The sequence below is a fragment of the Channa argus genome, chromosome 7 (assembly GCF_033026475.1).
Source record: "Channa argus isolate prfri chromosome 7, Channa argus male v1.0, whole genome shotgun sequence".
Classification (NCBI taxonomy): Eukaryota; Metazoa; Chordata; class Actinopteri; order Anabantiformes; family Channidae; genus Channa; species Channa argus.
This window is the reverse complement of record NC_090203.1, coordinates 25391533-25463621: the sequence shown is the minus strand read 5'-3', so window position 1 is coordinate 25463621 and position 72089 is coordinate 25391533. Positions and strand designations below refer to the sequence as shown.

General features: G+C 40.5%; 1 protein-coding gene and 1 long non-coding RNA gene across 2 annotated transcripts; one reads left to right on the top strand and one right to left on the bottom strand.

The window, feature by feature from the left end:
• Nucleotides 1-38862: 38862 nt before the first annotated feature.
• LOC137130791 (uncharacterized) lies at nucleotides 38863-63742 on the top strand. The gene is made up of 3 exons (XR_010914893.1): nucleotides 38863-39237; nucleotides 49812-49880; nucleotides 61567-63742. It is a non-coding gene; the product is annotated as an uncharacterized lncRNA (long non-coding RNA).
• A 140-nt stretch (nucleotides 63743-63882) lies between these two features.
• On the bottom strand, nucleotides 63883-71724 carry cndp1 (carnosine dipeptidase 1). Its single transcript, XM_067511351.1, has 12 exons — nucleotides 71574-71724; nucleotides 70887-70997; nucleotides 69700-69843; nucleotides 69024-69186; nucleotides 68266-68354; nucleotides 67485-67682; nucleotides 67243-67327; nucleotides 66155-66315; nucleotides 65906-66070; nucleotides 65667-65808; nucleotides 64649-64796; nucleotides 63883-64354 (listed from the first exon to the last, which is right to left on the bottom strand). The coding sequence occupies exons 2-12, from the start codon at nucleotides 70995-70997 to the stop codon at nucleotides 64276-64278; spliced, it is 1485 nt and encodes a 494-aa protein (XP_067367452.1). The 5' UTR covers nucleotides 71574-71724; the 3' UTR covers nucleotides 63883-64275.
• Between the last annotated feature and the right edge of the window lie 365 nt (nucleotides 71725-72089).

Genomic DNA, 72089 nt, shown 5'->3' with positions numbered 1-72089 from the left:
CCCATAGAAGAACAGAGTTTCAAGCCAGTGTGAAATAACATGATGCACAAGTGCTCATTTTTAAGACAGACTGTGAATTTATTTACTGAGTCTAACATCTTTATTTCGGACAAAACTCCAGTCTAACCTCGCCCAGATGTTTTTGTTCCTAACCCTAAACTTAATTACTGTGTTTGCACAGTCAAAATCCCACATTAAATTGTTTAGAGCTATAAATGAATGTGAAATGTGCCACTATTTGGCTCCATTGAAGGCAACATTATCTGCGATTGTCATGATCCGACACTCCTGTTGCACTGTTTCCCTTTGGATGCCACAGAGGCATTCATGTCCTTCCTGGGGTACAGATCCCAGGCTCAAAACCAGAGTCGGGGCTTAACCGGTTATGAGGCGACCCGTCAAGAAAGCTGTCCTCCGGGCGTTGGCCCCGAAAGAAGGAGGTCCAAACCTCAGACCAAATCGCTAGTCTCAGATACCTCTCAGTCTACTCTTGTTCCTGAGTGTTTTCTGGGCCGGCTGACGCTCCTTCTGCCCCTGACACTACCCCTGAGCCTGCCACAGCACCGCCTGTCTACAAGCCAGCCAGCTGCCCACCTGTTTCTGTTTTGTCTCCTGTAGAACCCTCTCCGACGATACCTGAGATGTCAGCTTCTGATTCTGGGCTAGCTTTCTGTCCGGTCAACTCTCTCCCTCATTTGGTCCCGACTATAACCAACTAGTCTGCCGCTGAGCTACTGGTAGCTGAACCCTCTGTGCGTAGGCAACGCTCAGCCAGACATGTAAGGCCCCGTCCCACCAGCTCCTTCAGACCCCCCAGCCAGGAACCTCTCTCCAGTACCACCCCAAACTCTGACACTCCAGTTATACCAGCGCGGTCACTAATCAGCAAGATCAATACCCAGTTGTCCATTAGCTGTTTGTGCGTTTATGTGAGACCATGGCCACCTCCGTGGATCCTGAGGCTTGCTGTTTAGCAGCAAGGCAATTGGAGGAGATCATCAAGTCCAGATCGTGGTTATTGAGCCTGCAAGGGGTACCCCAGATACTGGCCGATTTAGGAGCGTTCAGGGCGAAGTTTTGACGAGCAGATCCTTCCCCTGTCCAAAACTGCACACTTGCGCATCAGCTGTCGCTCCACCTGCTCCTGTTCTTTCTCCTGCTCGCCCAGTTCCTGCTCCTGCTTGTCCAGTTTCTGCACCTGCTCCTGCTCGTCCAGTTCCGGCTCCTCCTTCTGCTTGTCCAGTGGCTGGCTTCCAGTCGGCCAACGCTGCTTCTGCTTCCACTTCTTATCTTGTTCCTGTGTGGGTTGACACCGCCACCTCCCCTCCTGTTCCAGTGCGTGTCGACGCCGCCACCTCACCTCCTGTTCCGGTGCGTGTCGAAGCCGCCACCTCAACTCCTGTTCCGGTGCGGCTCGATGCCGCCAGCGGTCCCGAGGGGTTAGCCCAGGGTTTGCTGCAACCTCGGTCCAGCCTCCTTGGAGAGTGGATGGAGCCTCTGGTGATCCTGCTCTGGCTTGCCCAGTACCTGTCCTGGCGCCGAGGTCGGCCGCGGTTTGTCCTGCTCAACCGCCGTCGCCGGCCTCCTGTCCAGCCTCCAGAGGGCTTCAGCCACTGTTAGGACCAATTTCCGTTTGTCCTTTTTAACAATAAACAAGTTTTTGTTTAGTTAATCCCTCTCACAGTCTCCTAACTTGGGTCCACTCTTAACTCTTAACTCTCACGCCATAATCTTGATAGCCATTTTGTTGTGTGACTCCAAAAGGTTTTAAACAGAACTTGGCAGCACCTTTTCAACAAACTATAAATTGGGTTGTAGGAAAAAAATGGACCTAACAATCTCTGTGGGCATTAAAGTCGGAGGACTTGGTCAGAGAACTTGGTATCAAAGTTATCTGTTATCTGTGATTGTGATGGGATGCATTAAAGGGCAACTTCACAGATTTTAAACTTGCTTGCTATGGCTTTAATTTGATGGTAATGTACATTATTGCTTTTAAACTTCCCTCAGACTTCCCTATATTAAATTATTTCTCTGCTTCTGGCTGAAATCTCCTCCAGATTGCATCACCCAGAGGTTGCCTCAGTAAACTCCCTAAGAGCCTGCAATTAATCCAAAATGCTAGAGTGCTGACTGGAACTAGCAGGAGAGATCATATTTCACCTTCACTAGCTTCTCTCCATTGGCTTCCCATTAAATCTAGAATAGAATTTAAAACCCTGCTTCTTACATATAAACCTCTGAATGTTCAGGCTCCATCATATCTAGAAGACCTCATAGTACCATATCCCAGTAGACCACTTCGATCTCAGAATACAGGCCTACTAGTGGTTCCCAGAATTTCCAAAGGTAGAATGGGAGGCAGAGCCTTCAGCTATCAAGCTCCTCTCCTGTGGAACCAGCTCCCAGTTCAGATTCGGGAAGCAGACACCCTCTCTACTGTTAAGTCTAGGCTTAAAATGTTCCTCTTTAATAAAGCATATAGTTAGTTATAGTTATGCTGTATGCCACCCCCCAATGCACTGAGCTCCATTCTCCTCCCTCTCTCCCTCTCTCTCCCTGTCCCTCTCTCCTCTCCTCTCATCCCACAATTGTCACCACTTTATGTCATTAACTCTGTGTGTTTTCTCCTGTAGTTGTCTTTCTCCTTCTCTGCCCCCCTCTTTCTGTCCCTTTCTGCAGGTGTCCCTGGCTTTGAAGCTGTGTGTCTTCCAGCGTGCAGCTACTGGTCCTACCAATCTGCCCGATGTTTTGTTGTTGCTTTTTGTTGCTCTTTTCTTTTCTCTCTTCACTTTCCACTCACCCCAACCGGTCAAGGCAGATGGCCGTCCACCCTGAGCCTGGTTCTGCTGGAGGTTTCTTCCGTTAAAGGGAGTTTTTTCTCTCCACTGTTGCCTAGGGCTTGCTCCAGGGGGAATTGTTGGGTTCTCTCTGTACATCTTTATAGTCTTGACTTTATTCTGTAAAGTGCCCTGAGATGACTTTGTTGTGAATTTGCGCCATATAAATAAAGTTGAAATTGAAATTGAATTGACCAGCCTGTCTTTTCATCATTAGGACTAAAGATGATATCATCTGGAGGAGCTCTGGAAAAGCAGGATAGCAAACTCTATTTGAGCAACAAGATAACATAATCTGAACTGAAGGTTGATGATGTCACCCAGAGGCATTTTTCAGGTAAAAGTAGAGAGGTAATTCAGAGGGAAGTTTAATGGCATTCATTTACATGTACTACCCAAACTAGAACCAAAAAAGCAAGTTCAGTATTAGTGAAGATGTCTTTCAATGAAGACAGAATAGGTAACTTCCACATCTGTTAAAACTATTAGTAACGGTAAATAAGGAGAAAATGTGACGAAATCTTTTTCAGAGTAGAGCTTGTTTAATTCAGCAACAAATTGTCTGCACATATTACAACAGCATGGCTCAGTTGTAAAAGAGTCTGGGTGTTAAAGTTGCTGGTCTGCAGTTCAGACCTGTACCCAATGAAAACATTTGGAGCATTATGAAATAAAAATGACGACAAACTTGGTTTCACTGTTAAACAGTGGAAATCCTATATCAAGAAAGGATGAGGAAAATGTTTACTTTTCAAAATTAAAGCAATTGGTCCCCTGAGTTCACAAACACAGTGTTAAAAAAGAGCTGACAAACATTATTTTAACATTTGATATGTTGTTTTTGTACTATTAACAATCAAAAATAGGCTTCAAATGATTTGTAAATTCCATTCTTTGTTTACATTTTCTACAATGTCCCAACTTTTATTGAAATGGGGTTTGTAACCCCCCCAAAACATTTATTTCAGCATTATACTTGTTTTTTTTAATATTGTACAGCTCTACACAGAACAGAGGAATAATGATCAGTTATAGCAAGACTGGTTTAGGCCTGTCATTATGTGGATCCTCAGGTTGAATCAGGCCTGGTAAAGTTGAGCATGTGCTTGTGCTCTACAGTAAGCCATTTCCCTGTCCAGATGATTTAGACATTAAGGTTAATGGGCTAATTACTGCGGCTGCTCCAGCTCCAGCTCGCTGCATGTTATGCAATATCTGGGAGGGTACAGACAATTGGGTTTCAGTATCTGACACTGATTGAAAATGTGTCTGTCTGAATGCTTCCCTGCTGCCCTTGCAGTCCCCCAGCACATCACAGAAAACCCCACATAGGGTGATTGGGTTAGAACACTTTCTAAAAAATAAGAAGCAATAAACCCCACTATTTGCTTCGATGTGAGGGTCTTGGTCAGAGTGCGTCTCTGCGACTTAGCATTCTATGAGGCGCAACGCTAAACTGCGTTTCTTGACAAAAGAATGAAAGATAAATAGAAAAGAAGCTAGACTCAATAAGATCACATTTGTGGAATGATGCACAAATAATAACTTTATAGTTTCAATGAGAGATAAAAGGGACAGAAAGGAAAAGGGGTGGGAGAGGTGAGAGCAATAGAGAGAGAAATGAAACAGGCACAGCTGATGTCCCCAGGCTCTAATGAATCATAATGGCTTTTCACAGCAAATAAGACAGAAAAAGGAAATGTTTTAGCAAATGAAGGCAGGAATAATGCTGCTGTGAAACTTCAGGAGAGGTGGCAGAGAAGGTGAAGAAAGGAAAAAATAGGAAGAATAGGACAGAAGAGTGTGCTACAGACATAAAAGGGGGAGGATGTGGTGTAGCAAACACACTATAAGCTAATAAAGTGGGAGTAGTCTGCACTCCCAGCCTGCCTCTGGTCCTGCTCTGCTGCTCTCAGTAAAACTGCTCTCTTTCTGCAATCAATAGCCCCATAATTTCACCCAAATAGCTGCCCCAGCCGCGGTGAAATGGCGACAAATCATGGGCACAGCAGTGGCAGTGGCAGCAGCACTGCTGCAGCTTGCTCAGCTCCACGGCTTTGACGAGGAGCCACATATTCTATTTATCTTCCTTCAGATCACTGAATACAAACTGTGAATAAAATTTGTGAGAAAGAGAAGGGACCCGTGAGAGAGAGAGAGAGGAAAAAAGAGAGTGAGTGTGGCGGCACATATTTAGACAGGACTTACAGGCATGGAGGCAATGAGGCATTTTATACCAGCTGGCTTTGAAGGCAGCAATGGTGTTTTGATTGCATTGTTAGGGCTTTGTTTGAGGTGCGGGCACATCTCTTCAGCAAGGAGTGGCGACGTTGTAGCCTGTTTTGTGCTTTTGAAAAAAAAAAAAAAAAAAAGCCTCTCAGTGGAATATTTCTTCCATTCTGAGTCACATGTGTTTCATTTGAGTTTCACAGCTCTTCAGTCAAGCTGTGCACATCATGCATCACAATGATAATGAACAAAGAAAAAGAAAAGAATAGAATTTCTATTCTTCTACACTGAAATTCTGGTCATGGACATCTGTCTTTGAGCCTTAATGGTGCCAAGGAAGAATCAATTCGTGAAGACCTGTAATATCAAGTTTTTGTCTCTACCCAATGGGAATGCTTGTCCCATCGAAATAGCCTTTAGATCACATATTGAACTGTTGCAAAGACACAATGTTCAGCAGGAAACAGGCCAATATGTCAGCAATAGTGCTGCTAAAGAAGAGAGCAAGTGTGGTTTGGAAGGGACAGAGCATAAATCTGTAGGTGCTGGAACATCAACCTCAGCTCACAAAAAAAAAAGCTTACAAGCTTCCATATTAAACTAGTTGAGCAAGAAAATTATTGGTTGTGTTGGGAAACATCATATCATCTTGGTATGTATTCAAAACAGGATTATGTATTAAAGTGCAGTAATGTGGCAATACAAATACAAGCGTTTTTTTTATGCTTTGTGCATACTAATAATTCACTAGGAAAAAAACGTGTCAGTGGTTTTGAGTGGAGTTGGCTGAAATTTGTCCCAATTAAAGTTTTTAAAATGAAGCCAGTTCATCTATAATAAGCAGTTGGTGACTCCAGATATTGGCAGAGCCAAATAGTTGCACTTACATAGTAAGAAACTGGGTCAAGCTTTAAGCGATTACTTAGGTACCCTACACAATACAAGGGGGCGACTGTGGTCCAGGAGGTCGACCAGTTCGTGGTTGGATCCCTGGCTCCTCCGATCACTTAAAGTGTCCTTGAGCAAGACACTGAACCTGGTAATGTTGACACCCATCAGTGTGTGAGTGTGAGTGCGAATGGGTGAATAAAAAGCAGTGTAAAGTGCTTTGAGTGCCAATAGGTAGAAAAGTGCTAAATAAGTGATGTGATTTCAGTTTTGAGTAATAACTAGTGTAAAAGCTTACAGTTTGATGTTCAGTTATTATATTGTAGCTACTTTTTGTAACTTTAGTTGCTGATCCACTATCTTCGACAGAGACAGGGGACTGATTTTATAGTCTTTTAGACTTGGTTTTAAAATCTTTTGAATGCTTCGATCAAACTTCAACAGCCAAGACACACCACAACTTTACATCTGTCCATGTACAGTCAGGTGCAAAAGTTTGCAACCCCTGCAATTGAAATCCCAAATAGAGTAAAACAATTATATATATAGTTATTTTTGTTTTTTGTTGCTATAAACACCACAGAGATAATTAACTTTGCTTCAAAATCCCAGATATCTCCAAAACAAATAAAATCCCCCAAAACTTACAGTAAAATAATTGGTAAATGGACTTATAAAGCACTTATAAAGCACTTTTCTACCTATTGGCACTCAAAGCACTTTACACTGCTTCTTATTCACCCATTCGCACTCACACTCACACACACACTCATACACCGATTGGGGAGATGCTATGCAGACGGCCAACAATCACCAGGAGCAACTAAGTTGAGGTTCCAGGTCTTGCTTAAGGACATTTAGACATATGACCAGAGGAGCTGGGGATGGAACCAACAACCGCTCTAGCAGTGGATAGTGCTGGCACCTCGCAGCAAAAAGGTCTAAGGTTCAAATCTACCTGTTGGCTGTGGCCTCTCTGTGTGGAGTTTGCACACATGTTGGGTTAATTGCTGACTCTCAATTGCCTGTTGGTGTGAATGGTTGTCTGTCTGTGTATGTCTCTCTGTGTTGGCCCTGAGATAGACTGAAGACCTGTCAGGGGTGTACCCCACCTCTTATCCAATGACAGCTGGGATAAGCTGCAGCCCCCCAGGTCCCTGTTTAGGATAAACAGTTAAAGAAAATGGGTGAATGGAACATAATGTTCTTTTTTTTAATTAATATGTAAGCATTAAATAAAAATGGGTGACTCTCACAATACAGCACATATTTAAAAGAGTAAAGATCACAAATCTCAATCTCAGTACATTAGAAATGTGTTAAAGGACAAACAGATTTTACCCACTGGGTAGTGGGTAGTTACTTACCCAGAACTGTTTTCTGTTAGCATTCACAACCACCATTAGAACCTTGAAAGTGAGACAGGCTGGTCAACACTTGCTATGAATCTTTGTATTTTTATTTATTCCTATATTCATTGTAATATATAAATAGTGATTTTTTTTTCCCCACTTTGCTCCAGGCAAAGGCAGTAACACATGTCATATACCAATACTGACACCAGCTTCCAAAATCAACATCAACATTTACAAACACTACAAACATGAGCCAGCAGCAAAATAAAGCTGTTGGCGTGAGATGACCACTATGTCACCTAGCAGAGCAGATCTCATGTCAGATCAAATTTACTGAGCACATCTTCTAAATATAGAAGGGTACTTTTTTTTGCACACACACACACACACACACACACACACACACACAAAAAGAAAATGCAATTTAATAAAGTGACATTGGATAAAAATATACAAGCTTTGAGTCTGACTCAAATTCTCTGCCATAGTCACTGCATTGGTGTCTGTTGAAAATGCACCTCTTATGGCTCTGGCCACTAAAATGGCAGCCATTTTTACACGATTTTTAATGCTAAACTTTCAAAAACAGGATTAAAACTGTGCCTTGTGGTTGGGCTTAGGCTCGGGTTAGGTACTAAATAAACGTCCTTAGCTGTTGTAAAATATTGTGTTTCTGCTTCAGTTCACTAATTCATCACAAAACGTATGTCCCCTGACTCACACCTAACTCCAATCACCTGTTGGAAAATTCTTTAGTTGGTTCCAACCATGTCAACTTTTCCGATGATGAATATTAAGTGACTGTGTATTCTGAGAAAATGGGCCTTTTACATGTCTGTCCATGCCTCCTGATCTTACTTTTTGCATTCCAAAATATAAAACCTTTTCCTCAAGTTAAATATTCATGTATGTAAGTGGGCCTGTGCTGCAACATTTTCCACCTCCACGCAACTGTGACAGTCAGACAGGCTGTTACACAATAAAAGATTTCTCCCTGGAGAAGTCTACTAAAGACTGCGAGTTAAATCTGAAACCGCTCACTGTTAAGCAGGTAGGCTTGTTTTTGTATCGACTGGAGATGAGGAGAAAGTGAGGAGAGAGGAAGGGGGAGAGGGTGGGAGGAATGTGAGGTTCGAGGATGATGAAAACAACAAAGGAGCTGTGGTTTAGGTTAGGAGTGCACAATGCCACAAGGATTATTTACTCCTTTTCCAGCAGCATCAGCAAATGAATTTTAAGTTTTGGAAATAGCTCATTCAAAACAGTGATGGAGATGGTTTGGAAACTGGTAACTTCCAATTTGTTTGTTAAAACTTGACTTGTGTATTTAAGTGTAAGTGTACATTTGAAAAACATTTAAACATACATTTAAAAATGTTTTTTTTTCTCATGTGTTTCACTGTATTTAAGATAAAATCCACTGATTTAGGATAAATAATAATAGGATAAATAAGCATAAGGGTGATGCCATTTGGTGTAGTAAGTTATTAGTAAGTAAGGAATTGGTGAAACTACAGTATTTGAAGTGTCATAAAACCAGATGGATAATAATTTGAAGCCTTAAAGTGAGGCATTATAAAGTAATTGAAGACATTTTTTCATTATTAGGCATTATGAAAGCATATCATTTGTCTATGGTTTGCTGTCTAGAAAACTGCTTCAAATGACTATGGGTTAACAATCCCAGCAGATGTAGAGCATTAAACGTTATGCACTCTAATAATATACCTGCTGGCTGTAATGTTGGAATAATTAAAGGCTGGTATGAGTTGAACTGGAGCCGGACATGTCCTCATAACAGCTCCTGGGTTTTCTCTGGCACACAGTCCAGAGACTAATGTTCAAAGGAATGAATATGAAGGTTAATGGTTTGTTTGGGCAGCGACAGAATGGATGAGCGTTCAGTGTTTACCCTGTGTAGGCTCCAGCCAACACCATAGGATGAGCTACATACTGGACTGGACAAGTTACAGTAGGTCTAGAGAGGACACACAGATCATGATAAAACATCAAGCTAAATTCTAAAACTCGGGATCCTTCTTTAACTTTTGTTCTAATTTCATTGGACTTCATCTGCACCAAGGAAAAGGACACACTTAATGTCACAAGGCACAGCATTAGTATAAGTGCACTGCACACTGACTTCATCATGTTCATTATCAACAGTGACAAACAGTATGAGGCAAAGGTATCTTGTACCACAGTATTATGTTGAAAATATTGTGTAATTGAAATGTCATGCACCCTTTAATGAACTGACACACAGGAGGATGCACAACACATCAGTGAGCATGTGCAGCTTCTGTTACCATGATTACCAAATGATGTGTGCAACTATACTGATTAGCCACAATTTTCATTCAATATTGGAAAAATGTGACAGGTGTCAGAACACACAGAGCATCACAGTTTGCTATGACACCAGACAGACCAGTGTCTGTGCTGACACATGTTTAACACACCGGTGGTATTAATGATGTGGCTGAATGGTGTGCAGTATATCTATTATTTAGTTATTTAAAGATGATATGATGCACACAATGCCCAGAAAATAAGAGCTATCTGGATACAAGGCGTTTTTCCGAGAACCCCAACCCCCAAACACCTTTTTAAAGGGATTCCTGACCTCCTACTTTCTTTTTGCCTGATTTGCATGGTTCCTATAAAAAAAAAGCAAGATCTATAATAATAAGAAAGACAATGCAGCAAATCTTACATAACAAGTGATGTAACCAGTAGTGGAAAAGTGCTCAGATCATTACCTTACATACAACCCATACAATTCTAAAAAAAAGTTGGGAGGATGTGTAAACATAAATAAAAACAGAAAACAATGATTTGCAAATCTCATCAACCCATATTTTATTCTCAACAGAACATAAACAACATATCAGATGTTGAAACTGAGACATTTTACCATTTCATGGAAAATATTAGCGGATTTTGAATTTGATGGCAGTGACACATTTGAAAAAAGTTGGAAGAGGATGATGTTTGTCGTTGTTTAGCATCCCATCTTCTTTTGAACATCTGTCTGTAAACGTCTGGGAAGTGAGGAGACCGGTTGCTGGAGTTTAAGGAGAAGAATATTGTCCCATTTTTGTCTGATGCAGGATTCTAGTTGCTCAACAGTCCTGGGCCTTTGTAACTGGACTTTTTCTTTTATGATGTGCCAAATGTTTTCTATTGGTGAAAGGTCTGCACGGTGTCCATGTTTTCCAATAAGAATTTTTAATTTTGACTCATCTGTCCACAGAAGAGTTTTCCATTTTGCCTCAGACTATTTAAAATTAGCTTTGGCCCAGAGAACATGTGGCTCGTCTTCACATATGGCTTCTTCTTTGCATGAAACTGTCTTATCTAACTAATTTGTGGATTGCACAGTGAACCATTCTAACAGACTGTGATTTCAGAAAGTTTTCCTGAGGCCACATAGTGATGTTCAGTAGAGAATCATGCTTGTTATTAATGCAGATCTGTCTACTGCTGCTGCAGTATGATGCCGTCACCTTGCCAATCACTTCTTCGATCAGCGTCCGACTACGAGAAGTGGGCAAACAAGCGAGGTTCCCCTGCCCCACAATATGCTCCTGGTGAGAAGGTCTGGCTTTCCACCTCATAGCTTCCCCTCTGGGTGGAGCCTCTGTGTTAATGATCCAGACCATTACATCTTCCAATCCTTTGCAAAGAGATCACCCACATCCAGTTTGACGTTTTGGCCTTGTCCCATGCACACAGAGATTCCTCCTGATTCTTTGAATCTTTTAATGATTTTATATATTATAGATGGTGGCATCTCTAAAGTCTTCGCAATTTTTCTGAAATCGGTCCAATCTGTTTTTCTCAGATTGGTGAACCTCTGCCTATCTTTACATTTGAGAGACTCTGCCTCTCTGACCTGTTGCCAATTAACCTAATTAGTAGTCAAATCCTCCTCCATTTGTTTTTGCTGCCATCAAATTCAAAATGAGCTAATATTTCGCATGAAATGGTAAAATAGCCATTTCAACATCTAATATTTTGTTTTAATAATCTGATTCTGAAACGCAAATGCAAATATGAAATAAATGTAGTAAAAGTAAAATTCTTGTCTCTGAAACACAGTGAGGTGAAAAAAATGAATTAGCGAAAAATGAAAATACTCGTGTACAGTGTGCATACAATAACTCAAAACTACTTCCTTTTGTACAGTGGCCAACCACTAGAACCAAAAAATTATTATTCTGCATAGTTTATGTGTGCCAATGTTGTATTTACAAACTTTTTATTAGCCTGCACATATACAACCTCGTGATGAATGCATTGCTGACGGGCTACCTAGTATAAACAGTATAACCTTGTACCACCTCAAATTATCATGTTGCCGTGCCATTTGTCTGGAAATCTGATTCCGTTGTTGAGTACAGTTTTGGTCCCATGCAGGGAGATCTGTGTCATGCAGAGAGCTGAGACATGGAGAGTAAAAAAGAAACCAAAATTCAACAAGCAATTCAAATGGCTGCAACAGTAGCCAGACAGATGAGGAGAGAGGAGTGCAGCACTGATGGATAGCGATCTCCACCACAGAGCTCTATGCGCATTGTACTGCCTTGATTAAAGCTTTCAATATCCTCTGGCTCAGTTAACATGCAGGGGAGTGAAAGTGAGGAAGCAAGGGGAGGGAGGGTGGACGGTAAGGGAGGCAATCTAAAGGGGAGACAAGAGATGGAGAGAAAAGGAAGCTGAAAGCATGTGTATAAATGTGCATCCATCCATGAGCGTGTGCAGCACATTTGGAAAGAGAGGAGGGCACCTAGAGGAGACCTGAGGTGGATGCAGACAAGAGTGGCAGCAACCACCTTTGTTGCATAACGGCTGCTCTCAGGCAAGCAGCAGCCTCCTTGCAGAACAGCTCAAAGTTGTCAGGGCTTCTCAAACCCCCCGTGTGGTTAATCTCTGGTCTATACACCCACAGGTTTACCAAATGCATGTGCAGGTGTTTGCAGAGAGCCAAAAGCCTGCCGGCGTTTTTAATTTCCCATAAATGTGTAATTAAGTCTGTATTTGAGTATGGCACTGCTTCAGTGTACGGAACGTGTGCATTCATTGTTGCTTTAGTGGATGCTTGTAAGTAGGCTGCGTGTTTGCATGTGTGTGTGTTTCAGGGGACTGGCATTGAGGAGGAGGAAGAGGAGGAGGAGAGGCTAACAGCATATTAAAAACGCTAAGAGTAGGTGGGAAGAGAAGCTTACTGCCTATTTTATAGCAATTAAACACCACAGTCAGTTTTAGCCTATAGTCTGCTGCACCCCCTCCCCCCTCTCTCTTTGTGTCTCCTTTCTATATCTTTGTGTCTTTCACTGCTGCCTTGTCTTCCTCTTCCCATTTTACACTCTGTAAATTTACTTCCTGTTTTCTCTCCCTGACATCTCACTCATCCGCCGCTCTGGTGATTAGACTTTTGATTTTCTTGATTTATAATGAGGTTTGTTAAACATCTGTCGAGTTTTGAGACAGTAGCACATCCAGGTTTCTCTCCGTAATTTATGCACGAAATAAAAGGACAGAGGTTTAACTTTTGTTTGCTGTTACATTAGTTTATTGATTTATGACATATGATATAAAATGATACGAATGATTAATGATATTGCAGCTCCTCACCAGCAGTATATAATTAAAAAATAACTGTCTTTTATTGACATTTAAAGTATTAAGTCATCTACTCATCTCCTACTCAAAATATCTTGATATTTAAAAAACAAGAAAAAGCAAAATAATTGTACGTAGTTAAAGTGTTATTACCGTGTATATGATTCATATTATTTTTTTTTATGGTGAAGCAAACCCACGGATGTCACTGATACCTCTATACACACTATACATCGTTACATTTTGTCCTCACAACATCAAAGAGCTATTTGAGGATTGAGACTTGATTTTAGTGTTAAGGGTAAAATCACCAGTCTGTACTGGAAGTGTACTGCATAGTGTTTGCAGCACGCTCAGCTTTATGTCAGCCCCGCACTATGTCATGTTGGAAGCACTGAAGGAGACACATTCATTCAATGTGAATGCTTTTTTTTGGCAAAGGCTTTGTTTACAAGATGTGCATCCCTTTGCACTGTCAGTCAGAACCTGACCCAAGCCCAACACAGATGAGTTTGTGTTTTTAATGCTTAATAGCACTCTAAATTATAATAAAGAGGCATTACAATTGTGCCTATTTATCCTAACCCAGCCGACCAAACCAAAGAAATAATGAGTAGATTCACATCTAATCTTTCTTTCTTAGTTTCTGTCCGGGCCCGACCGGAGCCTTAAGATAGCAACATGCCCAACTGGGCTTGATTTGAAACTGGCAGCTCTCTCTCATCCTACTTCTCCACGGTTCACTCGATGTCTCTGTGAGGTGTTCGGGGACTGTACAGAGCATAGGTCAATTGTGTTTCACATGTGCTATGAGCTGAATGATCAGTATTAATTACAGTAGCTGCAATGGGCAAAGCTTCTTTTATCTTTCTGCATCACTGTGGAGGCTGATTGTAGGCTATGATCAGTTGCAGCTCTGATGGAGTTGATGGAGTCTGGTTGAGTTATATGTTTTTTCAGTTGTCTGTAGAATTATTTAGGATTGGTGAATGTCCATGGAGTGATGTGAATATATAGACCTGCTGAAATAGACAGGTTAGGTAATGGCACAACGCAATGCATTATATTAAAGCGTGCTCACAACTGTGGGATGTGTGCATCCACCTTGAATTACTCAGTTTGTGGGAACATCATGATATGCTTTAAGTTTAAAGTAAGGGTTAGTTTTAGTAAGGATCCAGGAATAAATGTAAAATTCCATGAGGTGATAAGACATCTCATTGTGTATGTGTGTGTGTGTGTGTGTGCGCGTGTGCTAGTGTGTGTGCGTGTGTGTGTTCAGCACATATTTGGCCCACAGACAAGCTCCAGTGATTCAGCTATTTCTCAGTGCCAGGCAGTCAGACCTGCAATGATCCAACGTTCCAGTCTCTCAGAATCACAGACACTCTGAAGATGAAACACAACACCAAGGGAAATACCTTCATAAAATGCAATTCTTTTAATATTACAGAAAAAAAAACTAAAGATATTATGATCTCTGCAATGACTCTGCAGATGAACATTTTTTTCTCCTTTCAGTTAGCTTCAGTGAGGCGGTTTCAGAAAATTAGTCACTGAATGGATTTCGGCAAAGTCTTGCTTCTCTAAACCTCCAAAGAAACATGTGTGAATACTGTAAAACTGTTGTTGAATTCAAATACTGTATATGGAATCTGCCCTGATAGCTGGCAGACTTACATGTGAAGCCTATGACTTCAGAGTTCACTACAAACAAAAGATCCAGAGAAATAAGCTCAACCATGGAAGTGGAGATGCTGTCTCTCTAAAAATGAACTGACAGTTTAGATCATGAAAAATACAGTGACAGTCAAACACAGTGTGTGCCACAGTGGGGTAATTTGCAGCCCTGTGTGTTGCCAGACTTGATTGATTGTTTCCATGGTGTTTCTTGATGCACATTCAGGCATTAAACAGCAAAATGCTGAATATCTGAAGTCACTGAATGACACTGATCGCTGCAACTGCTTATTGCAGCAAATAAGGTAATGTTTCATAAAGGGATGTGGTTCCTACTTGATTTCTCTTCCTGACTACCTGTGAACAGCAACTTGCATTACTTGTCAGGAATCAGGTTGAGCAAGTGGATTCAAAGCCAAAGGCCAACAACACAGAACTCAATTAATATTTATTGATTTTATTGATAAAGATGGTGGGGATGTTTCTGCAGGTGAGGGCTTGAGGGAACATGGATAGGCACTATAAGTGGTCTGGAAATGACGTTGCACTATGCCCAGGTTAGTCTGGATTAAGGATTCACAGGAAAGTGATCAGTTTATTTGATGTTGTTACTAACTCGCTGCCAGGAAAGTGATATGTTGGTACGTGTACAGGTGGGGAGCCAAATGCAAAACTGAGCTGAGCTGAACAGGGTAATTTCCAGGTCCGAGATCCAAAGCCGATGTCCAAACAATTAGTTCCAGGGTCCAGGGTGCTGTGAGTTGTCAGGTGAGGTCCAGAGGTGAGGGGTGGGCCAGGATACAAGAATACGAGGAACCGCTAAGGAGACAGGAGACAAACTTGGGCAGAGCAGAGACAGGATGTGCAGATTAGGTTCGAATCCAAAAGTCCAATCCACAGAGCCAGGTCCACGGTCAGAACCAATAGTCCTATGAATAACTGAGTCCACATTCCAAAAGTCTAAGCTAATAGTTAAATCAGAGTCCTGAGCTTGGTCAGAGAGAAACACAATCCAGAATCGAGGTCAGTTAAGCAGAGTTCACACAGACTTACAGAGCAAGGGGTCAAAACAGGGCAGGTGGTGGGGGTTTGGAGGAGGGCACAGGAGCACTATTGACTTCTAGCTTAACCCAGGATATGTTGAAGGTCGGGTGGACTCAGTAGTCTGGGTAAACGCAGCCGATCCGCCACAGGATTGACCACCTTAACTTCTTGGTCTCAACCTGGAGGTGGATGTCACAGGTGGAGAGCCATACCCTCTGGCCCACTCTATAGGCAGGAGCAGCTGAGCGTCATCTGTTAGCTAAATTAAAGTGGACCGCTCAATTTAGATGAGCATGGGCTCTCCTTAATGCGAGATTGCACCTACGGATGGATGCTTGGGCGAACGGAACAAAGGATTCAAGATCTTGACTGTCAAAGATGGGGTATCAACCCCCCATCTTGACATTCAAAAGTCACTATCCACTATCTGGAACAGGGTGAAACCTGTGCAGGCAGAACGCAGAAAGTTATGTGGGTACTCAACCCATACCACATTCTTACACCAGGATGCTAGTTCATGTGCACACAGAACACGAAGGTCTCCAGCTCCTGGTTCAAGGGCTAGTACTCTGGCCATGAACTAGGTACTTTCTGTCAGAAACAATGTCTCAAAGGATTCCATGGAGCTGGAAAACATGAAAACATGAAAATCTATCAACAACTGTGAGGAAGGTGGTATGTCCTTTGGAGGAGGGGTTACGCGGTAGCAAAGTCTGGGGGATGGCGAGGAGGGGCGCATGTGGAGCTAAGGCCAGAGACCATGGCATTACTTGATATCTGAAATTCAAATAATTACATAGCCCTTGCAAGAAAAGGCTTTAAGTGGCTTTAAGTGACTTTAAGTGATTAAAGCCTTTTCATTCGTTTATTTTTGTGTTTCTCCTCAAAAATAGAGTCATAAAGGGTAGTGGTTATGAAATGGGACATTCTTCAAGCCCTCTATACGTCAGAGCCAGATGGGCGGTCTTCTTTTCTGAGAAGCCCCCCTTAAAACCGCTTCTGTAACACTGTTCAAATTTCCAGCGCACACATGCTGACCCTACTGCTTGCTCACAATACAGTCACATCAGCAGTTGGAGATACTGTAAAAATCCATTCTCCCAGGCTGCTCACCTGCACTGCTTTTGGTGGTGAGACACAATGCTAAACGCTTTAATATGGTTAGATATGTAAATATTAATGTGAAAATGCAGGACTGTCGTTTCGTTAGTCAACATTAGCATTAGTTTGTGAGTTTGTTCATTGACACTGGGTAAAGTGATACTAGTAATAGTCCTTGCCACCTGTTTGTTGCAGGGGTGCATGTATCGATTTAGGGACCCTGGGCAAATGGAGACATGAAGCCTCCCCTGTCGTTTTCGGCACAATTTGCCACCTTAGGACTGTTAATATCTGACGCTGTGGGATGAGAATGTGTTGAAATGAATTAGTTTATTATTTGGACTTGTCTTTCTCTCTTCATTTTTGAGTTATTGGACTTTCATTCTCTGAAACCACTGTTACAGTAATTCAATTCAATTCAACTTTATTTATATAGCGCCAATTCACAACAAAGTCATCTCAGGGCACTTTACAGAATAAAGTCAAGATTATAAAGATATATAAAGAGAACCCAACAATTCCCCCTGGAGCAAGCCATAGGCAACAGTGGGGAGGAAAAACTCCCTTTAACGGAAGAAACCTCCAGCAGAACCAGGCTCAGGGTGGACGACCATCTGCCTCGACCGGTTGGGGTGAGTGGAAAGGGGAGAGAGAAAAGAACGGGAGAAGAGCAACAAAAAGCAACAACAAAACATCGGGCAGATTGGTAGGACCAGTAGCTGCACGCTGGAAGACACACAGCTTCAAAGCCGGGGGACACCGACAGAAAGGGACAGAGAGATGGGGACAGAGGAGGACAAAGACAACTACGGGAGAGAACACACAGAGTTAATGACATACAGTGGTGACAATTGCGGGATGAGAGGAGAGGAGAGAGGGTCAAGAGGAGGAAAGGAGCTCAGTGCATCGGGGGGTGGGTCCCCCAGCAGTCTAAGCCTATGGCAGCATAACTATAACTAACTATATGCTTTATTAAAAAGGAAGGTTTTAAGCCTAGACTTAAAAGTAGAGAGGGTGTCTGCTTCCCAAATCTGAACTGGGAGCAGTAGAGACCACCATAAAGTTTGACTGCTGGGAATGGACCTTTTACGGGTGGTTGTTGCCATTAATTTCACAATTCTTTTTTAAGCTGCACTTTATGTCTTCTGTTCCCAAACAGTATGATCACAAGTTCTGATGACCTCCGTCATCAACTGTCTTTTGGTGTCTGACACTCACTGTGAGGCTTTGTCTCATGCTCTCATTCCCTCAAAAATCTCACGCTAGATGTGATCGATGAAACACAATAATTACTTAGGAAAAACAGGATTTCCAAACACCAGACTTTTGTTCACATTTCAACATCAGTTGCGGTCCGTAAACTATTTGAGAGGATTTTCAAAAGGACACGGTTGGCGTGGGGTTAGTGAACATAATTCCACACACAGCAGCTATGGTAAATACAGCTTTACTTTCAGAGACCACAGAAAAGGCACAGAAAAATAAGTGTGTTAAGTACCAGGACAGCCTGGATCAGCGACCGAGAGGGTACCTCATACACCTCATACAGTATAGGTCTTTTTCTCTGCAGAATTAATATTAATAATATATTAGAGTAGATTATTGTTGTTTTTTTTATCAGACCTTCCAAACAATTTACGCATTTATGTATTATCAGTAGTTGCAGTAATCCTGATATCTGCCCATTATGGATTCCAACACAGGCATCCTCCTCAAAAATAGACATAGCAGACGTTTATTCCCCAGGAGTCTTTTATAGTATTTCACACTATTGTATTATGCTGATGTGTTTTGAACAGTAGTTATTTTGCGTGTGTATTTCTGTAGGCTCCACGCTCGTCAATGTCTATTGATGACGTCTATGAAAACAAAATGCTTCCAATATGCTGGAATGGTTAAAAGCATGTGCTGCAACACCATGCTTTCTCTGTAACCATAGCGCATCCAAAAAATAATATATTTTATATATTTTGTTTCGCACTTCCTATCTCCTACTTCCTATTTCCTCTTGAATTCTGCAGGAAGCATATTGTGCTACCTCCTGGTCTCCTGTTCTTGTGTTGTGTCCATAGAATATTTGTAGTAACCTGCAGCTTCAAATCAGGCATCACAAAAATCTCAGAGCTGTTGTGGCTGAACACCACTAACTAGCTTTACCCGCTTGCCCATTTACAATAGCACCAAGCTTCTAGGACTACATTTTGTGGGGCCACTCCCCAGTGGGAACAAGCTTTAAGCCATGACAGTGTAACAGTGAGTCAGCATGCTCAGTTCCAGGAACCTGAAACTGACTTGGCAAAATAAAGTCAGCATTCATTTATTTTATTCTTCACTAACAGCTCAGCCTTCTTTTTTATTTGTAATTTTGCTGATGAAAAGTGTCGAAACATCTGCCTTAATATCGTTTCATGAATGTACAACAAAGTATTATAATTTGCATTTTTATTTATTTTTTTATTTTGTATTTGGACATAAAGTCAAGAATAAACAAGATAATAACATTAAAGTAGACCTTTAGAGAATAAATTAAAGTTTATGGCTTTAGTGCATGCAGTACCTTGTGCAGATAAACTGGTGAAATTGTAGAACCTACGGTAGATTTCATTTAGTACCAACAAAATAATTTCTCTTTTAGTCCATAAATATAGATATTGGAAGTAAAATAGCTGGTAATGGAGGGATTCATAAATCTACAGCCAGAGAACAGTTGCTATGCTCCACCTTGTTCGCTTAAATGATAAGTCATGACACCAGTCTGCTCAACAATAACCACCCACACCTCTACACACATCAGAGTGGTCACTTAGAACTTGATGTTGTTGTATAGAAGGCAAAAGATTAGTGAACACAGATTCTGTGCATTCTGACCATTCTTTTCATTTTTCTTTGCATTTTTCTGTTCTTGAAATTCTTTACAATAGAAATACTCTAATATGATGCAAATATGATAATGCATATACAGCTGTCTATGCTATATTATGTTATCATGATTATTCAGGATGTATGTAGGCTACTTTTGTTAATTATGGCATGAGCTGGGTTCATGTGTAAGCAATTATCATTTGCTTTTATAAATGTGTCATTAGTAGGCTTTTTAGTATCAGGGAGCATCCTGCGTCATATTTGCTTTATCAGACACTAATCTATGGAGGGAGACAGATGTTGACGTGAAACACAAGTAGACATGACTTTGCAAGAGTTGTAAATTGGTCTGTTGTTGACCCATCTGCACACTTCACAAATGTAATTTCAGGACATGTCATACATTTAGGCTAAATTGAATATTATATATTCTTCAGCCCAATGACACAGTAACCTGAGTCATGGGTGATGTTATTCCTGTTGTTCGTGATGATGTTGATGATGGATCACAGGCTTTAAGCTGAATCACACTGGATGACCCATAATGATCAAACATGCACAACCAGAGGCTGATGTGCTTAAGGAGATGTGAAAACATCCAGGCTGACTCACTGCTAGGTAAGGAGGTAAAGGAGATGGCCAGTGTACAGCTGGTGTCTGATGTCATACTAAAGATAAAGTGGGAAACATTCTAGTTTGTAGTATAAACTTTCTGATAGCTCTGATTTTGGAAGTAATAGTTTTACAGATCAACTACATTTATTACAATCTGAATATTTTGTATGAACCAGGCATTAGGAATCATGGCTGCCTTAAGTCCAAGTGCATAGTTACTCTTATGCTGAAACAGTATAATTCTTTTTGTGATAAGTCGAATCCAATTTGGTGTCAATTCAGTAAGATACAAGTAAGAGAGGGGCAATAGGTTAGACTGCATTTAGGAGAAAAGAATAATTAATATTAAATTTTATTTTCTGCTTGGCTGAAACTGGAGTGTGACAAAAATATACTACATCAATATTATAATAAAGTGAGTTTGTTTAAATAGCTAATTGAGACATTTTGCATATATGTAACTAGGCCTTCACAAAAATAAAATAAACTACTAAATTTACATTCATACCACTCCACTGGCAGTTGTTTTAAACGTTAGTACAACATTATACAAACTTCCTAGCTGTTGTTAAACCTGCAACCTGTCACCAGAAATTGACTTTGCTTCAGATAATAGGTTGGAAGATAAGTGGCAGTGGCCCACAGGTTAAACTTGCAATGATAATAGTGGAAAGTTTTAGGAAAACAACTACCCACATCTCTCCACATCATTGTTGCCATGGCTTCTGTTTATGTTGTGGAAAGCGTTGTTGGTCGGGGATGATTAGACAAGGAAGTATATAAATAATCATTACAACAATGCTATTGTCTACGCATATGCATCGGTAAACAGCAAGTATATCTGAACCCTAAGGTGAGAGAGAGCCAGGGTTCCGGACTGGTTCGGACTTTATTCTGACTTGTTTAAATGTTTCTGTAATTGATCGTCAGCTCTACAGCGCTGTGAATGATTTCACATCACTGCATAATAACCCGTTATTTTAATCAGTAGAGACTTGACACTGACCGTGTTTGTGGAGTGTTTGAAAGTTGACTGTAGATTTTCCCATATGCAAAAATTGTCTTGTTGAATTTTTGCAAAACTAGTTATAATATACAAAAATTGGAAAAACAAGAATGTAAAAAGAGCAGTAAAACAAGAATAGTGTTAAAGGCAAGAGCTTACATTAGTGTGAATGTAAAACACATGACACCATTATTATAATATATTACATAGTATGTGTTGGGCAGCATGGGGAAGGATTGGTTAGTGCTGCTGCCTCAAAGTAAAAGGTCCTTGGTTTGAATCCCGGCCAACCGTGGCCTCTCTGTTTGGAGTTTGCATGTTCTCCACGTGCTTGCGTGGGCTTCCTCCAGCAGTCCAAAGACATGCATGTTAGGTTAATTGGTGACTCTAAAGTAAATTGCCCGTAGGTGTGAGTGTGAAATGCTGTCCCACTGTATTGGTCCTGAGATAGACTGGAGTTCTCTTCCAGATGTACCCCACCTCTCATCCGGCAGAACAGAACATATTCATGAACAGAATAAGTGGTTACGATATTGAATGGATAGATTATACACATTAAATTTTACATTACCAAAGTAATTAATGGGCTAATGAGTGGGGAAGTGTTTCATGGCCATCTTTGCCATCACAGCTGGTTAGCATTTACAGTTGTTCTTATTTTTTGCTGGATAGATGCTTTGCAATGTCAGTCAATCTGTCACTTGATGAATTAACAACATTTTTTTTTACAGTCATTAAGATATCATAACAATTGCATGACAATTGTTACAGACAGAATATTGACAGAATGTTTATTCAGGTAAAAACACCTAGTCTGACCGTTTTCCATTCAAATCCATCTCCATACATGAGATAACTTCATAGGCTGCAGGCTGCCTCAAAATACTTCTAGGTATGATGCGTCAGCTGTTTGAATATATATTTCAGAATGAATTATCTGATGTACTCAAACATAGCACCGAATAATATGAATATGTTTGCAATATTCCCACATGGTTGGGCTCCTTGTGACACTATGACAAAAATTGTGCCTGGAAACACACAAACACCTAATCTACTGTAACTCACTGAGACAGTAATTGAGTTTCTTTATTTGCTTACTGCCTGTAGCCGTGTAGGATATGAGACAATCAGAATGCATGTACATCTAGACCCCACTTGAAGTAGCTGCAGTTTATCTCCCTTCATTTCTAATTGGCATGCCGGTGGCCTCGACTCCCCCCTTACCACACACACACACACACACACACACACTCACAAACACACAGTAGCTTTTCGAAGTCTTCCTCCTGTGTGTCCTGTATGACTCAGCCACTCTGTGGAGACTTTGTGAAGAACTTCCTATGGGTTCATACTTGATGAATAGCAGGGATGAGGATTTATTCCTGCCAATTTTCTCTTCTCAGCCTCTCTGTGTCAGGATGGAGAAGACCAGGTTTGTTATTAAATAAATATTAACACATTTTCCAGCATTCTTCTGATGCGTTGCATTGTGATAATTTGCTAAACCATTATGGAGGAATTTGCACTATGTAAGGACAAAATCAGCTGAAAAATAAAAAAAAACCAATAAGATTGTCTTTTGGGCCCTAAGTGTTTCAGAAGCATAAATGACCTACACTCTGTAATGTCCCTCTTCGTGCTACAGCCAGGTAGCCAATTAAATAACCCTCAGAAAATGCAGCATGAAAGAGAAAAGGAAGTAGTCTCCTAGTTTCTAAAAGGTAGACATTTTGTGTCTGCTCCAAGGCCACAGTAAAACTGTTGACTGCCTTCAATGCATGAAATGAGTCATTTCAATAAAAGAAAGCCTTTTAGACTGCACCCCAGTGAACACACTCAGGCCAGGGTAACTAGTTTAACAACACACTTCTGTTTTTACTTAAAAGCCACAATGGGAAAGTCCATCAGTTTGTCCATCATTACAGTCTTTCTGTGTCTCGCTACTGTTTTCTCTGTCCCATTAGCTTTGGTGGGTAAGTTAATCTAACCGCTAGGTTATGTGATCATAACGCAGGCAGAGAGTTGGGTTTCAGCCTTCTAATGGTTTCATCGATGTAAATGTCTTCGATAATAGCACGATGGCACAATGCAAACTAAAAATTAAATGTTTGACACAGATAACTTAACGCTGTAGATTTTCACTTACGTGGCTACATGCTGGTGCTATCTTTAAAAGACACAAAAATTATTTACTTTTACATCTTGACATTGCTTGGTATTGTTAGTGGTAAACTGATTATACTAATTGTTGCATTTATTGGAATAGTTACCCATACTTGCTTGATACAGGTCTTTAGCGTTTCTATGGTAGCCGTTGTCTGATTCTCCTCTTCATGGTGCTCCATACATTTTCAATAGGAGACAGATGTGGACTGCAGGCAGACCAGTCAAGCACACACTTCGTGTATACAAAGCCACACATGCCAAAGGAGACACTGGCATTTTCTTGCTGAAACCTCAACTGGTTTCTTGGGAAAACACTTTGACTCCATGGCAGCATATGTCTTCCCAAAATCCCAATATACACCTCTGTGCCAATGGTACCTTAACACATATACAAGATGTACTGATGTAATCCCATTCCATCACGGATGCAGGCTTTTGCACAGTTCACTGTCTGAATGGTCTTTTTCATTTTTGTCTATTTTTTCCAAACACAAGCTAAAATGTGAACTTGTCTGACCACAGAACATGTTTCAACTTACTTTAATTCCATCTGACTGGTTCCATAATTTTGCCCCTGACCTTTTTGTGTAAATGGTTTGCACTTATATAGCAATTTTTCACCTATTAGTACTCAAAGCACTTCACACTTCTTCTCATCCACCCATTCGCATTCACCATCATATACTCACACACCGATGGGGGAGCTGCTATGCAGCTTCAGTGTCTTTCTCAAGAAAAAGAGTGTCTTTGATCGCAGGGTCGGGAATCGAACCAGCAACTGGTGGGGGGGGATTGATAGACGACCGCTCCATCTCCTGCGCCACAGTCGCCAACAGTATGTTTGCATCAATGTGTCATATTTTGCCTTTTTTTAACAGTATGTCTAGATTTCCTATACTGGTCCTTTGAGCCAGATTCGGTCAGGGGCATCATTGAAGAACAGACAGCAGTAATTTCCAAAAGCATGTTAACAGCAAAGAGAAAGAGAAGGCATCTTCCAGGATGCCTGGGGGGATTACCATGCATCCTTACCTCTAGTATTGTTTTCCTCCTGTGCTACTTAAAACACTAAGGGATAGAGGAGTAAACTTCAGAGTGCCAGCACAATAACCCTGCATTCAGCAAGTATGCGTGGCAAATCTACTACAAATAGTTATCAACCGTGTCCAGTATTTGTATTTCACCACTGAAGTACCACAGCAATTCTTTAAACTTTCATCTGCTATTAAAGCCATCTCACGTGTTAAAAACACTAAGAGGCATATAGCCCACCCAGCAACAGGTCACCTTGCTTACAACATGCCGTCCTCACAGCCCACTGCACAGCATGGGGTGATACAATAACACAAGCCTTTGTTCAAACCATTTCCTTTTCATCATTGGTACATAGCTGCTACCACTATCCAAGTGTGTTTGTAACTACAACTAATTTGGTGCCATTAGCATCTCTTACAGTACAAGGACCATTTAGACAACCAAAATCAACACAACCAACCATTTCCTTGTCTCCTCAGTCTGCCTATAGGCCACTAGGTTCTGCTTCTGTGAACCCAGTGAATTAGTTGTCAGTAACAATACCCCAATCGAGATGACTGACATACCAACTACATCTGCTCCACCAATGTAATCAAGCCTTCTCTGGCCCAACCGCATAATCTCAAGTAAATAATAAATTAAATAACTAAGATCTCAATTCATACCACTTGCTGCAGTTCATGCATAATTTCAACTACAGTGACTGGGCGGCTGTGGCGCAGGAAGGTGGAGCAGTTGTCTACCAATCTCAGTTGTTGGTTGGATCCCCTGTTCCTCCAGTCACATGTATAAGGGTCCTTGAGCAAGACACTGAACCCCAACTTAGTTCCTCCCGGTGAGTGTTGGCCGGCTGCATAGCAGCTCCCCCATTGGTGTGTGTGTGATTGAGAGTGTGAATGGGTGAATAAGAAGCAGTGTAAAGCTCTTTGAGTGCCAATAGGTAGAAAAGTGCTTTATAAGTGTGGACCATTTACCATTTACAGCTAGAAGCTCCTGTAGTCAGTCAACCTTAATATACCCCACCAACATACAGTATCATCATCCACCAGCTCTGACTGGCTATAAACAAGCTTCATCTGCACAATGAACATATCAGGTCCCTTCCACTGGCCTTCCTTTTGTCAGAAGTTAGGTTTTTTGTTTCTTTGATTAGATCTAATTGTTGTTGCTGTCTTTTGTTTTTTCATCTTGTCTGTATGTCTCCCCGCAGTTCTCCTCCCCGCAAGCTGAGGCTTTCCACCACTCAGTTCCAGCCCAGTCTATCTCCAGTCCCTCTTGGCTTTCCGTTCCTCAGCTGGCACCGGTCAACACACCTTTTCTGTTTGGTTTATTGCCTTTACCTGCCTGCGGTAAGTTTGACTTTATATTTTTGTCAACATATCTTCTTCTGCACTTCCTGTCTCGTGTTGGCTCTTGCACTTAAATCCCTGTGTGTGTTTGAATCTTACACCTTTGGACATGGCAACAGTTGTCACACCAGGGCTACCATCTCCTCCCCCACCGCCTAGCAGAACCTAAGCTTATAAACTAGCACAACCGCAAGAGAGAGTTCACCGACCTAAAGGTGGCCCTGAATCATGTGCTGCCCTGAATCACTTGCTGCAGCAGCAACCTCATATTACCATTGAGCTCATCTGGGCTCTTGAACTACCATGTCTGGAATCAGACCTTCCAAATACACAAACAGGAAAGCATTAGTGTTCACCAGCCATGAGGCCATTCCATCAGACTGGTAAGCCTTCACCACCAACCCATCAGTGGTTCTGCATTTCGTACTGGTATGTCAGGCAGCTTTACTGCTAGTGTGTGGAGTACCTGCAAACAATGCAAAGGTTGCGGTCACTTCCATTACACCACCCAACCCATGATCTGCACCATTGTAAAGGACACTAAGTGCCAAGCTGAAAGAAGTTGCTTTCCTTGCTAACTACACTGGCAGGGGGGCCTGACTGTGCCTCCTGGAATCACACTCCAACACCAGAAGTTGAGTTGGAGAAGGCACTCTAGCAGCTGCCACTGCCCAATTGAACAAAGCATCAACAGAAAAAATGACTGGCTATAGGACAGACTTTGCACATCGGGGAATCTGTGCCAATGTCATCATCCTCATCATGTGCAACTGCCTACCCAAAGAGCTTCAGCCAGACTTGGCAGTTTTATCCAAATTGCCGGAGGCAGTGAGAGAGACATGGCAGCAGTATGCAAACCACTATTATTTGTGACTTTTCCACTTCTAACATTTAAGCCATAATATAATGCACTCCCATACGATTTCACCAATCACTATGACCTCAATAATAAACACGTAGTAATATTATCACCTTTCTTACAGTTTTAACAGTAAAAGTGAGAAATTATAAACTTATAAAAGTAGAATTTATTGCAGAGCTGCTGTATTGTACACGTGTACCTAATGAAGTACACAAATAAGGCAAGTGGGGATGTAAGTCTGTGTCTGTGGCATCCTCAAGGAGATCCAGGAAATCTTAGACAAGTTCTGAGCCACTGTAGCATCTTCAGCTTCATCAGTATGCCTTAAGGTTGAACTAGACAGAGCAGCTTTATTAGCTAAGGCTGAGGTTTTAAAGCAAAAAAAAAAAAAACGCTCTAGAGAAACAAGAAGCAAAGCTTAAGGCATAAAAAAGGAAAAAATTAGGGCAGAGGAGGAGAAAATTAGAGCAAAGAAAGAACAATTGGAAATTAGTTCTTGCTGCTGTTAATGCTTAACTTGAGATCTTGCAGAAATTTGATGGCTCTGTGGTTTCGACTGGCTCAAAGAGCAGCAGGTACCATTTCATATCAAAACAGATATAGAAAACAAATCCAAGGGATAATGTACCTGTTACTGCTGTTACCAATGCTGCTGAACAGTTTGGGGAAGCTAGAAATGAGCCTCCTCACAATATTCCCAACTTTAGTGTAGATCCTCTGGACTTCATCAGAGCATTTGAACACGGGGTGGAGAGTAAGACTGGGAATGACAGTTACAGCTCTATTTTTTTAGAGCAGTATCCAAGTGGACAACCTAGAGAGGTGGTGCAAAGTTCTTGTCACATGGAACCGAGCAAAGGATATAAAGTAAATAAAGTTTTCTTCAAGTTTTTACCCAGGGAGGGCAGGTAGTGGGAAAAAGAGCTTCACCACCACTGCAAAGCAAGGATGTGGGGGTAGAGCTCATTTCTAACAAGTAAGGCCCTTCCAGTATCATCAAAGTCTCGCCCAAGTCTTATCTTTTTTGCCACGAGGTACCTAACTTTGAACACTGTAAAAACAAAAAAACCTCCATAATTCTTCTCACAAGGCTAATATAGATTTTCTTAAGAGCAAAGGCATATGCTTCAGGTGTCTGAAACCAGGACATATGAGTAAACACTGTCAGGAGAAAGTAAACTGCCAGATTCGCTTAAGAACGCACCATACGTTGCTGCACATAAATGTCAAGGAAAACACACCTGTTAAGGACAGGCAGTCTGTGGATGCTGATGGACAGGCAGTGATCAGCAGATCTGTGAACACCAGACCTAATCAGAATTTGGATAATGGGTCCGGTACACTGTGTCAAGGGTGTGACGCCGTGTTGCCCTGGTAATCAGCACTGTCTCTCCTCCCCACTTTAATTTCCTCCTGTCTCCTTTCTCTTACTTCTCTGTGTCACCTAATCAGACCCAACTCATTTCACCTGTTGCTTCCCCTATATATGTCCCGTTTACCTGCTCCCCTCAGCCAGGCTGTCTTCCTGTTGTCCTGAGCATCAAGCTGCTATTTCTTCTGTGTATTCTGATTCGTTTGGCCTCAAGTTTTTTTTTTTTTTTTTCTGGTTCCAGAAGACTTGTACTATATTTTTTTGGACTTTGAGATTAATGGACTAAGTTTAAGAAAAGCATTATGCACAAGTCTTTGCCTTGCAGTCGTGTTTTCTCCTAGCTTTTACTAAGTCATCAGTAGCTCTCCTTCTTTCTGGTTTCCTGCCGGTATTTACTTAAAGGAGAACCAGTGAAAAGGAGGAGCCATGAACATAAACTCTGTGTAAGTGGTAGGCTCAGGCAAACTGCCGTGCCTGAGGAATCCAAACACCTTAACATTTTGATCCAAAATGTGAAGGTGTGGTAATGTTAAGGATCATTGATTATCAGAGCTCATATTGTAGGACATCCACTAAAGGCCATGGAGGTCGCAACCATGTTTTGTCTACTTTACATCAAAGGTACTGGATTCCAAATGCAATATCAGCAATCAGAAAAAATGATATCTAGGTGTGGAATCGGTTAAGGATTGGAGTAACTGGAGTGATTGGAGTGACATGGAGTAACTGGGTGGCAACAAATGGCAGTTCTCCCACTTCATAGAATCTTCACCTGATGAACCACCATTTACCAGAACAGTTGTTGACTGCTTTGGTCCTTTTAATATTAAACAAGGATAACAACTGCAGAAAGATATGGTGTCATATTATATGTCTGGCTACCAGAGCCGTCCCCATGTAGGTGGCAGCCTGTTTGTTCACGGATTCGTTTATTAATGCTCTTTGACTCTTCGTTGCATGAAGAGGTCAGGTTTTGGAAATGCGTTCAGATAATGGAACGAACTTCATTGGGGCTGAGCACAAGCTCAAAAGGACTGTAAAAGAATTGATGTCCAAAATAGAAAATACGCTGATCCAGCATGGCATCAAGTGGATGTTTTAATCCTCTATCTGGTTCTCACCATGAAGGGGTGTGGGAGTGTTTAATTAGTCCATTAGGAAAGTACTCCATGCTACATTGAAAGATCAACATTTGGATGAAGAGGGTCTGCTGACATTACTCTGTGAAGCCGAAGCCACTATAAACCGTCGGCCAATAACTACTGTTTTTGGGTATATGTAATATAGTAATTGATTCCAACATTAGGTTGATGATTAATTTAATATTGGAGCACAATTAGGGCCCAGGTATGTATGAGTCAACCAAGGTTTCCACTGTTTTGTTTATGTTGTGTATTGTAAAGTTAGTTAGATATGAAGTATAAGTGTTCTGATGATGTCATTAATGACATAATATGGCTTTGATGTCTGCATTTGTAGTTTGCCTTCTAATTTATCTTTTTAAGTTTGTTTAACCAGTTGACAAGGAAATGATGCATAACAATGGTTTGTTACGCGACAGGGAGTTTATGTTCACCTATTGAAAGGACCAGACGTGGACTACACGAGAAACAATAACTGGAACAAAGGAACTTCACTACAAGATAGCGGTGACCACAACAAGGTAGAATTCAGTATGTAACTGTGGAGGCACACGGTTTCTTACCTTGTTCGGTAAAATTGATCTACGAAACGGGTTCTGCAGAATTACGTTGGGAAACGTGTTTGTGGAATTATTAGTGAACGTGTACTGTGGAATGGCAATTGTGAAACGTGCAATTCGATACATATTCCACGTTCGTCCTGCAACGACATCTAGAGTGGAAAATTGTTGGACCACCGGATACGAGTAAGCACCTTAATGTTGGCATACCAAACCTTGGTTGCCATAGTAACAATCATAGTTACAAAAACATCACAATTTGTATAAAAGATTGTGCTTTGGGTTCAAAACCTTTAACATTAGAGGGTCTTTGTTGTCATGGTTACAATAGGTTCCTTGTGGAACATACAGAAGACATTTCAGACCGGAATTAGACATGAGTCTCCTGAGGGTCTTGTTTTGTGAAGTCTTGTTTGCTGGTCATTCATCTTAGACACTGTTAAACCACTGCCAGAGGTCACCTTATTATAACGTGTAGCTGTTGGTCACAACCTGCCGTCACAAATGATATATGGACTAGTTTTTATTTTATTTTCTTTTTTGGTCTGTACACCTTATATTTTTGGGTGCCACCTAACAGTGTGGTCTCCATTCGCTTGGTCAAAAACTTACCATGCTGCTTTTGAAGCTAAATGATACACAATCTGTTAAGCTTGAAGGTTTAAAAAAAAATGAAAATGAATGGAAATGCTGCACATTTCTCCACATGAGCAGGCCTGCTGTGAGCTCAGATTTGACTGTATGACCTCTTTGTGCATCTGTAAATGATGTAGTTTGTCAATACGAACCCCGGTGCCCATTAACCTCACACCATGTGGTAGTAGAAGCTGCAGGGATCTGCTGTATGTAATTGAATAGCATATGTGCAAATTTAAGCTGTCCAACCACTTCTTGTTTAGCTTAAAAAAAAAACTAGTTTTTACATTTATATCTATTAGTCAGTTGATTGAGAGAAGAAATTAATCATTAAGATGTCATATATTGTGCAAAATGTACGTAATTATCACAATTTATAGGGTATGCTCTCCATAAATTTCTCATTCAGCACTGACATTTTTATGGACAGAATATTTAAAAAAAAACATCTACAAATAATTAATCAACAATCTAGAGTTGTGAATGCAAAAATACAATAAAGATAAATACAGTATCGATACATACAAATGACTTTCTTTAATGCTAAAGTTGACTGAATACATTTTCCACCTGCATAAAAATGCAACGTGTTTGTGGAACTAAGAGCATGAAAAGCTGGACAGAATGTGAACAGACGTGTCCAGGGTATGTGAGAAATATATATATATTTTTTTACATTGGTCAAAGTGAAATGTGGAATATTGAAGCTGAGATGTATCTGTACCTGTGAATTGAACTGAATCTAATAAATTTCCTAACCTTTTTCATCAACACACGCATAGTTTTGATGAGTGATATGAACACTGACCAGACAACAGGTGAACAGGTGGTGGACAGGGGTCAGAACTCTGCCCTGTCTGCAGCTACACAGCCCAATACACACCAGGCTGCGATGCTCTGGATGATCTGACAGCTGTCCATGGCCAGCTTTACTTTTCTCCCATACTGACCCTCCCTGTCCACCACATTAAAAACACCAAGTGTTAATGTTGTGGCTGATCGCTGTGTGTCCCACAGCACTGAAGCACTGAAAGAACTTACACTCCAAACTCTTCATTACTTAAATCAGTTCAGCCTCCTTCTTTCTTTGAGGTGTAAACGAAGGTTGGAGTGTTTCATCCTACTGTATACACCGTAGTATTTCAATTTTCTGCTACTTCATACTTTACTTTACTTAACTTTACTTCATACTTCATACATTTTAATACTTTATTTTTTTAATACTTTTTAGATTCAGATTAATAAGACTAAACACCAGTGTGGAAATCACAGGCAATACAGTTCAAAACATATATTTCAAACAATCGATGTGAGCGTTACCAAGCCACTAAATGGTAAGCTATCGGTTATCAGCCCATAATTGTGGTTTATCAGATCACCTACTGCCTACTGGCATAGTTATTATGACTCTTGTGTAAATGGTCTGCACTTATATAGCGCTTTTGTACCTATTGGCACTCAAAGCGCTTTACATTGCTTCTTATTCACCAATTCGCACTCACAATCACACACATTCATACACCGATGGGGGAGCTGCTATGCAGCTGGCCAACACTCACCGAGAACAACTAGGTTGGGGTTCAGTGTCTTGCTCAAGGACATTTGACATGTGACCGGAAGAGCTGGGGATTGAAGACTTTTTGTGTAGTAAATATGACAGCCTGTCAGGGGATTGGTTACTTGAGTAAGACTTGAAAATGCTTTATGCCCGCGAGACAAGTTTAATGTTAGTGCTGCCCGCGAGTTTTATATGAATGGCACTTTTCCGCGTTGTGTGTGGAAGGTTCCTTTTTTGTGCAAGCTGGAGCTGAACGAACCTACCAATCACAGTGGAGTATAAGCAGAGAAACATTGCACAACTATGGTCATGACACCATGTAACATGACATATCCATCATAGAATTACTACTTCTTACTATGTGTGAAATGAGCATGTTTGACTTCGAGCTGGACGAAGTCATTGTTACCTGTTTGATGGCCCTCTGGCCTGTTGAGTTGTCATTTCTTCTATTTGCAGGAAGCTGGAGGTGGAGCCTATTACGGTGGTAGAAGACACCTGGGCACAGTGTCCTACTTCCTATAAAACCCTGGCCTCCCTCCTTCCTCCTTGGAGAAAAGAGACTTGGCTGCTTGTTGACTGGCCTGTTCTTTGCTTGTGTTGTAGTTTTGTCTAATGTAACTTTATGTTCAGTCATGTGGCATTGATGATGTCACAGAGGGTAGTGGACCTCCAATGGGGCCATTCAACCAGCTCCCGTCTGCCGTCCCGCTTCGAAGTCAGTCTGGTGCCTCATCGGGGGCTTACCCACCTCAGTTATGGGGTATTATAGAAAATAAAAGCAAGTAAACAACGTCTCCGTGGCTGCATCCCATCGTTTGTATATAATAAATAAATAATGGTGTCCCACTCTCCCAGCTGATAATGAAAAGCCCGGTAGCAGTCGCCTTTTTGCGCTCGCTATCCTGGTAGTTTCTATCATCTACAAATGTTATGATGTTCATTTCATCATGAAAGACATGAGCCCTTTTTCTTTAATGTGGAAGATCCTCCTCCTGTGCTTCAAATGGAGCTCATTGACCTGCAGTGCAACTCTGACCTCAAAGCCAAGTTCAGGGAGGTGAGTGGAAAAGCAGACAAGCTTGGGCAATTTTTTGAGGAATTGACCCCTGGCTCCCCTAAGCTTTCCTGAATGTTTAAGTGGACCATGTGACTTTTTGGGAGCACATATTTGTGCGAAAAGTTTTTCTCTTAATTTGAACTTCACTAACTCCAGGTACAGGTCCAGACTGAGGGTCTCAACTGGTTCCTCCCTCAAGCCAAATGTGACTCAGCTATGTGAGAGGAAGCGCTGCCAGGTCTCTGGCAGCAAGAAGTAGACAAGAGAAGCCATGTTAAGAAGAACCCACTAAAGTTAAAGAATTATTTGTAATGACATTTGAGAACATTAGATTTTTTTAACGCTTTTTTTTGTTGAATACGTGATGCCTTGTGCGGCCCCCAGGTAATTTGAGTTTGAGACCCCTGCTTTAGAGGGAAGTGGTCATGGTGACTGGTTGGGTAACAAGACATGTGACACATAGTTTATCTCTTGTTTTATATCACGAGTCAGTGATGTTACTTGATTCATTGTTGTTAACCAGCCAGTCTTTCCCTAACCCTAAACTCTTTTCTTAATACATTGATCAATTTCGTGTCAACCAGTTATAACCCAATAATATCAATGTTGTTTCCAAACTTTAACCAACTCCACCTTTGCTAACTGTCTCATTTTGTGTGTAAATGTCACCAAAACAAAGCAACATTGAAGCCCACAATATCACACGATAATGACCTGCTGAGTCTAATAGGAGGTTGGCGGTGGTTCAGTCGGTAAGGTGAACAGTAGAGTCAGTGGTTTGCACGCCCACTCCACCATTTCATAGTATCTCTGGGCAAGACTCAGAACCCCCAAACTGACCCCGGGTTGCATTTGGAAGGGCATTAAAAACCTGTGCTAAATCAACTTGTGGACCACTATTACCTTAGATGATAAAGCAACTGAGACAAAAAAGATGTACTGAGCCTGCCAGCATGTGGAGCCTAGTAGACCATAGATACATGGCTGATAACTTATTATTAAATGCAGTACACTTAGGTGGATTTACCTACCTAAACTATCACTGAATCTTCTGTCAGCCATCAGTCTGGATCAGCTTCTTTGTGTGTGCCATAGACCTCCTTTGTTGTCCAAAAAGTATTTCCCAAACTGATGAGATTCACCATAACTTAATTTTGTTCTGAGTTGGAGCATGTGGGGCAACATTTTTTAAAACTATGTCAACAACATGTTTTGGAATAAGGAAATATGTCACCCAGTAGTGTGGGGTGTTTGGCTAACATAATTTTAAGGTTGTTAAATTAAGTTCCATTATCAGAAGGATCAACTTGGAGGGTTGTGTCAGAAACAGCATCTGGCATAAAAACTGTGCCAAATCAACATGCGGACAATGAACTACTGTGGCGACCCTGAACTCACAGGATAAGCCGAAAGGACAAAAAAAAAAACTAACAAGGATCAACATGACAGTTATAATGCATCAATTGTTTAAGTAAAACTTTAAATGTAGGAGTTTTACTTATTTACTTATAAGATTATACCTGCAGCGTGGTAATAATACTGTAAAGGATCTGAGTACTTCATCCACTCCTGATGATAAATCTGTGTAATAGTAATTCTTTTCAGATGGTCCCAACCAGCTAAAGAGACAAGGCTACTGCTCAAGACTTCCAAAACACACACACACACACACACACCCACACACACACACCTCTGGCTCACCTTTCTTCATGGTTCAGTGATTATTCAATCCATCACATAAACTTCACTCTCCCAGACACACACAAACACTAGCACACATTGACACACAGCCACATTAGCATATCCCACTCAAGCATTTATAGCAGCCTACTGTAACATAAGGAAAGCTCAGTCAATTACAGCAGATTAAAATGTGCTTACATGTATTAACGTAGGCCGTTATGTGTAGCTAAGTTGGCTATGACCCCAGTCTCCCTGCTACAATATAGTCTGACAAAAAGCATGAAATTACCATGGTGTCTTTTCAGAGTAGCAGAAAAAACAAAATCATCAGTCACCAGAGAAAATGTAGACTGCCAAATTTTACTAAAAGGTGAATATTGTACACTGTATGGGAATATACAGTATGTCACATTAATTGTTAAATCTGGTCATGTAAAGGAGCAATAATAAGTGACAAATTTTATGTTCTGACATTTCGCTGACTAAATTATCAACTCAGCCTATGAAGGATAAAGGTGCCTGGAACATTTAGTGGATTGTCAAATAGCTTATGAATCCCTCCCCACAGACTTCTATCACACTGGAAGTAGCTGGATATGATCATTTTTGTAGCTTTCCCTGAAAATAACAAAGGGTTTAGTTGCTTAACTTGTATTCATCATACCTTCTGCAAAGATTCTGCATAGCAACATTCAATGTAACTTAATTTTTTACACCCAGAGCAGGTTTGTGTTGGTGTTAAACTAACTGTTAATTACTGTTCATCAACACAAATCTATGATCAGCCAATCGCATGGCAGCCACTCAATGTATTTATGGATAGAGAAATTGTCAAGATGATCAGCTGAACTTCAAATCGAGCATCTAGGATTTTTACACGCCAATATTCATCCATCCATCTATTCATCCATTTCTAACTCATTTGCTCAGGGTTGGGGAGGGGCTGGATCCTATCCCAGCTGTCATTGGGCGAGAGGTGGGGTACACCCTGGAGAAAGACATACACAGACAGACAACCATTTGCCCAAACAACCTAACATGTATGGCTTTTGGTCTTTTCCACATGAAACTGGGGTTTGACCCTAGGGGTGCCCAGTTGCTCTATGGGTAGAGCATCAGGTTGGGATACAGAAAGTCGCAGGATCAAATCCCAGCCACCAAAGGCCACCTTGGTGCAGGTACCAGGCTCAGATAAAATGGGTGGATTATGGCAGGAAGGGCACCCTGTGTAAAAACTCATGCCAAATCAACATGCAGTACATGTTCTGTTGTGGTGACCACAGGAGTGAAAAGGCGAAACCCACAAAGCTTAATTTTTGCTATAGACTAAAAACATTTGGGTTTGACATCAAACAATTAATATGAGACGAGATCAACATTTCAGCTTTTATTTCCAATTATTTGCATCTGGATCGGATACACAACTTAGAAGTGTGAACAAAAGTGAACAAAAGTATTGGAACATGGGATTGAAAGGTCTGTTTCGTTGCCCAGGTGTGTCCTATGACATTGATTATTCAATCAATAATGTCTATGCTCATTTTCAGACTTTGGGTTCTGCCTTATCAGCCTGCATTTATAGTTGTAAGTGTAACAAACATAACAACACAGCAATTGTGAAGCTGAGAGACGATGGAAAATGAATCAATAAACATTGACCATAGCCAGTACAACCAGTTGGAATGTCCTGAAGAAGAAACAAACCACTGGTTTACTAAGTAACAGATGTAGAACGGGTAGACGAAGGAAAACCACAGCAGTTGAACTGTAAAGAAAGACCAACAATTGTTAGTAACGTCGTAACATCCTCCAGAGGGCAGGAATGAGGTATCACAATCTACTGTTCGCAGAAGGCTTCATAAACAAAAGTACAGAAGCTACACCAGAAGATGCAAACCACTGATTAGCAAGAAGAAGGCCAGGCTGGAATTTGCCAAAAAGTACAGAGAGGAGCTTCAAAAATTCTTCAGCAATGTTTAAGGACTGACCAGACAAAGATGAACCTTTAGCAAAGTGATGGAAAGGATAAGGTTTGGAGAAAGAGAGGATCTGCTCATGATCCCAAACATACAAGCTCATCTGTGAAACAGTGGAGGTAATGTCATGGCTGGGGCTGCATGGCTTCTTCTGGGACGGGCTCATTAATCTTCATTGATGATGTAACACATGATGGCAGGTGCAAAATTGCAAAAAAAACCACAAGTCTACAGAAACATTGAGCCAAAACACAATGTCAAAACAACGAAGGAGTTCATCGGCAAGAACTGGAAGGTTTTAGACTTAAACCCTATGCAGCATGCATTTTAGCTAAAGCTGCTAAAGAGGAGATTGAAGGGAGTAGCCCAGCAAAACCAACAACTCCTGAAAGAGGGGGAGTGAAAAGCCTGGAAAAGCATCACAAAAGAATCACTAACGTTTGGTTAAGTCAGTGGGTCATACGTTCGATACAGTTATTGCAAGCAAAGGATTTGCAACTAAATATTAAGTCTATCTGTTCCAATACTGTCCAAACAAAAGGTGCTATCTTGTAAGCTGTGTATCAGATCCAGATGTAAATACATGAAAATAAAAGCTGAAATGTTGATCTATTGTCCCATGTTCATCTTTTGATTTCAAACACAAATGTTCTCACTGCAAAAATGTTCGATACTTTTAGAGGGGAGTGTTTAACAGTACAGTAGTTACGTGGGTACGATCCTCTACTATTGAGTTTGTAAGTTTGTTTTTGAAAGCTTGGAAGTAACTCAGCTCCAAAGGTTTGAGTGATGCTTTTGATGCAGTGGAGGAGACAGAAGATGGGGAGAAAGACTGTAAAATGCATTTCTATTTCTATGTAGATGCACTTACAAACTTACCCCAATCCCTGATTTTAAATCTATGTGAATTCTTCACAATTTTGTGGGATCTGGGACACTTAACATTAGATATGTGGTCCTATATTTAATTTTTTTATTTGATCTCTGACGCTGGGGCCACAGTCAGAACAGTCAGATCAGGATAATGGGTTTATATGTTGCGTGTGTCAATTTCCAAGCCTTGTAAAAATAATAGAGGAGATAAACAACAGAGAAAGGGGTTGATGAAAGGAGAGATAAAGAAGCTTCACATGTGACTTATAGACAGAGATGTGAACCTTTGACATAAAAAGACCGACTAAAATATTCAGCTATAAGGCCTTTGAAGAGATTGTGATTAGTTTTGTCGTTTACCCCGAATCAGTTGAATTCATCAGATTTTTTCAGACCCCCCCTGGCTCCTCCAGGTTATAAGTCGACGTTGCGGATGTGTACTTGTGTTGATATGGATTAAACCATCTGCTACAGGACTAATTGTAATGCTACAAAATGCTGCTATTGAGCATAATCCAAGGTTGCTGTGTCAATGTTCTGTGTGATGATTGGGTCACAGGAGCTTCTTGTGTCCAAAACCTACACACCATCTTCCTAAGGGGCCAGCGAGAATGAATGGATGCTAGTTGGAGCAGCTGTGTGAGAAGTGACATGTCATAGTAAGGCAGACAGCCAGAGACCTAACCACCGTCCTTCACCATCTCCCATAGCTCTTTGCATCTGCATCAAATATACTGTTACACGCAGTCAGCGGCTTATAGGGTAAAGCGTACAGCGTCCCAAATTCACGAGAAAGCTCTGTTCATTTTATATCACACGTTTGATTCCAATGCATAAAAATATTTTCTGAGATAACAGACTTCATTGATTCAGTCTACAAGCCTTCGGGGTGTCCCTCTCCCAAACCAGTCCTCTGTTCATCTTTCCTTTCATTTCCATCCCTCCATTTTTTTCCCACTCATCTCTCATTCCTCCTTTCGTTCCCACACTTCCTCCCACTCCCATTCTCTCTCTTCCTTGTTTCCTTCCTTCCTTCCTTCCTTCCTTCCTTCCTTCCTTCCTTCCTTCCTCTTCTCTGCTCCTTCCTAAACACTCAACGTGCAGAGAGGATGTAGCGAGGCGAGACCTCCCGTCATTAGTGGGAAAAAAGGGAGAGACCATCAGCTCACAGACAGAGGGATGCACGAAAGGTATAGGTTGGAAGGTAGTAGTATAGGCCTGCTCAGTCCTCCCTCCCACTGCCCTCCCTCTCTGCATCTCATCAGCCCCCCACCCACCCCCCTTCATGTGCCAGGGTGGTATGACCTGCTGGATTACAAAACAGCCCTCCCATGTGTCTGCCTTTTCTCTGTGCCAGCCGAGAGACAGCGATACCAAGCTCCTGGAGCGCTGGTGAGGGCGACAGAGAGGAGGGGAAGGAAAGGATGAGAGAGGGAGAGAGAAAAAGAAGAAAGAAAGAGCGAGAAAGTCAAATTAAGAGTGAGGAAATTCAGAGTCAAAGAAAGAAACAGAACTAGAAAGAGGTGAAAGTAGTGAAAGGGAAAGAGAAAGGATGGAGACATTATGGTAAGACAAAAGCGGTAGGAAGAAGAAGGAGAAGGAGGGAGTTTTGAGTGATAGCGAACACGCCTGTAGATGAAAGCTGGTGGAGGAGCGGGACGCTGAGATGCATCACCACTGTCAGAGCATGTTCAGCCCTCAGGGACAGCCAGGGGTAAGTCACACACCACTGTGCCACACGTGCATGTGCATCTGATACACACGGCTGCACTCACACTCACACTCATTCATGCATTTAAACACTATGGTATTCTTATGTATGTCTAATAGAGCCCTTTCTGCAAGGCCTACAGGCCACTCATACGTAGTGGACACTTGAAGGTATGGTTATTGGATGAACTGAAAGAAATGTGTATTTCTGGTAAATACTGTTCTCATCTGGTAGCTGGTTCAGCACAGAAGCTCCACGGCACTTTTAAAGCCAGTATCGGCTTCGAACCTGGACTTCTCCGATTTGAAAGTGGCCCTGACAGCATTTTAAACACATTTACATCCTACACTATTAGAGTCTGTGCTCCTTGTCTTTGTTTGCCAAGGATAGTATGAGATGGGCCATTTTATAACAGAATAACAGATTTGAAAGCTTGATTAAGAGCAGAGTTTTCAGGGGATACCGTTATTGGTGTATGTGGGGAGAGGAAGAGAAGCTTTGGCTGCGTGGAATCAATTTCATGTGAAGTCTGACAGGCTGTCATGGAATCATTATGCAACCCCCAGAGACAAAGGGATGCATTAAGAAGCTGTGTTTGCGTGTGTGTGTGTGTGTGTCCATGTGAATCTTTGGGCTCCGCTGGCACTTAAGCACACACATTCCTGCAGAACACAATTGTCTACTCATTTCTGGACAGGAAGTCAGAGGAGGCAGAGCCAATAGTCCCAGAGAATTGGTAGTTGTTGGGTAGCAGTGCTGTGAAGCCAGCTGATGTTAGGTGGTTGAGGCGAGGGGTTGCTTTACCCAGCCGACCTATCAGGATGGAGTGTGTTTTATTGTTGCTTCCACTGATTTAGTCACTTAAACCCCCTGAGGTGGAGGAATTACAGGCAAGAAGAGGGTGATGGTCTCCATTTCACAGAGGCTCTACAGCAGCTGCATTAGCTCCACATTACAGGCCTCGGGAGGACAGCTGGGGGGGACAGAGGTCGTCATCGTGGGGGGGGGGCCGCCATGGTAAGTGCTTGTCATAGAGATTGTGTATGTGTGTGTCGAGCCGCTCACCTGGTCTAAGGTGGCTGTTATGCTAATTTTTTACCTTTAGCAGCTATTTATCTTTTTGTTCTTTCTGCTGTAGAATTATGTTTTAAAGTCCTTTTTTTTCCTCAAAGTGGCTGCTGCCCAGGGAAAAAAATAGATTTCAGCCGGATTCATGAGGATTTAAGATAAAGCCATACGGCTCACATGTACAGCCAGGTGCCATCAAAGGCGGGGTCAATTTTCCTTGCTCTCAACTTATATATGTTGTTGCAATTAGACTCTCAGACTTGTTCCCAGAGAAAAGTGTGCAAATGTTGTAATAAAAAAAGAAAATTATAATATTCTGTGAAGCTGTGGCATTCGTGAATGATGATTCTGTTGCGTTATGTGGGAAACCTGCAAAGATCTCAACTAATTTCATTTTTGATGGGCTCAAAATGTCCTTATTTGTACTGCACAGTCAGGAAGATTTGTGTAGGTGTGTGTACCATTACACAGAGTAGGGTAGCTCATTAATAGGCCAGGAGATAGCAGGTACTGTACATTCCCTACCCCCCACCCCACCCCTTCAAGGTCCCCTCTATCTGGGCTGATATTTCTGGACTTACACACTCAGACATATTTTCACTCTTGTTTTCTTTGCAGCTTTTATCTTACAGCAGATCACTATTTTCTCCCCCCTCCCTCCTTCATCTAACAGCTTCTTACATGTTCTAATAATTGCCCGAAGCGTTGACACTGATAGCACATGAGTGTGTTTGTGTGTATGTGTGTTTGGCTTGTTTCTCTGCCCTGGAGCTGCTCTCAGCCAGCCAGCAGTAATTTGAATATTGAAACGCATAAAACAGTTACTGTATGCAACTGTGTAATGCCACAAACCCCTCTCAGCTGTGAATCATTATCAACACTTACAAACTCACACTGTAGAACATTAGAATATTAGTTCATCTCATCCTGCTGCTTAGTCACTGAGATCTGTGAGGAATCAAACTAAAGCTGTGTGTCAATTTGAAAATCTGTGAAAAAAAAAAAAAACGTATTTCAGAAACAAGCCTCCTATCAAAGCACGCAAATAACAGACGTCCCCAATTGAATTAGTTTGGTTTAATTTGATATGCAGTAATTCAATCTGTTTCCCTTGCTGAGTGCTTGGTCATCCTTCCCTGACTCCGACAGGCAGCGAGGCGCCAGCCGTGTTCGCTGGGCTGTGGTTTCTCTCTCTGCAGAGTATAATGTGAGGATACAGCAGTATCGTCACACACCGAGCTGGTGCTTGTGTTTCCTACACAAACACCGGTCATCGTGGTCATGTATGTGTGTGTGTGTGTGTGAGACCTCCACTGAAACAGAGCAGGATAGTTTCCAGAGAGTGTGTTTGAATAAAGGCCCTTGGGTGTGGCATTCACTGTAGTGTCAGTGCTGTATTTGATTTAATATATTTGATACATTTAATCCTGTTCATAGTGTTTTTACTGTGAGGATTCAATCTCATCTTACCAAATAATTGTTGCAAAGCTCTGATCATATATGGTATTACGGCATATGTTTGATTATTTCATACATGTGGAAAATGGTTGCCTACCTTTCTAAAAACACGTTCTGATCGTGGCTGTAATTTGATTCCAAAATAAATGGGAATCATCATTTCTATGTGACACAAAACAATATGTTTTATATCTATTAAATCTCTAATACAATTAGATTTAATCAGTACAGTCATCAGTGACGTGGTTGTTTCTAGTTTTTCATTCACAAACGATATTTTGGAAGAAACACAACCTGCAAGTAAATAGTAAATACACTACAACTATAGTGCACATTCATTATTTCAAAAATATAAAATGTTACACTCATGTTGACATAAATGCACTGTACACTGGTGTGTACTGCAGTGGAAAATACTAGACAGAGTAATATGAAATTACTCAATAGCGTTATTATCAGTACAGATCTGAATTCAGTGTAAATCTCGCTGATGTCCCCAGGCCAATGTGAAGCTGTGTTTTTACACCTTTCAGCAACTGAACTTAATATTGTTTCAAATGAAAGCACAAATTCTGTAGGGATAATAAGATGTCGGTAGAGCTTTCATTATCTCCAATCACGATTTAAATATGAAGAATCAACTTTCATGCTTAATCTCAATATGGCACAGAATTAGGGAAAAGGAAATTAGCAGTATAGCCTGTGTTGTGTGATAGTTGTGTGTGGTACGTTGCATCCTTTACTTCTTTCTACTGGCAGTGTCCTGTCTGTTTAATCCATGTAATAAAATAAAGAAATAAATTCTTTAGACAAAATACCATGATGGTGGTCAGAAAGAAGGAATATGCTGAACTGAGGGGGGGTGAATTGTGGTGATCTCCATCACGTTTATTCATCAGGGGGGAAATAGGCGACATATTAACTCAGATATTTTTATTATGTTAGTTTTATGTATGTACCACTAAAATGAAAAGAAATAATATATATTTATATATATTTTTGTATGGTCCAGGTAGCCAGAATTGACAGTGACAACAGTGTAACTGTCCCGAATACCCCACTCTGCTGCATTAGATACCTGAAAGTGAAATTACTATAAAAATGCATTAAAAAACTAAACACAATAACTGAAAATGCTGTGTCTAGTATGTCAATGCATATTATTACCATTCTCCTGAATTCAAGTCATGTTCACTTGGGCGTGTGTGTGTGTGTGTCACCAAGAGGACGCTTAAACCCTTTGTTCTCTATTACAGAGTCGCTAACAAAGACAACAAATTTCTTTACATTTTTCAATAGATATTTTAACGCTGTAGGATGTCTGCACATTTGATGCTGGAGTAAATGACATAACATTGTTTCAATTTAACTTGTATTAATACCTGCAAATGTTATTTTATTTGCACCTTTTAAATGGATTCTATTACATGTCATTTCGAATTGGGTCTAACAAAAATGTTTAAAAAAGCACAGCAGACTGAAACCTGAGTTCATTTTGTCTCCAAGGGTTAAAATTCAAATTATAGAATTTATAGAATTCTATAAATCTATAAATTCTGTAAATGATTTTATAATGTATAGAATTTATAGAATAATTATTCAAATTAATTGAATGTATGGAAATTTATGAAAAATTAAGAGCACATTAACTAATAAAGTCATACGTGACATGTTGTTATTTTGTCCTCACACCATCCCAAACTCTTCCTAAAAGGTTCCACTCTGCTGTTTTTAGGATTTACAGTATGTCTGAGCTGCTGTAAGACTGAGTCAGAAACTACAAACAGCTCACTTAGCTGGATTCAAACACCTGCAGTCAGCAGAAAATACCACAGATGGGTCCAGTGGACATCGTCCTCGTCAGTTCCATGTTTAAACATCCAGCAGCTTCCTATCCTGTTGTAATGGCACCATTACCATCCATCAATAATGCAGAGAGGGTAAGTACATGTAGCCACACTGCCCCTCAGGACTAACAGCATATGGACGTGAGAGCTGTTTCCTCTCTGATGGCCGTGCAGAATTGGGGGTTGTAAAGGTGCCTCTTTGTTTATCCTAACACCTAACCCTTTTGGCTAAAACACTAACACGCACACATGCACACACACAAATGTGTGAAAACACACAGTACATATAGACAGAGCTGCACAACTATTGTGTGCAGAGAAATACACACTTGCACCAATGGAACAACACACATTTGACATTTCCACACTGTACACATAATAGCTAAGGAACAGGCAGCAGAAATAGAGCACATGCTCTCACATGCACTCACACACACATCACATGATCACACGTCCTGTGAGCGGGAGTCTTTGTGTGCTGGGAGCATATAGGAGTGAGGATAAGTGTGTGTGTCTGTGTGTGTTGGAATTCCTGGAGTACAGGGAGACTGCAACAAGGTAGACTGTTGATGCTGCATGATTTTTACCGAGACACTGTGAGAAAGTGTGTGTGTGTGTGACAGAGTGCTACTCCTACATGTTTCCATCTAGACAGCGCTACGAATCTGTGTGGGAGGGGTTATGAGAACAATGATGGGTTCTCGTCTCTCCCTCCTTGCACACAGTGTGTGTGAGCGCATGGGAGCACATGTGTGATGACTCGGAGTGTGTGTGTTTGTGTGTGTGTGTGTGTGAGTGTGTGTGTGTGAGAACAGCAGTGGACTCTCACATGTGGCTGTGGAATTGAAAGGTAAGTCCTTTTTCTTTGTCTTTGTGTTGTTGGATTTCTTCACTCTGTGCATTTCATGTTTATGCCATGGATTTGTTCTTATTTGTTCTTTTACTGTCTCTCCACGCTTGGAAGTCCATTTTCTGCAACTAGTGATGGATTTGAACTGTATGCTCGTGCTTCTTTGTTCCCACTGCCTGACTTACTGTTAGCACCCACCACCCTTCCTCTACTTTTAGCACATAGATAATTAGTGTGGCTTTGAACGCATTAAAGAGCCTTTTGCCTGGTAGTAAGTCCTTCATCCACACCTACCATTTGTCTTGTGTCACTGTGATGTGTGCGTAAACTGGCTGTAGGCTGCAACAAAACATATAAAAAAGCCCAGAGGTTATATACCCTCAGCCCCAGTTTCTCAAACTGGTTTACACCAGGGTTCCCTGAGGATCGTCCCCGAATTATCATTGTCTTCCCACGCACCATTTACACAAACACACTCACGGAAGAATCAGTTGTAGTGCATATGTATGCATCCTAGACAGCAGCAGCAGCAGCAGCATTTCCATATCAAAGATTGTCTCCTACCAAAGGAGCTGTAATGGGCGGTAAACTTCCATTATAATTTGTTGCAGGCTAATATTAGCTCCTGGCTGTGCGCTGGATGACATCTGAGGGACAACAGAGAGGAAGAGTGTGTGCTTGTGTGGGGGTAGGGGGTGGCGGGAGGGAAAGAGAAGCTGGAAAGAGAAGAAGGTGAGAGGGTCGTTGAGATGAGGTGAAGACATGAAAATGAAGGGAAAGGACAGTGGAATGAAAGAAATGAAGCACAAAGGGTTGTAGAAAAAATAGGAGGAAAAAAATCAGTGTGGAGTGTTTTCACACGCCTGGTTGCTCCCTGTAGACACACACGCACACACTACAAACACACACACATCCCTGTCGTCCCTCCCCCAGCCTGGGCGTATGGATGGCAGACAAACCGGCATTAATAGCGGCCCTTTGTTTGACATATACATAGCTGCACACAAAGGTATCCAGACCTGAAATAGCACTGTAGAGTGGAGGCATGGCACACACACACACACACATACACATAAATTCCCTCTCATCAGGACCACTTCTGATTGGCTCAAAAGAGGGGGAAGCACAGAGAATGTTAAAACCATCAAACAAGGCTTTAATTAAAATGACAAATTTCTCCTTCATGTTTGTGATTAGAAAAACTATTTCTAGATTCTGCTGACATTATAAATGATAATGCTGCGTTCAAGAGCAGCTGTGTGAGACCTTTGTTTCTCCTCAGACAAAAGAAATGGCTTTTGAGGCTGCTCCTCCTGAAGCGATGTGACTCGACTGTCGCCAGGATCCTTGTAGAGACACGACATGAGTCTGCACAATTATTTAGGAATTCATTTCATTTTTTGTTTGTTTTGCTTCCAGTTTTTATTCAAAAACTAGAGTCAGGGCAGAGAATAAAAAAGTTTTATATAGATTCTGAGTAAATGCAGCATATTACAGTAAATGTGCAGACCTGAACAATGCAGGAACAAAGCAAAGAGTTACATTTTGTGCAAACAGAGACCAGGGTAATAAGCTGGGACTAATGTGATTGATGCACTAGTGTGTGGTTTTGATCTGATCAGTCAGAGGTTAAATGCTAAGTGTATTGTCAGGGCATGAGTACACCAGGAGTTACACACACTGAAGTAAAAGACATGATAAACCTTCATTTATGCCTGTTAGAGCTCCCATGCCTCAGGGAACAGGACTGTATCAAGTCTCCTGACACCTTTTATGAAAGATTAACCCCGCTATGATAGATTAGCCAGCTGTGTTTATTTCCAGGAGAAACTTCTTTCTCACAGAGACAAAGAAGCAATAGACAAAGAGCGGGGAGAATATGGTAAAAGAGAAGAACAACATACTTTTTTTTTTTTTTTTTTTTTTTTTTACATCTCCCATAAAGGCTTCATCCATATTCCAGGGCATCTTTTCAATGAGATGACAAGCCTTCTGCAGGAATCTGTGGTAAATGGATTTCACACCACACTCCTCGCAACAGGGGATTTAGGGCGCTGCCGGGCAAGAGAGCAATATCCACCACCGGAACGTCAGCAGTTTCCAATCCACTATTTGAACTGCAAAAGACTGTCGAAAACACTGAACGAGACAGTTTGCAGCATTAGCCCCACGCTCATCATCATCCAATCCACAAAACACTAAACACTCTGCAGCAGAGAAGACCCCACGCTGGTATTTTCACATGATTAAACAGGCATGGTTTGAATCTGGACTTGCTGGCAATTCTATTTATGAAAGCTAAAGTCTTTGTAAATGTGAGGAAGATGAATTTTCTTTTTTTTTTTTTACCATGGAAGTTATTACCACAGCGTCTAATCCCACACAGTGTGCTTAGCTACTTAGAGAAAAATAAACGTGTGTGTGTATGTGTGTGTGTGTGTGTGTTTCTATGTGTGCGTGGGTGTGTATGTGTCTGTGTGTAAAAGAAAGAGAGAGAAAGAGGTGAGGCTTTAATTCCAGCTGAGGATGGCAGGTATGTTAAAACCAGATAAAACCAGACATTAATTGAGCGACAGAGTTTTACGAGTTTTATCATAGAGAGAGAGCGTGTGTGTGTGTGTGTGTGTGTGTGTGTGTGCAGAAAGGAGGATTTATGTGTGTGGCCTCAGCCAGTCCGTCTCTTTAATTCTGCCTTTCTCTGCTGGTTTTGTGCCTCTTTGGTCGAGCTGAGTGGGTGTCACTAGGAGGCTGGAGGTTGCAGGGAGAGATGAGGTGAACCAGGTGCATGAATACATGGAGAACATCAGCATAAAGGAATGTCTGAAAAGCCTCTTGATCCCAACACAATCTTGAAATCAGAGGGCTTTGAAAATCCACTCAAGGCCGTTGTTTGTTACTTTCTAAAAGCATGAATGATTTCTGTTGACTTCAGATTCTCACACGCAGCAGTTCAAATCAGCTTGGAAAAGAGGACAAAAACCTGCCTTTTCAGCTGCTCTTTATAGAACAGAGTTGTGTGTGTGTGTGTGAGAGAGATGGTTTGTTAATCAATAGTCAAATGTTCCTGTCAAAGTGATGCAGATGAAAGCTAATGCAGTGTGCTATTTAAGGCTCTGTATGTGTGTGTGTGTCAGTCAATGAGCAACCTCTGTTTGGAGCTTTTAGCAGAGCAGTGAGGACACATTTGCTTTCATTTGAGGAGCAGACTGAGGTAATTTTGACCAGACCCTGGAGCCTCAGTGCTCATCTTTCTATTCCAACCTCTTTTTTAGGCTGCCCTAATTCCATATCCTCGTTTCTTAGGAAGGAGGCGAGGGATTGTTGGAGCACAAAGTACAGCATGACTTCAACAAAGATCCATCTGAATGTAAAGCGCAATCATGTGTTTGATATAAGGCCTAATTATTATATGTCCCTTATTTTGGTTTTTCACAAGCATTATAGGCTTTAAATGAACAGTCCAAACAAATAAACATTATTTGCCGTTTGCCCAGATTTCAATAAATGTTCCAATTATTTCAATTATGTTCACATGAATATTGTTTCTAAATAGATTGATCACCATGAAATTTGTCTCATCTCTAGCTGTGTTACGCTGTGCTAGCAGAAAAAAATCTTATATCTGACACATAAAACCAAATCAGCCTGCATCACCTCATACTGACAAATCAAGTCAAGTCAAACTAATCTCTGGTATAGTTGTTATTGGTTATATAGAAGTACTTTCAGGTATTTTAAGTTATGTATTTTGTACATAACTTAAAACAGATTATGTATTTATGCATTTAAGTAATAATGTTTTGCTCTGAATTCTCTGAATTCAGCTGCCCAAAAATTGCACAAAAAGGCCGAAATTTTTAAAATAATAATAAACACGCAAAACTGTTTTATAAATCAACCACACAATGTATGTGATGCAAGAAATGTTATACAGAGAACGTAATTGTTTTATAAAGTGAAGTAAAACCATTACATTACATTACACACATTAATTTAAGTAGCACATTCAACCTATTACTTAATCTAATATACAAATTTGACGTATTTCAAAAATTGTATATTAGACTCATCTACATTTATTTAATACCTATAGTTACATTTTAGAATCCGAATAGTAAAACAAAATACAGTATAAATCATCCGGCTTTATTGATTCATGGCACGAAATTTTCAAGCTACCTGCTAGTACTATATTCATTAACATTAACATTAACATTAGAAATATTAGGTTCAAAAGCTCCATTGGTACCAGTTGCACCAGTATAGTGATGAACACATTAATATAATAATTATAATCCAGTAATATTCACTTGAAATTTTGCATGAGTACTTGCTATTACTTGGTATTTTTTGCATTAGTACTTTGTAATATGCTATAAGTGACAGTGTTTCCACACCTGTATTAATGAAATTAATATTTTTTGTAAAAATATGTGAGCTTATCTTGATGTGAACAGCTGCTGTTGGCAGAGATGTTCACTTCATTTTTTGTCCGACGCAAACCCTTCAAACCAATCAGAGAATTCAAGGATTTCTGCTTCAAGAAGTAAGAGGAGAGGTGTACATGCAAGATAGTATGATAGATTTTAAAAAAATGCTCGATTAAACATTTTGGAACATTAGTCATAGTGTTGTTGCAGACACTACATATTCAGTACATGTAGGGTCAACTGGATGCCAGAATATTTTCCTGAACCACAAATATTTCAAAATAACCCTATGATTATTAACAGTCATGTGTTCCTGTGGTTTTGAATTGATGATGTTAAAATACACACCTCCCAGTGCCACTGGTAACTACCTCACCTCAAAGGCAAACCGTTCAGACTCCATTTACTCTCCCTCCATGTCTAAATCAATAGTTGTCTGCTCAGCCATTACACCCCAACAACCTCTGCCTCCATTGGTCCATGAGCAGCGCCTGCTTTCTCCTGAGCCAATCAATGTTAATAATCATAGCTGGGATATAGGCAGGGAGCTGTGCACCGTGCGGCTGCATCACTAATGAGCTTATTATCAAACGTAAAGTGGACCTCATCACCACCACACTGCCTGGGAGACACGCAGTCAATAGGGAGGCAGTACCCACAGATGAGCTATAGGGACAGCACACACACGTACACACACACACACATACAGATAAGAAATATCTGCAAACACACACAGGCATCCAATGCCTGTGCGCATTTACTGAACACTTTAAAGTTATTTGTTGCCCTGAATGAAAAAGCTACAGTGTGTGTGTGTGAGGGTGTGTGAGGTGGGTCCAGTTAAAAACACACAGCAATGGCCCTTTATCATTGTTATTAAAGGAAAACCAGTGAATGAGTTTGACATTTGCTTTCTTCCTGCAGACTGGTCACCAGCCTTTATTTGGAGAGCACAGAGGTTTTTCGACTTGCAGCGCTGGATTCATGTGAGAGGTAGGGAATTACTGCTAATTAAAGTGTTTACTGCTTTTCTACTGCCTGTTTACTTCAACAGTGTGAAGACAAAGGTCGGCTTTGTTTGGCTTTGATTGTGTTGATATGATAAGTCTGAAATTTAGTGGTTCTTCAGTTACTTCTTTTATAATTTTTCTCCCCAAATGAAGCAGAAAGATGGCATATTTTAACCACTTACTGTGTTTGAACACAAATCTGTGACTAAAGAGAACAATGGCACAGAAAACAGTACAATGTGGGCGAGCTAATTTGAATATAGTAATGCTCGCAACACCCTTTCTTAACATTTTAATTAAAACCACAAATTGATTTGACTTTTTGGAAAGAGTGAAACTACAACAGTTAAATGTACTTTCAATTAATCTAAAACCTAACTTTCTTAAATAATAAGTTTTTGCTGTCATTATCCTGAGTCACTCTCTGGGCTTCTGCCCTGTTTGTGCTTGGTATGGAACAGTGTTTGATCAGTCAGACAGACAGAGAGTTGGAAATTTTTACTTTATTGTCAATAAGCGCCACTAACAGGAGAACTCAGAGGCGTTGAAACCCATTGTCTGGTTTAGGTAAAAATGGACTGAACCCAGAATGACAAGGATTATGATTTAATATCAATTTAATGTATAATATCAATGTAAGAACATCAATTGGTGCTATAGGTACTTCATGTACTTCATGTTCCACCAGAGATGTTTGAAAACCAAATAGTACTGATATACTATAGATTTGGTCATATAGGCATATGAGGCATATTCAGATTTTTTATTTCATATGTGTGTAACACTACATGTATCTGTATACTATTTACCATAGAAAGAAAATATTGACTCACCTTTTGCCCTCGCACAATGCATATCAAAAAATCCTCGATGTGCTTCAGATGTGTAGATTCTTATGGGGATAAAAAAAAGAGACATCTCTGGATTCTTGCATTTTTTGCGCACTGAAACCTGTCCGAAAATTATTTAAAATTGCTGGAAAATGACACTGATTCTCTACTCTTCCTGAATGGGCTTAATAATTTCTAGCAAAAAAGCAGGTTTACAACTGATTATTGTTGGTCAATTTCCTACAAAGAGCTGCTGTAGATGCTGTCATTTGGAAGTATAAGTATGAGGGAGGTATTCTGATGTACTAAGTGCTGTGTCATAGGGTATTCAATAAACACTATATGACATCATCAACTATATGACATCGAACTACCATTCGAGCATTGTCATGCTTTGAATAGCAAGTCTTTATCAGCCCATAGTTAATTACACCAAATTAATCATTGCTGAAATGTATCTTTCCTTTATGTTCCAAACATTCCGTTTTGTTTTAAAGTAATAAAGTCATCATCAATGCTGTGGTTTGTTACCGGGAAACACTGTGGTGAGGTCTGCATAATAACTATAAAACTGTGTGGGAAAATGCTAAATTGTCTTTTTGTATATACACGCATGGTTCACAGTACAGCTTTAATATGTTTGTCACAGCTGTTTCCACAGTATTCACCACTTTGTTTTGGGCCTATTAATATTTGCTCTTATATTAGATGTATTCCATGATAAAAAAAAAAGTTAATTAATGGTTATTACCACTGGATCTATTGTGATATTGCTTTTATTACCTGAACATTATTCCTTTATCACCTTGTTATTTCTAAGCTTGAATGTAAATAGCGGCTCTTCTGTACATTATAAGCATGCTCAGCGAGCCAAAATGGCTGACATTGGTAGTTAAAGCTTTCATGCACTAGATGCAAACATACATCCTCAATACGCTCTGAAGATGTGCTTTGTCCCAGAATAGGGACCTGCATAGATAGTGGCCTCTCTAAAATGTACAGTCCTTCACTATATACATTAGGATGAAAAATTGAATTTGTCAGGCAGCTGAGGTGCAAAGCATGTCAGGCCGTCCTCTGGTGTGTCCACAGCTCAAAGGAAGACTGTGGCTGTCAGTCTGTCCATTCAGCAAATCCTGCCCCAGTGGAGCTGCCCATCACACAAATACAAATATGCACACACACACACACACACACACACACATGCACACACACACACACACACACACACACACATATGCATGGAGTCCCTCGGGGGTTTGGCAGACATCCTACTCAGTTAACTAGAGGGATAAAGCAAACTGTCGGCCACACTGCACAGCTCTCAAAGAACGCCATAGCAACCTCCTTTTATCTGCAAATAATCCTGAGCTTTCACTCTCATCCCTCAAAGTTCTGATTTTATTGGCAGGCTCCTCTAAATATACAACAAACTTGTTAATAAAGAGATAAAGGTCTTGTCTGAGAATGTTTTAATTAGTTGGAAGTTCTGAGTTGGACTTAATCTGATAATCCTGTCTTTACCTGCTTAGTAACTGTGAGTCACTGTTTTCAATTTAAATTTGTTCCCTTGGAAGTATTAAACAAAATTACATAATTGCATAAATGCATCGGTAGAATTTTAGTTACACAACTCTTACATCCAGCTCCTTGTGGGATTAATCATTTAATCACTATCTGACTTCATCTTTCTTCCATCATTTTCACATTAGGATTAATATAACAAGAGCTCTCTCCTTCACCTGTCTCAATCAACTTTATATTTCAGTCTTATTACAGATCCTATCATTTAATGTGGCCTGGAAATGACTCCAGCCACAATGTGGCCTAAAGGTACCCACTTCTCATTTAAATTATTCTGCAAAAAGGATTATAAAAGTGACACGTTTGGTACTTTTATGATCGAACCCCAGAGTTCACATAGAAGCTAATTAGATAAAGCAACAATGTAGGTGTTGGTAATCAGCCGCTCTGCCGCTGATGAATCTATTTGGTTCTTGTAGAAATTGGATAGTCAGTAGTATCACCTGCATGAAAGGAGAGACGATGGCACTGCCCTGCAGAGACACTCGGAGCATGATGTTACATTTCTAAAGCCTGTGTGTGCAAAGAGTGACTGTGTCACTGTCTTCCCCACTTCCATCTTATCTCTGCCACATTCTTCATCTGTCTCTTAGCTGTCTTTCTTCCTGTATCCTCCCTGTCTTCCTCTGCTTTCCTTTCCTTCGCTCTCTCTCTCTCGCTTCCTGTCTGTCTATCAGTGAATGCCAGCTGGTTTGGTACTGCTGCAGTGTGCCACGCCTGCCAAACATCCAGTCAAAGAAGGCCAACCAGTCTCGAGTCACCGCTTCTCTTTATGTTTTCCCCTCTCTGCAGCTGCAATACAATAGCTCCCCCATCATGAAGTGATCAGTACCTCCCCGGCCTCTCCTCGCCATCAAGTGGCACAGCACTTTGGTACATTGTGCCTATGACTTGCAGGCACAAGAGGCTGTGTGCGTATGTGTGCGTGTGTGTGCGAGTGTGTGCATGTGCTGCTGTGCGTACAGAGCACTTAGAACCTGGAAATGTAACTGAGAAGGAAAAAATATAAAAAACTATATATATATAAACAGTAGGTATGACAGGACACATTGTGATTGAATGAATTAGAAAAATGCAGCAAACTTTGAGCCAAAGGATAAAAGTTGTATCATTTACAACCTCCCATTGGAAATAGATACATTTATCACCCAGTAATACTTTACACACTTTATACAATACTGATGGTATTGATATGCACATTTTGCTCTGAATAATCTAAGATCAGTATAATGATGTTTGAGGCTAAACATTCTGCATAAAAAACAGGAAGTTGCGAAAAGGACACATCCCTACAAAAAAAAGAAAAAAAAAATGGGGGGAGGGGGGTGTCAATAATCTCTCGGCAGCACCCACGATACTGATACACGAGAAAATAATGCTTTCCTGCTACAGTATTTTAAAAAAGCAAATTTTTTTAATAGGTCAAACCAAAGGGAACTATTTTCAGTGGTGGCTCAACACCCATTTGGTGCTCTAATGAGTTTTTTTCAAGAAAATCGTGATGGGTGTGGGACTCACTTAAAACAAAACCACTGTGTGAAGGAATAAAGGAACCTGTCACCCAAGGGTTCTTTGATGTGTTTATAATGAAGTCATTTATGGACACAGAAGAATAAGAAACACACAAAAAAGTCTTGTTAGTAGGCAGCAGCCTTTTTTGTCTTTGGGTCATTTTATAGGGGTTGTTGATGTGCCTGTATCTATAGTTCTTGCTTGTGTGTTTATCAGTGCATCTGTAGCATCCTCTAAGCCTCCAAGATGTTGATAGCAGCCCATGCGGAGAGACAGACACAGACCAGTGACTTCTTCTAATGAGCAGACTGTTGTTGGTCTGCCGTGGGGACCCTGCTTCAGGGCTGGCACACCCTACATGGGTTTATGAACTAATTAAGCACTAAAAGTTGCTTTCTTTAAACAAAAAAGTCAAGATTTATATGTGGAGCTCAAAGGAAACTTCTGGGAGAGCGAGAAAATAACATCCCTAGGTTTCATTTGTGTTTGGATGCAGTGTGTTAAGGGCTCAGACGGGTTCATATTTGGACTGTCTACCAGAGGAAGCTGTCTCCTATTCATAGGCATTAATTTATCTTCTTGCTGCTGTGCCTCTGTCCTGATGGGCCTTAAGACACCGTCATCTTCAGTTTGGAAAGTATATATGGATCAGGCCCATGAAGATTTACAGTTATGTAGCACATAATACACGGTAAATATATTACAAGTGAACAGAAAATCCAAATTCTAAAGATTCATTCAAATGCTTTTAGGTTGCGCTGTGGCTCAATAACTCTTAGGTTTCATTTTTCAGTTCAGGTCTACCACATTTACCACATTTCAAGTGATATCAAGAAATGTCCATTAAAATTTACTGCCAAAACTGCATCTTCACATTTTAGGTAAAAGTACTAGCAAAACAGTGTAAAAATACTTACTGACCTAAAGCTGGTCAGTTACTTTATTTTAAAATATTTTTAGTAGAGAAAACTCTAATCATTTATCCTTATATGTTGTACAGACTTACAGAGCAGCAGTGGCAGCAGAGCAGACATGTTTACTTCTAAAGGTCATTGAGTGAGACTCACCCTTCTAACCAATGAATTTCTATCAGTTCATCCCAAACATGTTGTACTAGTCACTTAAAATAACCGTTGTTCTATATTCAATAAAATCCAATGATCCTTTTAAATCCTGCCTATCACAAGTCAGTCTGGGCATTTCCCAGGTTGCACAATCTGTGAAATATTTGCAAATACAATTTCATCCAATCTCTGAAGCAGCAGAATTTTTTTCTGCTCATACGCTGTAGCTGTGACTTTATGGTGACTGCTACTTTAACTATACAGCTCCTTTCAAGCGTCTATCAGTCAAGGTCTTTTTCCACCTCGCTCTGGGAATCCAGAGAGCTGTTGGATTGGCAGGCAGGGCCGCTGTCTGCATCATCTCTGTCACCTGTCCTGCTCAGCAGCCAGCTGCTCCTCCTGCGATAAGACTAGGGTTTATTCTAGGGCTGGAAATACTGGACTCAATCTGGCTGTCCGCCGATCACTCAGCCTCTCTGTCTCTTCACAAACTACAGCCAATATTCCTGGCTGTCAGTCAGTTAGTTAGGGCTAAAGCTTGATTGTAAATCTCTTTTATGTCTTTTTATTTTTCTCATTGGCAGTAACATACTTTTACAATGTTTCAGTCACCAGAGTCACATAATAATGTCTATGGGATGGATAATGTAACTTAAAATAGGGAAACATCTGCTGAAGCTGTGAAAAGAACTTCCAAATGATGGTGAACCTTAACTGAAAGATGAGCCCTACTGTATGTAGATCATTTCTTTATTGTATACATTTATGAAAATGAATGAGGCTTAATGAAAGACCGCGTGAATGCAGCATCCCTGTTGCTCCCCTCATCTCTCAATGTCAGCCACTTTCATCTCATTTTCCCTCTCCTCCTTACAGAATGAATGATGGTAAATCAATGATGCCAAAGTCAGGTGCCACGTGAATGACTGATCTAAACAAAATGGGCAATAGGAAACAAAAAGCTTGCGTTTATTTAGCAGCGGGCAGACTCTATTTCACTCCCCATCTCTTTCTCTTTGTAGAGCAGAGTAAGCATTGCTGTCTGAAAGGAGTATGAAGGATGGACGGCTCCAGCAGGAGCGGGGAGAGGTGGGGCAACATGGACCCAGGGGAGAGCAGTGTTAACTGGGTGTGGCATTGCTGGCCAAGCTGCAATGCTGCCAAAGAGCATCTGGATGAAGGCCATAATGCCAAAAGCAAGAAGCCAGCAGTGCTGACTTTTCTTCCTTTTACTTATGGAAATATGATAAAAGAGAAGCCTTTCTGCACAATATACAACTTACCATCTTGATGTGTATTTTCTACACAGCAGGTAGTTAAATCCTTTACAGCAGATTTTTCTTCTTGTATACCTCTACAAGAAACAAACGTCTTGTATTCACACTTTTAAAACTTACAAATTGAAGTTAGTGTAACTGCTGTTTATATTATTAGGCAGTTACATTCTCAAAAGATCATAATGTTAGAATCTTACTTTGGAGGAAATTATTTTGAGTATAGTACTTGAGAGTTATTTTCCATCACGACAGTATGATGTTGAGGTAAAACATTGTTACAGTGTAGTTTAACAGAGCAAACATGGACTTAGAGATCTGCCGACAAATTACAAACTTAGAAATTAACCAACTTAATGACTACTTGAATATTTTCACAACTTAATTCCTACAAAATAGAATTTATAGAACTGAAATATTTTACTTTGAAAAACACAAATAGTAGTTTTACTTTCCTTTTGTAAAGTTACCAGAAAATATTACGAAATATTATTAACATTTTTTATGTTTTTTTGTGTGAACTTAAAAAGAGCAATATTGCTAAAATGTATCCAGATTTTAATATAAATAAAATACGTAATAGGGGAAACAATCCAACCTTTGTCCTATCAGGTTACATTATGTCAGTCATTTGATCAAGAAAAAAGAAGATCAGATAAAAATGCTTCAACAAATGTAAAATATGGAAAATGAGAAATAAAAAGAATTAAGTAACTAAAAGTTATACAGATAGAAACTCAAAATGTTCAAGATGCATTTTTTTTTCTAAAGGACAATGTAAAATATTTGTTTTGTGGTATTTAGATTTATTCTGTAAAAAAGCAAACAAAAAACTTAAATTCTGTAATATGCATTTCTATTTCTTCCGCAAAAAGTCAAATGGTCTAAGTTGATTCAAACATAGTCAGTCAGCATATACAGAAACACTCTGAGCATTTAGCCACAGTACATATGAAAGGTCAAGATTTAACACATACACCTATTCTGGTGCATAATCCAAATCCTCAGGGCTCCTCTGCCCAGGTGGTCCTAGTAGTGATGTCATCGTGTTTACGATGGGTCCAAATTGGAACGTTGTTTTGCCAAAAGTACATCTGTCCGTCAATTTGCACTAACTAGCATCAGTATTGACAATCTGCCTTCAATAAGGCAGGTGTTGTAGTACAGCAGGTTTAATGTGCGGAAACCTTCTTTTCCTCTCGAATCAATGTTGTTTAAAGCTGATATGATCAATTAGACTAACCCAGCCACATTTATCTATTTGTACCTTAGAGTTTAAATTCAGACATGCTACATACTGTAATAAATCCTTTGAATTGTTAAAGAAAGAAAAAGCTGTATGTCACCTTTCTGCAATGAATGTACAGTATAGGATGAGTATCATCCTCACCTTGAGAATACATTTTTCTTCTGCTCCTGTGGTAAATGAATTCACTCAGTGTACACGCTCATGTTGTCTTGTTTCTGGGAAAGTTGTCATTCCGAAGGTGTCTGCTAAGCAAAATATAGTGATGAATGGAATGCAGATGAAACCTGCAGGAGAGCTGCCGGGCCTGTCAGAGACAGGCACGAATGCTGCCAGATGCTAAGCGGATTTTCTCCCAGACGTGATTCAATCATAGGCCATCACAGACACACAGACAGACAGACAGACACACAGTCAGCAGTGAGATGAGGATGGAACAGGTTAGGAGAATATGGGCGGCATCGGTGCCGAAGACATTTACCAGGAGATGATCATAAAAGGAAATAAAAAGACTATCTGTAACACATTCTTTTACTTTTAAATGTTTTCTAAGTGAAATAGAGAACGATGCGGAATGTGTGGGACTGAGGTATGAATTGGAGGTGTTTTGAATTGGAATCTTAGGGCTAAAATTGCAAATAGAGTTCGAACACATGTTAAACACAATCAAACCATGGTTCCTAAACATGTACTTTATAATGCATAAATAATACATTATAATGCATAGAAAGTGTTAATGTACATATTTGGCAAGTTGCAACAATGTTGACCAAATGGTCTGTGTCAAAATATTAAAGGCAGTACAATGTCCACATGTACTGATAAAACACTGTTAGATTTTTCGTCGGGCTCACAGCACTTCCTCTGTCTCCTCCCAGCAAGACTGGTGCAGGTAAAAAGTCTCCTTATGCCTCCTTATGTTTCATTTGTACAAACAAATCAGGCGGTTTGAGAGACTGGATATGGAACAGCAACACCACTTATCGTCCTCGTACAATGCACACTCGACGTCGTTCACACATATAAAAGTGAAGTGGCACAAGAACCCCCATGTGACCCCAATATGGTCTCAAGTTAGAGCTAAAGAGGCCTTTCAGATGAGAGGTAAAACGTCTTCAGGAACCTAATGCAAGAGAATTTTCACACCGCAAGTGCTCCACCACTACGTGTCATCGAACCCCAGTCTGCCACATGTAGCTCTGATGGCTACATGTCCCTCACCACTCTGATCCCAACATTTTGACTTTCTGCTTCATTACATAATTTGCACATTGTGTCGTGCATTGTTAATTCAGCTGTTACCAGCTTTCTGAAACACTCTGAGTTATATTAAAACTGTGAGCACTGGAGACGACGCTGAGATGTGTAGATTTCCACCTTACTTGCAGGTTTAATGTGTTAAAGCTGCTGAGAGATTTGTAGACCAGGAGACAAATCTTAAGATCAATTCTGCTACAGAGAGGAAGCTGAAGGAGTCCCAGGAACTCTGTTGTTGGATATTTTAGGATGGATGAGCTTTGAGGAAGGCCGGGCAGGTGGAGTTTGATTGTTTACTCTCTGTTAGTGATAGATGAATTCACTCAGGCATCCAGAAAGACGCCTGAATTGGGCCGTAGAAAAACCGCTACGGCCCAATGCAATGTGACAGCTTTGCTGTAAATGTAGTCAAAGCTGATAAAGTGAGCAGCTCAAGACAAAGGCCAACATTTACCGACTTGTAACGTCGAATGCAGTGGAAATCGATGAAATTCTTTAAATAAGCTTCAAGCTTCATTTCTTGACTACCTTCGCATTGTCCAAAACTCTGATGCTAGTCAAATGCAATAATATAATAAATATTCTTCTTTAAATGAGAATCTCTCTTCTCAGATTTAGAATCCTTCAGCTAGTTTCGATTAAATCTTTTTGCCTCCCTCCTACACCCACCCTAAAAAAAGCTCTAAAAATGCGGCTTAGTGGGTTTTCTATCTTCTTTATTCCCCCACATTCTGCTCCTCTTTGCCTCTTTCCTCACTCAAGTGTTTCTATCCATTATGCACAGTGACATTCTTTGTCTGAAGGACACTGGCATTCAGCCAACATCTTCCACTGGGCCGACCCAGCCGTTTAATTGAAACCCTAAAAGAACTTTCTTTTGGCACAAAAAGCCCTTATGTGGGCTTTGTTGCAATTAGATTGACTAGAAAGGCCAGCAAACCTGATAAAAAGGGATTAGGAGAAACGTATTGCCAGGATGTTATGTTGAGTGTGACACAGCAGCTTGTGGAGGAATTAGTAAAGGCCTGACCTGTCGTGAATTTGATCAGGCAGAAGGACAAACCAACAATTAATGAAGTTGTCAAAGGCTACAGTTAAAACCCAGTTTGACAAACACAGTAAAAATTGGTCCAACTGAGCAACACAAGACGTACAGTGAACTACTTTACTCACCCACAGTCCACAACTGAGGGGAATTTCATCATGTGAGCAGAGTTTAGCCAAAAAAAGGTGGACACTAGGGAAGAAGTGTCTCTCATGATGGTTGGCTATTTTAACTGAAGCTGTGGTTTTGCTTTGGTGTCAAGTCCAAATAACAACCACAACTTGTTGTAAGTTGTCTGCAGAAAAAGCTCTGACACATTGCCTGCCCTGCACCAAACAGTGGACACTTGTGTCCTGCCATAAAATCCAACACCAGAATGATCAAATAATGCAGTAAAACAAAGGCACAGAAATGTTTCAAAAGCTGCATGTACCAATGCAAGCAAAATATCCACCAAACGTTTAAAATATAGCATCACAAAATCCCAGCGGCCTTCACTAAATGACAGCACTACATAGGAAAAAACTCAGTCAGGGACCATGACCATCAACTCCTCTTTCATTTTCAGGGATGTGCTCCCTTAACAGGGTGTCCAAGACAGTTAGCCGATGTGGGGTGTTGAATGACCCAATTATGGCAATATGTGTATGCACATCGTTTTCCAACACTGCAGCACACATGGCAATGTTTCCACCATGCTGACCTGGCACTTCTGTTGATGTTGCAACAGAGGTGCCGGGCGCAGCTGTGCACAATCCAATTTATTGCATTTCAAAATAAATTTAGAACAGAGTTAAATAGCCAAAATGAAAGGCTGTGAACACATTCTGAGCAGATCTACAACACGAAAGGACACTTAAGGCCTTGATATGTTTTAAAGGGCAACATCAGCCATTTTCCACTTGCTTTCTTTAGCTTTAGTTTATGTAAATGTACCTTAATGCTTTTAAACTTACCTCTGAGTTCTCCTTATTAAATATTAAATGACATCACCCGGACGGGTTTTTCATTATTAGGAGTTCCGATAATATCATCTGAAGGAGCTCTACAAAAGCAGATTGACAATGATTACAACTTTCATAGTTAGAGCAACGAGATGACATAATCTGAACTGAAGGTTCCTCCAAGTGATGTCACCTGGAGGAGTTTTTTGTACCTTTTCAGAGGAAAGTCAGAGGGAAGTTTAATGGTATCTATTTACATGTACTACCCAAACTAGAACCAAAAAAAAAAAAGAATTTCAAATCAGTTAAGTATCTAATGAAGAGAAAAGATGTGACCTTTCATTTTTAGAGAGTGACACAAAATAAAATGAATTAATTTTCATATAATCAATTGTACTGATAATGTCAATGTTTGTTGTCCTTGAAATGTATTCATTATGACTTGTTCATTTAACACGTTGTACTGGAACACTGCCTGATGATCATTTTGCTGTAAACGTACTTTACCGTGACACGACTTCAGCTCGCACACACAGCAGGCTGCTCAAGGTGGATTAAGGCTTGCCGCTGTGAAACCAGAGTTATTCTGAGCCCCATCGTGGTCCTGTCCTCAATACCAAGGCACTACACTGTATAAATAGACAACCAAATAGAGCAGTATTATATGCGAGGGCTGCCTTGTGCTTCTCTGTGCAGTCACACACACTGAGAGTTTGCTAAAGATAATCACTTACTGTGTTTGGGTTCAAACAAGCACTTAAAAGTGAGGTTATTAAGTTTCATGTGATTGTTCAGCTTTTTTCCATTTCAAACTTGCTGTTTTTAAAGCTTCGATGTCAAACACTACGTTTATTTGAAAAGCTCATTTTCCAGCTTTAAAGTGATTTTCTTGCGTCTGTCTCATTCGCTGCAGGTGAAGTCGTGTTGTGGGACCAGCTTGGCATCGGATCATCCCACTGTGGGCAAAGCGAGTGGGAGATGAAGACAGCTGCTGAATGCAAACTGCCCTCCAATGGGGACGGAGTGTACTGCACCCGTGCTGCTCTCTGGCCCAGTTTAGCCTCCTCCAGTCAGTGTTTTATTCCTAAGCACCTTCACTATCACTGCAGATAGTTGTAGAGTAGTGGCTGAGGAGCAGAGTGTACTGCAGAGGAAAGGTGAGTGATCTCAGTTCACTACTTTTTATGGTAATAAGACAGACTGATGGTCTCCATTGAATAGATGTAGACTCCATTTACAGCTGTGGCTCCACTGTGTCTGCTGTTACTGTCACCGAGTTACTGACGACGAACTGCTGCCTGCAGCCTTAACACTGCCTCTGCACTGTATCATTCGACTGTGTGTGGGTGGGGAGGGTCAGCTGGTGTTGTGAATCAGGCCGATGAAGTGTCAGACGCGGCTTCTTCACAACACCAGGGTTCCTCCCAACCATTTCCTGCCGGGAAACAGTGGGAAACTTCTACTGTATTTTGGGAGAGACATCACAGTAATGTTGTAGATTTGCTGACAGCAAACACTGTACTGTATTTGTATTATTCACTGCAGTGGAAACAAAAGCTGAGATGACCTTATCTATAACTCTGACCTGCAAAGTTTGGACATTTGGATGGAAATGAATATCTGTCTGTCTTTATCTGCTTCGTGTTATAATAAAATATGGCACTTTTTGGAACCTCGGAAAAAGTGTATAACAGAATTCAATCATTTCCAATTTCTTTCCAATCTACTCTATGTCTGACTGTAAAGTGAACGATGAAACTGAAAATTTTTTAAACATATTTGCTCATTTTGAAATGAAACATCTAGCAACATGATTCAAAATCATTAAGACAGGGGCATGTTGATGTTTTATCACATTTTCTTTTAGCAGCACTGTAAGCTTTATTATTCTGCACAAATAGATCCCTCACAGAATGGAGGATTCAGCTTCCACGATTTCCAAAACTAATTTTAAATTTGACTCGTCAGACCAGAGGACACCTTTCCTTTTTGCCCGGGTCCATTTAGGCTCAGAGAAGGCGGCCTTGTTTCTGGAGCTTGTTTTTCTACGCTTCTTTCTTTGCACGGTGCAGTTTTTACCTGCTATTGTGGATCCAGAGACAAACTGTGTTCACTGACAGTAGTTTTCAGAGATGTTCCTGAGCCCATGCAGTGATTTCAATATATCATCATATCTGTTTTTAATACAGTCCAGCGATACTATGGGATTCTGTGACAATCATAAATTATTATTGCTATACAACTGTTCAGAAAGTTATGATTTCCCAATACGGAGACACTGAGTGTTTCTGTTGGCAAAAGAGGACGATGGATTATTGTATTCAGTGAAATTAAATGCCTTTCTTCCTCTAGTTTCATTTTTCTCGGTGAAGACATTTGTACAAGCTGTCCCCAGCTCCTACAATGTCCCCTGAAGATAACAGAATTCAGGGAGAAAAAAATGTACCAATAATAGAGACAAACCTAAGGGTCTTTAGGGATTTAAACGTTCATTTAATAAAATCTGTTTAATATTAGCTACAGTAGAATCGGGACACTACTGTCTGTCTCATTTGTTTGGTGATTGTTAATGTCCAACACATAACTTGAGCAAGCAAAATTTCCCTGAACAAACCTAAGATAGAGAGAACTGGCATAGAGGCTGTTGTTGGGATTTTGACTTCCCCAACTTCTGTGTCTGTTTACAGTGAGATTTGTTATTAAGTTGTTAAACAACTTTTGTTGCCCTTGTCGCCACTTTTCTGTAACACGTTGTTGGCATCAATATCAAAATGAGCAAATAGCGTTCAACAAACAGTGAATTTCTCTGTTTCAACATTTGATATGGCTACTACTAGTGTCTTGTATTACAATATGGGGCAACACACTTTCAATGCCAAATTTGAGACTAAATAACTTTTTTGCAGCTTTCTCTCTGAACAATGTCAACTGTCAGACACATTGTGAAGCATATGCATTTGCTGGAATGGATCTTGTCATGTTGTAGACTGCTTTAACATGAGACAATGGCTGGATTCTGTCCATCCATACATCTACTACTGGGAGCAGCTCAATTGTCTGTTCAGATTACATCCATCTACATTGTCTGTCTTGGCTCCAGGATTTTTCAGTGACTGCTCGACTCGAAATAAACTTATGACTGCAACAATATACGTGTCGGATTGATTACTAACAGTCATTTAAGAGCTTTCAGACAATGTACTTTTTTACATGAAAAAGCATGCACACATTTTTTTGCATTGTACAATGTTTACTACACAATATGAGCACACATTTACTCTTACAGTACTGTCTGATATTGTACGGGGCATAAACAAAAGGCACATACGCAGAGAAGAAAACAGCAACATAGGCATTGTACCAGTACTTCAAGTCACAATTTCAATAGTTAGATGGAGATAGATAGATAGATAGATAGATAGATAGATAGATAGATAGATAGATAGATAGATAGATAGATAGATAGATAGATAGATAGATAGATAGATAGATAGATAGATAGATAGATAGATAGATAGATAGATAGATAGATAGATAGATAGATGGATGGATGGATGGATGGATGAGAGAGCTCATTTTAGTTGGAATGGTAGAGGAGGTCACGTCATAATACTGCAGCACCTCACACAGTACTCTTGTTAATTTGGGAAACTTCATTCAGGTAGGCGATGAATAGCTTGGTTCCCTCAATATAGTTGTACCTGGGAGACGAAGAGAAAAGTGGATGCTTACTAAACCTAATACCATCAAGCAGCAAAGGTTTTCTGTTTTAAGGTCTGACAACATTCACCTGACAATCAGAGAAGTCTAATGTGACCTTGTATGGCTTGTTAGGCCTTATGTTCTTTCCATGGTTTCTATGATTCTTTCTATACTTCTGTTGGTGTTAATGTCAATTCCTATTTATTACATATATGATGAATGTGAGGTTGTGGAAGATCAAGAAAGCATAATATTGTATTGGCAATAAAGGTTCCGGTTGTGTGGAGTCAAACCTGCTAATCTTCTCATTCTGGGAGTGCAGCCCATCATCGAAGCCTCCAATGGGCATCATGATGATGCTTTTTCCTGTCACATCCTGGAAAGTTCTGGCGATGGGGATGGTCCCGCCCTCGCGGATCATATCAGGATCCATGTCAAAAACTACATAGGACAACATTTTATATGATAGAGCCATGGACATGAATTTTCAGGGATCTTAGCAGAGTTGAGCAAGATTTGCTTAAGCAATCATGTGTGGGCAGGTTGCGAAGTGCTTTACAAAGGATTTAAAAAACAGCGGAAAAATAAAAGCAATATTAGGGCTGTTACACAGGCCAAAAGTGATAATAAAAAGAGTAACACTATGAACCAGCGCCATCCAAATTTTGTGTTAACCTTCAACCTTTGCAGACAAGTGCTAATGTGGGTTATCCTGTAGATTGTATACTGTATGATCGACCGGTGTGATGAATATTTCAATTTACTGTACTGTCAGCATAACTGAACACATACACACATTTGGGTTTCAATATGCGTCTGCAAAGTGGTCGCTACTCTGCACATGCTATATACAGTATACCTGGAATCAAGTAATTACGTTCACTTCACTTCTTTTTACGTGTATCCAATACAGGAATATTCTTGGAATATTTCTCCATGAATATATAGATTTGCCAGTGTATTTGCTTCATTTTAAAGAGCAATATTCTATTTTCAAAACTACAGATTCTACTCTATTGAATGTAAGACGAATTGCTGTGGGATCTGGCAGTTTTACAGATAAAGAATTTGCAATGCAGGACTTTTGTGCAGCAGTTCATTATCATTATCATTAAAATGACCCATAACATCAACTTTCTCAGTGCCAGTAGAAAACACAAAAAATCCCATTTATCAGTTTGATATCAGTGCAGCATTTAAAAAAACTTTTTGAATAGAACACACACAAAAAATATTGATAGTCTGCCACAGTTTGCTTCAGCTTTACTCCCCAATGAGTGTATAATGTGAGGTGAGTGCTGTGTTTTATACCTCTCTTGACAGCAGCCTTCCCAGCCTCATACAGAGGATGCTGAGTGTTAGCCAGCCAAGGCTTTGCCCCGATCACCATTGTGACTTTCAGCTTGTTGGGAGACTTCCTCTTGGCAAACACAGACTGAAGATAGTCTATTACCTACAAGTTGGAGCCAATAAGAGAGAATGAGCTGAAGTAACTCATAGAATGAAACGATTCGTCTATTGTCACTGCAAACAATTACATGCTATTTTACCTGTTTCTTGACCATAGCAGGGTCCATGTTGGGAACTTGTCTAATGGAGAATTTAGCCGTAACCTTAGCAGGGATTACAGTCTTTGTGCCAGGGTCAGAGAAAGCCCCCTCGATGCCGTGGATGGAGACAGTAGGGTAACGCCACATGTGGGCCAACAAGTCCACCTATAGAGAACACAAGTTAAAAACCTGATGCTGCACACTCGCTCTTAATATAAATGAGTTCTATTTTTAAGATAGTTCGACCACCTTATTGCTGTACATGAGCTGGCTGACACCAATCTTGTTCTTGTAGTTGTCAATGTCAAACTGGATGTCCTGGTACATTTTCCATTCCTCATCAGTAAGTGGAGCCACAGCATCCCTGATCCCAGGAATCAGGATCTTACCACTGGGGCTGATGAGTGTGTCTGAGGAGGAGAGTAACAACGGGGAGAGGTTTTTTTTTTTTTTAATGAACATGACCGCCCACTTTATGAAGTATAAAATACATGCTCATATTTTAAATATGACTTTGAAGCCCCACCCTCTTGATTCTGAAGTCTCATTTAAGCATGAACATCTGTCATTGCATCATTTAATTCCACATTATTGTTCAAAATGTTAATATCACTGTGAATTTTCTCCTGCTAACCAGTCAATGCTGCTTGTCTCTCCAGTTAAAGAGACAAAATAAAACAGAAGGTACCATCAGACAAGGTGTCCCATACCAACCGACTCACAGCACCTGAGTTGGCCTTTCCTCTGTGGTCAGACTTTAACTGTAATGCTGTAACCTGAAAATATTATAAAACCAAAAAAGAATAAAAAAAATCTGAGCTGGACTGGGCCATGTGCTGTATTTGATCAGTGCAGGAAGGCCTCATTAATAAAGTGTGTCCTATCACCTATGCTGCTCTTGTCTCATGAATAGAATAAACCATAATCATAGGGCAGCTGATTAGGACATAGTGCTCATGTTGGCCTCCAACTTGTAATTCTGGGTTGCATATCAAAAAAAAACCCTTCAGGTCAAAAGAACTGCAGATATGTCAACCAGCTCTTGGCAGCTACATCTGTATTTCAGTAATAACACTAATCGATTAAGCAAATCTAGAAGGTAAACACTGTTTCAGTGGGTAATGCACTATAAAGTTAATGAAGATTTACCTTAACAGTACTATGACCAACACCTTAATGCTTCTTAATCATATAATGTGTGCTGCCTTTGTACTATTTACAATTAAAACAAGGTTTCAGATGATTTGTAAATCACTGCACTCTCTTTTTATTTACATTTAACACAGTGTTCCAACTTTTCCTGAAATGTTGTTTCTAAATTAATGTTTACTGCTCACCAAGTACGCCTATGAGATCAGTCATAGGTTCAATCACCGTGCCCCCATACACTCCAGAGTGTAAGTCCTGCTTAGGGCCTTCAACCTGCAACACAGCAGAGGACATTTTTGCGATGAAACAGCATCGTGTAGCACAGCAGTAGCTACAGAGTATGTACATGAACTGCAATTAGGTTGAATTGGTTTGGCAAGGTGGTTGAAGGTGTTTAAAGTCTCTTATGATACACATTATGATACACAACCTCAGCAAAGAAGTAGCAGTTTCCTCTGGTGCCGTAGGTGAGGGCAGGTCGCCTGCTGAGCCAGCCGCAGTCTGAGATGATTGTGTAATCCACGTCAGAGAAGAAGGTGTCTCTTTGGGCCAGGATCATGGCGTCCAGGCCATTTGAGCCCGTCTCCTCCATGCCTTCGATGAGGAACTTCACATTCACTGGCAGCTCCTGTGGGATAACAAGCCTGCCTTTTCGCAATTGTAATAGTGTTTTGAACAGGCTTTGCAGACTGGAATCATGAGCCATTAGCTACGTTTGAAACCGGTCTTATCAACACCCACACAATTTTCTCCCCTAATGCATCGGGCATGTAGCAGGGGCCTTTTGATGTGCTGCTGTGTATTTTCTCTCAAGACAAAGTGGTGCTGAGAATGGCAGGAACAGATTGCTGCAGTGACTTTGCAGCAATAGCAGTGACTTTGTGGGTTAGTTCAGCTGAAGCTCAGCCCTCCTCTCTCACAAGCCTGAGGGTTTGCACTTTGTCAATCTGTATTTTCCAGTCTGCTCAAATAACGGGGAGTTATCTTTTGGGGCTATCGTGCCTGAGGCTTTTCTTTCTCTGTTTCCCATATTTAAAGTGTTTTCAAGAACATTTAGAAATCACTGTTCTATAATCTATCCCTTGGACTCACCTGAGGTCACAGTGCTTTTGCTGCCGCTGCTCCCTCACACATTTGATTTTACATTTTACTTTGTGTATATATCAATAATAGTATTCAAAGAGTGGCGCTGTGAAGTTTCTCTCTCTCACCATATTGAGAGCACGATAAGCCTCCACAGCATGGATCCAGGCTAAAACTGGGGCCTTGTTATCGGATGCTCCTCTTCCATACAGGTTACCTACAGGCACAGTGAGAAATAAACATTAGATGTATTTATCTTATAAATGTAGCCTTTAGAGGCCAGAGTTTCACTGAATGAAAACTACTTGCCTACTTTGTTAAGGAGTATTTCATTAAGTTGTATTTATGTACAGGAGATTCTAATTTACCTTGGTTTGATTTTTGTGATGAACAAATCAGTTTTTGAAGAGTGCTATATAAACTCAAATTGTTGAATACATTTTTTTAAAATAAATAAATAAATAATAATAATAATAAGTAGTAGTAGTAGTGGTAGAAGCAGATGTAGTACAACCAAATGAGATCTACCTGGAAAAAGTCATTCATCTTGGGAATAGAATAAATCACCAAAGTCTTATGGATGCATTTATCATTATTGCTGGTAATTGTCATTAATGGGGACATTGATGTGATGGCAACTTTTCTGAATCATTGTACATGTTCGCTACGTTATTTGAGCCTCTTTAAAACTGATTCATAAGATGCAAAGCGACTTGTTCTAATTTGAGTATCAAATGCAAACAGATGCAGGCATAGTGTGCACTTAAAACTTAAAACTCATTTGCTTTTGACAGCTCTTCCCCAACTGAGCCTGGTGTCTGCCAAAAGACTAGATCTGCAGTAAATGTTGTGATGTGTTTGGAATGAACAGTTAAAAGCCTGTTACCATTGATGTCAGTAAGGTTGTAGGGATCTGTGGCCCAGCCATCCTCTAGCTTGGCTGGCTGAACGTCCACATGACCGTAGACACACACTGTGTGTTTGTTTGAGTCTGTACCAAACTGAGCGGTCACCACTTTAGGCAATGCTAATGTCTGCCCGTCAGGAAGCTGCAGATATTAGAGAGAGAGTTAAAAGCATTTCAATGATCCACAGGTTAACAGTGTAAGACGAAAAAATCTTACACGGAGGAAGCATTACAGAGAAAGTATATCACTACTGACTGTACTGGACGTCAGAAGATCCGCAGTATTGATTTTCCTACTCACTAATACAATAGCAGTTGCAGCTGTATTGGTCCTAATTACTGGTGAGAAACTGCAGTTGTTAAAGTCCAGTTGGACTGGAAAAAACACATTATGAACCTAATGAGATAGGGAAGCAGCTTCGATGTGTCTCTTCAGTAATGAGGAGGTGGACACAGTCCTGACAACACAGCTGCTTTTTTTTTTTTTTTTGCAGTCAGCTCAGCTCCACTCTCCCCCTTCCCTCAAGATCTGATCTCTGTTTGAAATACAGTGGATCTACCAAAGCAGTGCCGGTGATTATATGCAACACTTTAATATCTCAGACACCATTTATGAAACAGAGGCCAGCCAGTTTTACAGCAGTCGGTCACCGACTTCTTGATTTCCAATGTCCACCAGCTCCACGGTTCCTCCCATCAGCCTCAGCTTCTGAGCCACCATCTCCATCATGCGGTGAAGGTCTGGTCTCTTCAGCACGTTGCTGGAGTCACTTTCGACTGCAACCCAGTCTCGCAGAGCCTAAAGCGTGCACACACACAAGAAAACACACACACATCATCATCATCATCTTCATCATTATCACAGCTGCACACTACTGCCATCTAATGCTTGTGATTGATTGTAAATCAAGGAAGCTAAGCATTAACACAAGATTAACACAAGAAAAAAGGCTACGTTTGTTCTTCATAAAAGTTTACACAGTCACACTGCCACCTCTTGGCTTCCGTGAGCGATACATAAAGAAACCTCTCCACTAACTCTTGCTGGCAGCAATCAACTTTTTAATTCCCATTGGAATCACTTAACATCAGGTTTTAAAGCCCACACTTGGAGAACAAAAAACTGAAAAGCAAGAGTCCACCAACTTGCTGTTGTGTCGACTAGCTGTCCCACCAACAATGGTTACATGAAGTTATTATTGCTGTTCCTTTGCAGAAACGTTATTTTGAATCCTCAAATTATGTAAGTTATACCCATGCAAATCAATTGCCTTAAAAAACAAGTAATTATTATTGGTGTAACAACATTAAGACTTTCTATTTTGGACAATTGTCCTCAGTAATGGATTGTAACAGCCCCCAAAAAACATGAAAGTTAGAATGTAAAAACACTATGCTATACCAAAATACTATATCAACGTATGCTATACTAAGCTAAACTCCCAAAATTGGTACACCTCCCCCCTCCCCATTCTGCCCCATCTCTCTTCCTTTGCTTTGCTGTAACGGTGGTAATTGTGTCGACTAGCTGTATTTATCCAGGGCTCAGATTATTCTTACCATAGTGTAAAGTGTACTTCACACTGTGCTGCATTAATTTGAAATCTATTTTACCTGTGCAGTACACTTTCAAAAAATATGATCCTCCTGTGTACCAAATGCCAGCAGATAATGCTCAAAGGTCAAGGGTTCTGCATACTTAGCCCTTCTGTGCACCATAGTACTTTGACCCCATTGACCCCTATTGTTTTGCAATATATTTGACTGTTGTGTTATAAGCACTTCTTATGCTTGCAGTCACTGTGGATTTGTAATGTGGCTAAAGAAGAACTTTCATCATACCTCTATATATTCTTCTTGATGATTATCAACATACTGAGCCAGCTCTGTATACTGAAAAGCATGAACAGTCGTAACAAGGAGCAGGATGCAGGGAAGAACTGGAAGGTTCATCTGTTGAGAGAGTCACAGACTGGATTATTATAATTAATGGCTTCATCAGAAAATATCACACTTTAGAGAGAACTCCAGGCACAGAAATCCAGGCCTAATATTTAGAAATATGTTGTGTTGTACTGAGTTCAGGTTCCAACCACCTAGCAAACTCATTGGAAATTATCTTGTTTGTTTTTGATTAAAATTTCTTTCCCTATGTAAAGGTCTAAATTTGAGTTGCAACTATTACTTTCATTATTCCCTGACCTGCAATTAATTTATTTAATTAATCATTAGTGTACCGCATTTTGCTAATTACTATCCTGCCAACGTAATTAACCTGAGAAAATGTACATGCACATAGTGGACGAGGTTGACAGGAGCCATTACTGGTGTCAGCACTGTTAATCTGCTTGTGTTTTATCTATTTGTAGTCCTGTGAGCTCACAGGAAAATAGAATTAAAAAAAAAACAAAAAACTTCAAACCCCATAGTTTTTCATTTAATCCTTGAGGTTTCTTCACTCCTAGAACCATGCAGACACATCCACTTACAGCGTCACTCACTTGTAAATATTTAAGTAAAATCACCTACCTTTTGTCCACTGGTGTGTGTGACAGCCTCTTCAGACAGGCAGACTGTGCCCTGTGTTGTTGCCTGCTCATTTATAAACCGGGTTCCCTTCACATCCCAGTCTTACTGGTCCCCAGGGTCAAAGAGTCAACTATTTCCTGACACAGAGCCAAGACAGCTGACAAATTAATTTTTTTCTTGCTGACAGGTACAAAAAAGTCTATTGATCCCCCTACAAGCCTTGCACATAAGGGTCCAGCAGGAACAAAAGCAGCGTGGTCAAATGAACAAGTTCCTGCTGTTTGTGTTTTGGAATCTCCAAGGAAACCCCCAGTTACACAACGACAGAGCGGCTTTTCTTGTTCCACATTAAGCAGGTGTCCCATTGTGCAGACCTGAGCTTGGAAGCATTGCTTGCTGACATCAAGCTATTTTAGATAATTAGCCCAATACTGATTGTCCAAAAATGTTTAATCCCATCACCCCTTCATGTTCATTAGATAAATTGTCCCTGGTAAAAACTTCCTGTCTCCCTGG

Bases quoted from the DNA above. Each gene is read 5' to 3' on its own strand.
- cndp1 (XM_067511351.1), bottom strand. From the start codon at position 70,997: ATGAACCTTCCAGTTCTTCCCTGCATCCTGCTCCTTGTTACGACTGTT. The intron at 69,844-70,886 runs GTATGATGAAAG...TGCACGCTTTAG, and splicing joins ATCAAGAAGAATATATAGAG to GCTCTGCGAGACTGGGTTGC. The intron at 69,187-69,699 runs GTCGGTGACCGA...TAATATCTGCAG, and splicing joins TGGACATTGGAAATCAAGAA to CTTCCTGACGGGCAGACATT.